At 40.5% G+C, this 72,089-nt stretch overlaps 1 protein-coding gene across 3 annotated transcripts; it reads left to right on the top strand.

Annotated features, from left to right (window-relative positions):
* The first annotated feature begins 44,275 nt into the window (after positions 1 to 44,275).
* kbtbd8.L (kelch repeat and BTB (POZ) domain containing 8 L homeolog) lies at positions 44,276 to 62,406 on the top strand. 3 transcript variants are annotated; one of them, XM_041590901.1, is made up of 5 exons: positions 44,297 to 44,428; positions 47,271 to 47,372; positions 48,287 to 48,497; positions 49,886 to 51,000; positions 61,414 to 62,406. In XM_041590901.1, exons 1-5 carry the CDS (start codon positions 44,413 to 44,415, stop codon positions 61,500 to 61,502), a joined length of 1,533 nt encoding a protein of 510 aa, XP_041446835.1. In that variant the 5' UTR covers positions 44,297 to 44,412; the 3' UTR covers positions 61,503 to 62,406. The 3 variants fall into 3 exon arrangements, with proteins under 3 accessions (XP_018114696.1, XP_041446835.1, XP_018114695.1); XM_018259206.2 differs by lacking the exon at positions 61,414 to 62,406 and adding an exon at positions 57,996 to 59,686 and having other exon boundaries at positions 44,301 to 44,428; XM_018259207.2 differs by lacking the exons at positions 47,271 to 47,372; positions 61,414 to 62,406 and adding an exon at positions 57,996 to 59,686 and having other exon boundaries at positions 44,276 to 44,428.
* Positions 62,407 to 72,089: the final 9,683 nt, after the last annotated feature.

Genomic DNA, 72,089 nt, shown 5'->3' with positions numbered 1-72,089 from the left:
TGTTATCTACTATGTATCCTGTGCGTGCAACCACTGATTTTGGATGGCAACACCCAGCCCCGTCTCACCTTAGAATTCTATAATTCCCTCCAGTCTATACTTTCCTCATTCAGTTTGCTATTTAATATCCTACAACATGGCTCAGGTATAGGGAACAACCTGCATTTATCCAATATGGAAACACTGCCCTCTAGTGTCCACTTTGCTAACATAAAGTGTTTTGGCCATGACATATATATTTGATCAGAGCTACATTCATTTCTATACAGTACATATCATGTAAAGACTGAGACTAAGCAGCTGCCAACTAATAACAGGGATAAGCTCCCTCGTTATCCAAAAACTTACTTCCCAGAGAGGTGAAGGTGTAAATTACTTTTTTGAGATTATTAGAAAATTAGAGAAAAGATAGTAACCCCTCACTCTCCAACACCATCCAATGCTTATTTGCTTGTCACTGACAAAGTGCTACGTGCCATAAATATCAAGATAAATAAATAAATTGATTGGGTGTCCTTATTTATATAATTAATTGTTTGGGATTTAGGGTAGAACTTGACGATGCGATTTGGAGCCAACACGTCGCTCCAATCGCGTCGTCAAGTCCTACCCTAAAGTAGTCCCACAATGAAAAATCAGCTAATTAAAGTGCCAGTGCTCATTTAATTTACGTTGCGTTACTACTGCGGATATCACCTGCTCAGTTAATTACATGCTATTTATATATAAATTCATTAATTAAAAGGTTATTAAAGGGCATATAAAGGCAAAAAATAATGAAATGAAAAAGAAACCTATCTCCAATATACTTTAATTAAAAAATGTGTACTGTTTTTATAAGAAACCTGACTGTATGCAGTGAAATTCTCCCTTGATTTACTGCTGTGGATAGGAATTGTCAGACAGTCCCTAACTGCTGAGCAGGGAAACAATCATACTTATGAACAGCAGGGGGAGCCCCCGTCTTACTTCCCACTACTCAGGCAGCTTTGTTTATGATGATCCCTAAGCAGCCCAGACCACACTGAGCATGTGCACAGTCTTGGTCTTGCAAAGATGTATAACAAAGTAACAAGATGGTGACCCCCTGTGGCCAACTTTGAAAGCATAAATCATTTGTTTGATTAGGCTTGTGGTGCAGTAAGTTCATGTTTATATTTAGTATACAAAATACAACATTTCTAGCCTTATTCTATTTTACACTTTACATACCCTATAATAGGAAAACATATCACATCTCTAAAAATTGATAATAAATTGAAAGTGCTAGTGCTATATAATATGCAACCTCAGGCTGCCAGCGATTCAATAAATTGATTGCAATTGGTTTAAAAGTGCTAGTGTTAGAAGGTGTTATAAAAAAATTAGTTCAAGGATCAAAACTCCCAAACCGTCATTTAAGAAATGTAAGGAGGAAAAGGAAAACAATAAGAGGTGGAGAGGTCCCTATAAACTTTAATAAATAATTCTAGGCCCTGGGACTCCACACGGGGATAAAGTAGGGGATAAAGTAGTACATTGGAAACTGGAATATTAATAGGAGAGGCCTGGATAGAAAGGTGAGTAATTAAAAAGATCAATAACAATAATGGGCAGATTTATCAAAGGTCGAATTTCGAAATTGATGTGAAATTCTTTTTTTACTCTAATAAATTCGAATGTACTCACATCTCAAATGGGAAGTTATTTTTAAAAAAAATTGAACGTCTAAAATGCGATCGAATGGGAAGATCCAAAAATGTGTTTTGTATTCGAATACAAACAAAACTGTAATAGAATTTTCCTCCGAAAAAAAAAACCTCAAATGTCAGGATGGCGATTTACATCTTCAAATGGGTCAACTGACCTCTGCCGTTGACTTGTAAATTAATTCTGCAGGTTTTAGGTGGCGAATATTCAAATTAGAACTGTTTCCATGGTCGAGGTGTGATAAATCTCACATTCAAATTTGCATCGAATTGGGGGATTAAAGTTCGAATGTGTGAATTTTGACACCAAAATAAATTTGAATTTACTATTCAACCCTTAATAAATCCGCCTTATTTAATGTGTAGCCTTACAGGGCATTTTTTTGATGGGGTCAGTGACCCCATTTGAAAGCTGGAAAGAGTCAGAAGAAGAAGAAGGCAAATAATTCAAAAACTATAAAAAAAAAATTGAAGGCCAATTGGAAAGCTGTTTAGAATTGGCCATTCTATAACATACTAAATGTTAACATAAAGTCGAACCACCCCTTTAATACATGTGCCGTTGGTTATGGAGAAACTTACAGGCTTGGGCTTGACTCATTTCGTTTTGCCAAAAATTAGACGCCAGCTAAATATCACTGACACCCACTATGGGTGTTAAATTTTTTTGACGTGCGGCAAAAAAATTTTGATGGCCGTCATTTCCGCGGTGAAAAAATTCGCCCATACCTACTGACTGAGGCTGCAGGGAGTTATCAATCATCCCAGCTGTACATATAATAACCCTTACCATATCTTTCTGCCGCAACCAAGGTCAGGTGGGATAGAGTAATGGGCTTCTGCACAGAGATGATTTATGGCAGCTCGGAGAGAGGGTGCCTGACATTTAGAGAATGTAATGTAGAGCTACAGTAATTAAGGGAAAAAAGGAGGCTGAACAATTGATTGCCGCTGTCACAGAAGTCTGATTAACTCTGATGCCTCACACAGACACCTAGGAACTGAAAGTTCTGTAATTAAAGGGAAGGTTCCTCTTATTTCCCTCAACTTCTATCTCTTTTATTTTATAAAACGATGCTCAGCCTTTGCGGCTGTATCTAATATTCTATGAAACATGCTGTACTGGCCAGTGCAAAAGAAACACTATCCTTTTTACTTTACTGGGAATCTAAACCCCAAAAAATAATTAATATAAAATTACCCAAGGTAAGATTTACATTCATTTGACATTTTTAGTGGTTTCTGAGATATTAGCAGTCTTAGACAGCTAATGCCAGGCTTTTGGCAGAACTGAAATGGAAATTTAATACGGGAAGTGCATGGAAAGCACATAGACAGTTGGGGTCGCTGAGACTCTGACCTTCAAATAGGGCTTTTTAGTCGAAAGCCTGGTATTAGCAGTCTAAAACTGCTACAATATTCTGCTATATTTTGTTTTATATTTTATACACACAGTGCCTCGCAGAAGCACTGAGGTCGGAGATGTGCAGATAGGCCTGCAAGCCAAGAGTGAGATGGTTTTTGGGCACTCCATGTATAGGTGGCAGGGGGATGCCATCAGGGGGTACAGGGGATACTGCAGTCAGGGATCAGAGGGGGACCCATGACATGTAAAATGGACAGGGCTATTGGGGATGAACATAGTTTAGATAGATTTGGATTTCACCACAATGGGGCATGTGCAGCCTATTGTTTTTTCATTGGTTGATTTGTTGGCAGGTCTTTCCACCCAGGGGCCCAAGTGACCAATGGGTTAATAATTGGAGCCCCAAGGGGAGGGCCCTACTAATGCAACAGTATGGGGCCCTGTATATCCTTTTGCCAAGCCTTGGCATTAAATATAATGTTCCTTGCACTGCCCATATTCCACCCCCAGATGACATCATTGTCCACATTCTGTCCCTTCCTGTGATGTCACCACCCATATTTGGCATAATTGGAGGTGGCAGGTTGGGTGCTCTTTAAGCTCAGGAGCTCTGTCATTTAGCCTTTGACCAGTGATTAATCAAAATAACTGCCATGTTTTCTGGACAGTTGTCCCACAGTTGTGTATTTGAAGGACATCACTAAAAAACAAAGGTGATCCAAATAAAGTGGAGAAAAAGTAATTCTCATGCATACATACAAAATAAATGCAAGCGTTTGGATGACCCTCTGGGCACTCTTGGTCCAAACCAAGAAGAAGAAACTACATCAGAGCAACCAGATGCTGCCAAAACAAGGCCATCCCTGAGGGTCAGGGCAAACAGGCAGATTCAGGGAGATTAGTCGCCCGGCGACAAAACTCCTCTTCTTCGGGGGCGACTAATCTCCCAAAACTGCCTTCCCGTCGGCTAAAGAGAAAATTGCCGGCGGGATGGCACTCAGAGCAATTCGTTTTCCGAAGTTGCCCGAAATTGCCTCACTTTGGGCGACTTACGAAAACAAATCGCTCCAAGTGCCATCCCGTTGGCGGGAAGGCAGGGGAGGAAGTTTGAGGAGGTTAATCGCCCCGAAGAAGAGGAGATTTGTCACCGCGCGACTAATCTCCCCGAATCTGTCCCTGACCCTTACAAGCCAGTAGGAGATTTGTAGAAGAAGCCACAGAGAAGCCAACAACCATACCTCCCAATTGTCCTATTTTTCGCGGGACAGTCCTGATTTGGACAGCTTAGCCCACGGTCCCGGGTTTCTTACTGAAATGTCCTGAGTTTCTGTTTGATCTCCATGAAAAAAGATACAAGGTTTCTGTAACTTAATTAAACAAAAGGCTTTTGGCAGAGAGAATATAATACTCAGCACCTGCACTTAGATACATTTAGTAATAATTTAAGATAAGCAAAAATACAATTGTAACTATTTAAAATAAGCGGGTCTCTTGGGAGAACTTAGGGCAATTCACTTTTATTAGGGAAACTTTAATAGCACATAAAACCTGATCCTAAAACCCCCAGAAATATGTTCAAGCTTTCCATAACCTGTTGTTTGATGATTGAGGTGCACAGGCATCTTCTGGCCAACCTGAGCCACCTAGAGAAAATCCTTCTGGAAAAAATGGCCAAGAATTTCCGCAAAGAGTGATAAGAAGGGTTCATGGTCTCAGAATTACTTATGACTTTATTATGTACTGCTTATAAGAAAAGCCAAAGAGGGAATATGGTAAAAGTTGAAATATCAATGGAATTAATGTATTTAGTTCAGGAAGGAGGTAGAGGAGCATGAGTAGAACTAGGAGGCACAACAAACAGTTGGAGGAGGAACAGAGAAGGAAACATAAAGAGACATTTCTTCATGACTTTGAGCAGATTATCACTGGGCTGTTAAATATCAAAATAAGGACCTTTGCCAGGTCTGAGTTGGTGGCATCTTTTGTTGATATTTCGGGTTGAAGAGGACGTCACAGTCTTTATATAAATAGGGGAAAGTGGGAGAAAACAGAGGTCTACGCTGTGTTGAAGTTGTACCTGAATGATGATAAAAGTTGAAATATCAATGGAATTAATGTATTTAGTTCAGGAAGGAGGCAGAGGAGCATGAGTAGAACTAGGAGGCACAACAAGCAGTTGGAGGAGGAACAGAGAAGGAAACATAAAGAGACATTTCTTCATGACTTTGAGCAGATTATCACTGGGCTGTTAAATATCAAAATAAGGACCTTTGCCAGGTCTGAGTTGGTGGCATCATTTTGTTGATATTTCGGGTTGAAGAGGACGTCACGGTCTTTATATAAATAGGGGAAAGTAGGAGAAAACAGAGGTCTACGCTGTGTTGAAGTTGTACCTGAATGAAACATTTCTATTAAAGTCACAGTTCAATAAGCAGGTGAAGCTGGAAACATTGGCAGGACTTTCAAGCTCCAACCATTCAACCCCAACGTTGGCACTTCATGAATAGCCGCTTTGTTGCACAGAGAGAGAGGAGGGCTTCACGCGTATATTTTCTTGACGTTTATTTTGGATTTAGTAGGTGGGGCTGCTAATATTTGAGAACTAAATGTCTATAGGGTGCTCTAGTCTGATCAGCATTCTACTTATTGGCTGAGACTGATCTAGTCCTATGAACATTCTAATGGTCTAATTGGGCACAGGCTGAACTTGTCCTTAACACGTTGTAATGCCCTGAATGGCTACAGGTTGATCTAGCTTTCAGAACATTCAGGATGATCTAGATTCTAGACCAGTAAAAATACTAATGCTCTGCCTGCGTATAGGGTTAGCTGGGCTGGTGATCATTCTAATGAGTTACAAGCTGTTGTAGCCCTATGAGCATTCTAATACTCTGACTGGTTACAGGATTAACTAGGTCTTTCAATGTTCTATTGATCTGATTTTCTACTGACTGATCTAAACCTATGAGCATTCTAATAATCTGATTGGTTAGAGGGCAAGTAAGCTATGGTAGTCCTAATGCCTTATTGGCTATGGGCTGATCATACTCTCTGAACAGTTTATTGCTCTGGCTGGAAACAGGCTGATCTAGGTTTATGAAGATTCTGGTGCTTTGATTGGCTGGCTGACATAGTTCTTTAAATATTTATTTTATGCTGTGGTTGGCAAGAGGCTGATCTATCCGTATGGACATTCTAATGCTCTGATTGGCTATGGTTTGGCCTAGCTCTCTCGATTATAGAACTATTGCTCTGGTTGGCTACAGACTGGTCTAGCCCTATGGACATTCTAATGTTCTGATTGGATATGTTTTGGTCTAGCTCTCTCAATTATAGAACTATTGCTCTGGTTTGCTACAGAAAGGTCTAACCCTATGATCATTCTAATGTTCTGATTGGCTATGGTTTGGTCTAGCTCTTTCGATTATAGAACTATTGCTCTGGTTGGCTACAGACTTGTCTAGCCATATGGATATTCTAATGCTCTGATTGGCTATGGTTTGGTCTAGCTCTCTCAATTATAGAGCTATTGCTCTGGTTGGCTACAGACCGGTCTAGCCCTATGGACATTCTAATGCTCTGATTGGCTATGGTTTGGTCTAGCTCTCTCAATTATAGAACTATTGCTCTGGTTGGCTACAGACTGGTCTAGCCCTATGGACATTCTAATGCTCTGATTGGCTATGGTTTAGTCTAGCTCTTTCAATTATAGAAATATTGGTTGGCTACAGACTGGTCTAGCCCTATGGACATTCTAATGTTCTGATTGGATATGTTTTGGTCTAGTTCTCTCAATTATAGAACTATTGCTCTGGTTTGCTACAGACTGGTCTAGCCCTATGGACATTCTAATGCTCTGATTGGCTATGGTTTGGTCTAGCTCTCTCGATTATAGAACTATTGCTCTGGTTGGCTACAGACTGGTCTAGCCCTATGGACATTCTAATGCTCTGATTGGCTATGGTTTAGTCTAGCTCTTTCAATTATAGAAATATTGGTTGGCTACAGACTGGTCTAGCCCTATGGACATTCTAATGTTCTGATTGGATATGTTTTGGTCTAGCTCTCTCAATTATAGAACTATTGCTCTGGTTTGCTACAGACTATGGACATTCTAATGCTCTGATTGGCTATGGTTTGGTCTAGCTCTCTCGATTATAGAACTATTGCTCTGGTTGGCTGCAGACAGGTCTAGCCCTATGGACATTCTAATGTTATAATTGGCTATGGTTTGGTCTAGCTCTCTCAATTATAGAGCTATTGCTCTGGTTCGCTACAGAATGGTCTAGCCCTTTGCACAGTCTAATGTTCTGACTGGCTATGGTTTGGTCTAGCTCTCTCAATTACAGAACTATTGCTCTGTTTGGCTACAGACTGGTCTAGCCCTATGGACATTCTAATACTCTGATTGGCTATGGTTTCATCTAGCTCTCTCAATTATAGAACTATTGCTCTGGTCGGCTACAGGATGGTCTAGCTCTATGGACATTCTAATACTCTAAACAGTGGAGTAACTAAAGAGGAATCAGACCCTGTGGCCACAGGGAAAACAAGGAACAGAGGGGCCCAGACTGTGGGGTCTTCTTCCTTTAAATAAATCCACCCTACCAGGCTGAATTCCCCCTTTATTGGCCCCATTGCTAGCAGCAGGGGGCATTTGAAAAAAAACAAATGCTCTGTAAGGCTACACATTTATTGTTATTACTAAGTTTTATTACTCATCTTTCTATTCATACTCCAGTCTCCAGTTCCAGAGTGATATTCTGAGACACTTTGCAATTAGGTTTTCTTTTTTTATTATTTATGGTTTTTTTGAGTTATTTAGCTTTTTATTTGGCAGCTCTCCAGTTTTCAATTTCAGCCATCTGGTTGCTAGGGTCCAAATTACCAACCATGATTGATTTGAATAAGAGACTGGAATATGAATAGGAGAGGGTCTGAATAGAAAAACGAGTATTAAAAAGTAGCAATAATAATACATTTGTAGCCTTACAGAGCATTTATTTAGATGGGGTCAGTGACCCCCATTTTAATGCTGGAAAGAATCAGAAGAAGGCAAAAAATTATACTATAAAAAAAAATAATAAAGACCAATTGAAAAGTTGCTTAAAATTAGCCACTCTATAACATACGAAAAGTTATATTAAAGGTGAACCACCCTTTAGAGATCTATATTACCAATGAGAGAGCTACACAACACACGAGTACAGACGTGACAGAGCTACAACCCCCTGGAACGAGGAAGAGACAGGTATGGGATCCATTATCCAGAAACCCGTTATCCAGAAAACTCAGAAAGACCGTCTCCCACAGACTCCATTATAATCAAATAATCCAAATTTTTAAAATGTAGTTCCTTTATCTATGTAATAATAAAACAGTAACTTGTACCTGATCTCAACTAAGATATAATTAATCCTTATTGGAAGTAAAACCAGCCTATTGGGTTTATTTAATGTTTATATGATTTTCTAGTAGACTTAAAATATGAAGATCCAAATTACAGAGAGATCTGTTACCGACAAAACACCAGGTCCCCAGCATTCTGGATAACAGGTCCCATACCTGTATCTGTAAAATGACCAGAATCAAGTGAAAAATCCAGAGGTGTTGGATATCTCTTGTCAATATACTAAGGTGCCGGTACATCCATAATAATTTTTGCCATTGGCAGACACTTATTATTATTGTGCCTCTTCAGTTCCTGTTAGATTCCCTAATTGGAATTAAAGGAATGGCTGAGCATTTTTTTTCCTTGTCTTGAAAATTAAACTATTAGCATAGAAAATGTATCATTATTATTTTAGAAAACAATTATTTTATGCAAGCGAAAAGTCAGCATTAAAGGGGAAATGTCCACTCATATAACAGGTTATATGTTATCCGTATTTACAATGCTAATATAATGAATTTGAAACAACAGCGCCACCTGCTGTTTATTTTGAAAGCGAACTATAGGTTTTCCCCTGTACTAAGCACAATTCAGCAGGAACAGTCCCCTAAGTTTTCTCATAGTTTGTACAGAGAGATCCCATAAAACTATGGCAGCATAGGTATTCCCCTGTACTAAGCACAATTCAGCAGGAACAGTCCCCTAAATTTGCTCATAGTCTGTACAGAGAGATCTCATAAAACTATGGCAGCATAGGTATTCCCCTGTACTAAGCACAATTCAGCAGGAACAGTCCCCTAAATTTGCTCATAGTCTGTACAGAGAGATCTCATAAAACTATGGCAGCATAGGTATTCCCTGTACTAAGCACAATTCAGCAGGAACAGTCCCCTAACTTTGCTCATAGTCTGTACAGAGAGATCCCATAAAACTATGGCAGCATAGGTATTCCCCTGTACTAAGCACAATTCAGCAGGAACAGTCCCCTAAATTTTCTCATAGTCTGTACAGAGAGATCTCATAAAACTATGGCAGCATAGGTATTCCCTGTACTAAGCACAATTCAGCAGGAACAGTCCCCTAAATTTGCTCATAGTCTGTACAGAGAGATCTCATAAAACTATGGCAGCATAGGTATTCCCCTGTACTAAGCACAATTCAGCATGAACAGTCCCCTAAATTTGCTCATAGTCTGTACAGAGAGATCTCATAAAACTATGGCAGCATAGCAGAGACGTAACTAGAGGGGGACTTGCCCTGGCGTGGGACGTGCAGCCGGGCCCCGCCCCCCTCCGTACGGCCGGAAACGGACACATTTCCTATTTACGAGTTGAATGCGAGCTGCCAGGGGGAGGGCCCCGAGGGGGTGCGGACCCTGGCCCAATCGCACCCCCTGCTCCCCCGGTAGTTACGCCACTGCAGCATAGGTATTCCCTGTACTAAGCACAATTCAGCAGGAACAGTCCCCTAAGTTTGCTCATAGTCTGTACAGAGAGATCCCATAAAACTATGGCAGCATAGGTATTCCCCTGTACTAAGCACAATTCAGCAGGAACAGCCCCTAAGTTTGCTCATAGTCTGTACAGAGAGATCCCATAAAACTATGGCAGCATTGGTATTCCCTTGTACTAAGCACAATTCAGCAGGAACAGCCCCCTAAGTTTGCTCATAGCCTGTACGGAGAGAGAGGTGGTATTTGTGCCCACACTCAATAAATATCCCTCGGACTTGGCAGGATCTGGTATCAGCTTTCTGTCAATGTGACAAGTCCTCATTTTGAGATCACATGTGAGGGGTGCCAGGTGTTGATATTTCGGGAACAAACAGTGACAGTGGCAGCTGCTGGAGCAGGTTCTGATTTGTGGGCCAAGCTGGCTCTGAGAGTGAGAGATAAAATGCCAGAGCAAATTACGGGAATGTAGATAATCAGTGTTTGTGAATAATAAAGTTCTGTATTATTGGCAGAGATAATACACCTTTTGCCGTGGAGTAATTACTTTAGAATGACCCTGAAGCAGCTGAGTGTGGGTAATTATTGGCTGGGGTCATTTAATCTGGCAGGTGCCAACCTCTGTTCCTCTTTATACTGTCATTCCTGGGAGCGAGCCCCTCATTCTGTGTATCTGGGATGCACTGATCTTTCCCTGCTGTTTCATACACATCATATATATATATATATATATTATTCATGTATTTATATATACAACAGCAGCACCAGGGGCACCATCAGTAATCAATGGACCCCATACTACTAAGTTAGCAGGACCCCAAATATTAGCCCACAGATCACCTGACCCCCTGAGTCCTGACTCAACCTAACCAAACCCCATTATACCCAAACTCTGTCCAAAAAAGTCCCCTGCAAGCCCAACCCCTTTGTGACAAGCAAATCACCCCTTCTCATGCTATGGCGCCCCTACTCCTCTGTCTGGAGTACCCCGTCCCCCCTGATAATGGCACATACTCTTGTACCATGAACACAACTCAGTGGGAGGTGAATGAGGATTGAAAGTACAATGCTGACTGCTGTAGAAGCTGCATGCATTAGTGTAACCCAATGAGAAGATTAATTGGCTGTTAAAAACTATAGAACTTATATTTTCCATGCCTTATATATATATATATATATATATATATATATATATATATATATATATATATATATATATATATATATATATATATATATATATATATATTTATCCTCCTATGTTCTGCACCCTAATGCATACGTTTATGGAATGTATAAATATATTATTTACATGGTGTAATTGTATAGGAAGCTGCAGGAATGGGACCTGTTATTCAGAATGCTCAGGACCTGAGGTTTTCCGGATAACGGATCTTTAACTAAATTGGATCTTCATACCTTGTCAACTAGAAAATCATATTAACATTAAATAAAGCCAATAGGCTGGTTTTGCTTCCAATAAGGATTAATTATATCTTAGTTGGGATCAAGTACAAGCGACTGTTTTATTATTACAGAGAAAAAGGAAATCAGTTTTAAAAATGCAAGTCACCACATTGCAGAATTTAAGCCAGAATTTCACTGTAATTGTTGTAGAGGAGGAGTATTGTTTGAAACACTTTCACTTGTATTTTAACTTGAATCAGCCCCAATTCCATTAAAGGAAAACTATACCCCCAAATACAATACTTAAGCAACAGATTGTTTATATCAAATTAAGGAGCATATTGAAGAATCTTACCATACTGTTATTTATATTTAAGTTAATATTGCTCTTTTACATCTCTTGCCTTGAACCGCCTTTTTGTGATGGTCTGTGTGCTGTCTCCGAGATCAGCTGACCAGAAATACTTCAACTCTAACTGTAACAGGAAGAAGTGTGGAAGCAAAAAACACAACTCTGTCTGTTAATTGGCTCATGTGAACTAACATGTATGGTTTGTTGGTTTGTTTGTGTGCACAGTGAATCATACGATCCCAGGGGGCGGCCCTTATTTTTTAAAATGGCAGTTTCCTATTTATGATTACCCAATGGCACATACTACTAAAAAAGTATATTATTATGAAAATAGTTTTACATATGAGCAGTTTTATGCAATATCTTTTATAGAGAACTACATTGTTCAGGGGGTATAGTTTTCCTTTAACATTTTCTAAATTGGGATTGTGTCAGTTCCAGCATTTGGCATCAAAATCATGTCTACACCCAATTCTTTAGGCTCAAGTCCACTGTTACTATTGATGAAGGCTGATCAGGGTTCCTTGCATGTAAAACTTAGTCCCTTTGTAAAATGTATAATGAAGCAATAGAATTCTTAATGAATGAAGTTTGACATCTGTGGTGGGCAAATTATTTGAAGGCTTGTTAAGGGATCACATTCAAAATGTTGTCCTAGTGAATGGCATTATGAGCAACAATCAGCATGGCTTTATGAAGGATAGGTCATGTCAGACTAATTTGATTGCATTTTATGACGAGGTAAGTAAGATTCTGGACATTGGGGGGGCAGTAGATGTGATATATTTGGATTTTTGCCAAAGCGTTTGATACTGTGCCCCACAAACGACTGCTTTCTAAACTAAGGTCTGTTGGGCTTAATGAAGTCGTTTGCACATGGATAGGAAACTGGCTACAGGATCGGGTACAGAGGGTGGTTGTTAATGGGACATTCTCTACTTGGAGTAAGGTTCTTAGTGGGGTCCCTCAGGGCTCGGTATTGGGTCCACTTTTGTTTAACTTGTTTATTAATGATTAAGGGGAGGGTATTGTAAGTAATGTATCAGTGTTTGCAGATGACACAAAATTATCAGCCCAATTAATTCCATCCAGGATGTGGCACTTGCAACAGGATCTTGGCTGTAGCAAGCAATGCCAGTCAGCAGCATCAAGGGAAAATAAGGTCCTGAGCTGTATTAAAAGGGGCAGAGATTCATGGGAGGAGGGGGTCATTCTTCCACTGTATAGAGCACTTGTAAGGCCCCATCTAGAATATGCCGTACAGTTTTGGTCTCCATCACTCAAACAGGATATTATTGTATTAGAGAGGGTACAGAGAAGGGCAACTAAGCTGGTAAAGGGAAAATCTTAGCTATGAGGAAAGACTGGCCAAGTTGGGGATGTTCACTCTGGAGAAGAGGCGCTTAAGGGGTGATATGATAACTATGTATATATATATAAGGGGATCATATAATAATCTCTCTAATGATTTATTTACCAGTAGGTCTTTCCAGCTGACACAAGGTCACCCATTCCGATTAGAAGAAAAGAGGTTCCGCCTAAATATTGGGAAGGGGTTTGTTACAGTGAGAGCTGTGAAGATGTGGAATTGTCTCCCTGAATCAGTGGTACAGGCTGATACATTAGATAGGTATAAGAAGGGGTTGGATGGTGTTTAGCAAGTGAGGGAATACAGGGATATGGGAGATAGCTCATAGTACAAGTTGATCCAGGGACTAGTCCGATTGCCATTTTAGAGTCAGGAAGGAATTTTTCCCCTCTGAGGCAAATTGGAGAGGCTTCAAATGGGGTTGTTTTTTTGCCTTCCTCTGGATCAACTGGCAGATAGGTAGTTAATAAAAAAAAAAAAAAAGGTTGAACTCGATGGACATGTGTATTTTTTCAACCTTACTTACAAAAATTGAGCGTAGGACTGGCCAGATATGGGATGACTGTATTGCTAATTTTTGCAAAACGCCCCAAATTTGCCCATCACTAGTGGTGAGCACAGATTTCCCTTGTTTGTTACAGGGGTTCCCTGCGTCCATACGGGTCACCCGGGTGCAAGATTCGGAACAAGGGATGGGACACATCCGAGTGCAACTAAACAGGAGTGCAAGGAGTCGTTTTGGATACAAGTACATATCATTAATTCATGCAATGACCAAGTCCGAATTGTTGGTGCAGTTCTAAATGACCCCTATTTGCAGCTGCGTTCCTAAATACGTTGTTTTTTAATGTAAGAAGACCCAAAGTTTGTGCTCGTGTGTATCATGCGGTGTAGCCTGTATGTAGTATAGACTGTGTCGATTCTAACCCTTAAAACAATATAGCAGAAGCCAGATGATTAGCAAATCCATATAAAAAACACATGCAAGGCACTGTGGGACTTTATATCTTTGTTTTCAAAAGTCAGAACCAGTAGTGACTACAGAGAATATCAAGGGACAGACACTGTCTTCAATTGGAAGAACATTTTCAAAGAATTTAACATCCAGCACAAATGTGGAATGAATATAAATTGGGTATTAGCTTAGAGTTACTTTTTTTTTTTCATTAGCCGAGTTTTTATTTTTTGGGTTTATATCCCCTTTAATTGCAGAACCTGGATATATCAGCTTTTTTTAAGCTGCCATGGCTGGTTATTTGTTATTAGTTAATGGGGAAGTAAATGAGCTCAGGAGCGAGAGAGAAAGGCAGAGATTTGCCTCCCTATTAACTGACGCTTCAACCTGCCGAAATAATGATTCTTATTTTCCTTGCAAGTAATTATCCTGTTTTCACTGGCAGCTCTCCGGCATAAACAGCCCAATGAGATCTCTTACATATGACTTTGCTGCGGGTGAGAATCGGAATTGAAGGCAACTCTGAAATTACTTTCTGAAAATTTCTCATAGACCAGTAATTGTTAATGAAACCCTTTTGTTTAAGAACCATAACCTTTAACTGTGTCTCTAATACCTGCACTCTCATTGCACCCGTGTCTGCTTCATGCACAGTCAATAGAATTGAGCACTGGTTGTTTCTGGTTTTCCATACCTCCCAACTGTCCCGTTTTTAGAGGGACAGTCCCTCTTTTGACAGCTCAATCCGCAGTCCCTCGTTTGTACTGGAAGTCCAGTTCTCTGCATTGAACAGCCAGGAAAAGAAACAAAGTTTATTAGCTTTTGGCAGAGAGCCCAGAACAGCCACAGCAGCAGATAAGATACTTTTGTAACAATTTCGAGATAAGCAAATAACAATATAAGATAACAGGTCTCTTGGGAGAAGTTAGACTCACAGCTTAAAGGGCAATTTACCGTCATTAGCAAAAATGTAATAACTGACAGCAGAAATATGTTCAGACTTTCATAACCTGCCAAATTTTGTAAAATTAACATGTTAATTAGGGGGTGTGGTCACACAAATGGGCATGGTCAAAACATTTTCGACACGCTACGCACTGCAACTTTTTTGTCCCTCTTTTTATTTCCAAAATGTTGGGAGGTATGGGTTTTCTTATCATAAACTACTGGATTAAAGTCTGTGACAGAATGATCTGTTATACAGATAGGTAGAATCTCAGCTGCCATAAAGCAGGACAGGACTGCTGCTTACAGTGGGGATCAGATAGGATCTGTGCAGCCACTGGGACAGAATGATCTGTTATACAGATAGCTAGAATCTCAGCTGCCATAAAGCAGGACAGGACTGCTGCTTACAATGGGGATCAGATAGGATCTGTGCAGCCACTGGGACAGAATGCTCTGTTATACAGATAGCTAGAATCTCAGCTGCCATAAAGCAGGACAGGACTGCTGCTTACAATGGGGATCAGATAGGATCTGTGCAGCCACTGGGACAGAATGCTCTGTTATACAGATAGCTAGAATCTCAGCTGCCATAAAGCAGGACAGGACTGCTGCTTACAATGGGGATCAGATAAGATCTGTGCAGCCACTGGGACAGAATGTTCTGTTATACAGATAGCTAGAATCTCAGCTGCCATAAAGCAGGACAGGACTGCTGCTTACAATGGGGATCAGATAGGATCTGTGCAGCCACTGGGACAGAATGTTCTGTTATACAGATAGGATCTGAGCCATAAAGCAGATTTAGTCTGCACCTTTAGGTAGTATGTTGGTACATTAGCTTTGCACCAGCTACAATGTCATGAAAGCAGAAATTCCCAGTGTAGCGTCGCACCAACATATTTGAGTCTTTGCTGTTCACTCGGTGTAAATGAGATTTCATGCTTCAGTGACTGCTGTTAAGTGAAACAGCACCTGAGGCCTGACTAATTACATGTATATATATATATTTATATATCTATGGCTTAGTAACATATTTGGTTTCTTACCCAAAGCTCCATTCTTCCCCTGTGTCTGGCTGCCCCAGGCTAGGCACATATTCCAGTGCAAGGCACTAATAGGATCAGGTAAGGAAGAATTATTGCCCTGGGTTCACCTATGTGTTACTCACCAGCACGGCAGGAGTTTAATATAAATCACAGTCCCTTTCCCAGCAGCCTGTCTAATTGCCGGAGAGTTGAGAAATGAATGGTATTCAGTGTAATGTATTAGAGACAGCAGATACTCTGGGAGACATCAGGCCCGGTCCCTTAATGAATGTCACTGACTTTCCCTTGCCAGTCTCCAAACTCATGATCTAGTGACAAACTCCCTGCAGCAATTAGAAGAATGGCACTGGCACTGGCTGAAGGTACCTGGTGCCAAATACTCTTCCCATCCCAGGTTGTTAGACCGAAGAGCAACCTAAAGTGGCCCACATCAAATGCAACTGAGAGGCTGCACCCAAGTTAGCCTGGTAAAGGGAAGGGTGGGCTCTCATTTTTGCACCCATAAAATCACGTACCACTGAGGGCAGTTCACATATACAGGTATAGGACCCGTAATCCGGAAAGGCTGTCTCCCATAGACTCCATTTTATGCAAATAATCAAATTTTTTAAAAATGATTTCCCTTTTCTCTGTATTAATAACAGTAGCTTGTACTTGATCCCAACTAAGATATAATTAATCCTTATTGGAAGCAAAACCAGCCTAATGGATTTATTTAATGTTTACATGATTTTCTAGTAGACTCAAGGTATGAAAATCCAAATTACGGAAAGATCCATTATCCAGAAAGCCCAGGTCCCAAGCATTCTGGATTACAGGTCCCATACTTGTACAACCAAAGGCATGCCAATGCTGACATGGACACAACTATCTCAATTTACCAAACTAAATTTAATACCTAGTGCTGAGAGCAAAGTTTGGCATCTGTTTTCAGGGTGCATACTAATTCTGAATTATTGGGGAGGCATGGCAAATTGCCTTATTAAATGCAGCACTACAGTGGAAGGAACAGAAAAAAGGGTATTTACTTACCTGGTGCAATTTGGCATGCAAAACCACAATTCAGCCCAGAATTTCATTGGCAGTTGCAACTGATGCATTATATAAAACACATGCAATTGTGTGTGTTTTCGCGATGTAATTGGAAACTGTGGCTAATCTTTTAAAGTGCGGGTCATGGAACTTCTGGTGATTGGTGTTAAAACAGCATTGTTGTGATTCTTTAGGCAAAAGTCTAATTTGCCTATTGATGCATCCAGCTGTTGGAACCCTAGAACCCTAGAACCCTAGCAGTAGCTCCAGGTTACTGTGATGAACACAATGGCAAAATACATACAAGAGAATAACTAGATGTTTGTACCTTTAATGAATGAAATCACTATGGACAACATCTGTTGAATCCATTTTGACCACACTTGTACTTGTAGTGGTGGAGAAGGTGGAACAGCATATTCTCCAGCTTGGAGAGACACCTCTGTTGCAGGCTTGATTTCTGCTTTTGGATTGGACACACCTAGACTAGACTGAACTGCCAGTCACTGAAACCTTTGGGCAGAACCGGCCTAAGTAGGTGGAAAATAGGGGCTGCTCCCACTTGAAAAGGATAGGATTCACTTGTTCTAGGCTCCTCAACCACTAAGGACAGGGGTCCTCAAACTTTTATACCCGTGAGCCACATTCAAACTATGAGTTGAGGAGCAACACAAGCATGAAAATGATTACTGGGGTACCAAATAAGGGCTGTGATTGGTCCCCTCTATGGACTGGCAACCTACAAGAGGCTCTGTTTGATAGTAAACCTGGTTTTTATGCCACCAAAACTTGCCTCCAAACCAAAAATTCAAAAATAGAAATCCACTGTTGTGGAGAGTTTAGAACCTCCAAAAAAACACCTTAATTGTGGTGCCAGGTGCTGTACTGGAGGACCCAAAGAATTACCAGAAGCACTCTGTGAATTGTAGTTGTGAAAAAGAATTTATTCAGCCCAAAAACATACAAAGCAAGGCAACATTTTGGGCCTACAAGACTCTTTATCAAGCCTCAAAAATAAGCTCCTGCTTTGAGGCCACTGGGAGCAACATCCAAGGGGTCGAAGAGCAACATGTTGCTTACGAGATACTGATTGGGGATCACTGGCTGAGGACTACCTGGCTATATGTTCCCATACTAGTCAGCTAGAGGCATATTTTTAACTGGTGACATTTTTGAAAACCTTGATTTTGTTGCGAGAGGAAAAAGAAGTGAAAAAGCCTTGGCACATTACGTGTTTAGTTATGAGAAGAAGCAGGTATTTAAAGAAAGCTCTCAGTCTTTGCAGATGGTACAGAACTATATAGACAGCGTCAGACTGGGGGGTCCCACCAGGCCTGCAGCCTCAGGGCCTCCGCAGCCGAGAAGTCTTCTCTAAACCTAGCCCCTCCCTTCCCCCTCCTGCTTTTGAATCTGAACTGAATGCTGAGGATCAATTGCAAACTCACTGAACAGTTATGTCCCATGTGGCTCCCCTTATAGTCACTGACTAACTCAGAGTTACAAAGCTGAAAAGCAGGAAGTAGTGTTCTGGCTATTATGTGAGACATCCAGTCACTCCAGCCTTTATACATTACATTTTTGGCTAACTAACTATATTAGAAACATTTTTTATTTTGCACAGTTTTTCTATTTATGCAGTTTTTATTTTTACACTGAACTGTTCCTTTAAGAGCCACTAACTTTTCACATCAACGTCTAGCTTCTTTTATTTGTTTTGCATTACACTGAACCATGGGATAGACTAGTCACAGCTAACCCCATGTACCCATTGTAAAATGTCATATTTGATAGAAATCTTTCATTTGGATATGACTTGACCTTCTTTGTTTTTTTTTTATTAAAAATATGACATTTGTTCACCAGCTTCAGGTTTAATTTAACAATTTCTAAATTTATTTGGTAGTTTGGTTCGCTACCATTGTCTGCACGTATTACGAATGCTCTATCGTTCTTTCCTATTCCCTTTTAAAATTACCAGTAGATGGCAGTGTTGCTCTTTAAACCCAATAATCGTCCCACCAAGGCACACGTTTATATGGTTAAAAAAAGACATTTATTGTGAGGATAATGCTTTAACTGGCATCTGAAAACCTGCTCATCATTGCACTTCTTTGAAACAGACGTTAAGGTGTTATGCATATTTGTGCATTGTACAGGTATGGGATCCATTTTCCAGAAACCCATTATCCAGAAAGCTCCAAATTACGGAAAAAGGCCAACAATAATAGACTCCATTATAATCAAATAATCCAATTTTTTAATAATGATTTCCTTTTTCTCTGTAAAAATAAAACAGTAGCTTGTACCTGATCCCAACTAAGATATAATTAATCCTTATTGGAAGCAAAACCAGCCTATTGGGTTTATTTAATGTTTACATGATTTTCTAGAAGACTTAAGGTATGAAGATCCAAATTACAGAAAGATCTGTTATCCGGAAAACCCCAGGTCCTGAGCATTCTGGATAACGGGTCCCATACCTGTAATAAAAATACATACATACATACATTGTTCTTCTAATTGATATCCAGGTGGAAAAGATTTTCAACACTATATATGCAACATACTCAGTACCAATGTTCAATGTAGCTAGAAGGTCCCACTCAATTTATTCTATCCTACCTGGTCCAAGCCCATAGGCCAGTGTGAGTCAACAGATACATATTTGTGTTCTTGGGGACCCTGTGGACCACAACAAGGTACAATTCTGTCCGAGATTAGAAATAAGTTTATCAAAAAATATATCAAACCCCATATACATTTGTTTATATATTGTTTATGTTGTTTCCCTGTAGCTTCCATATCTGACAAGGAATTGGAGCAGACGTGTCGGAAAGTGAGATTGTATCTCCCACAAACTGGTTCATTCCAAACCTTTATTGCTCACTCACTCAGACAGACAGATTTTTAAGTCGGACGTGCTGAACTGAGAGTGGAAAATGGCGAATTAAATGTGAAATGTAAATGAATCAATGAGGCTTCTGTACCATTAACCCATGAGAGAACCTACAGGCTCTCCATTAAAGGGGTTGTTCACCTTTAAATTAACTGATAGTATGATGTAGAGAGTGATATTCTGAGACAATTTGTAATTGGTTTTCATTTGCTATTATTTGTGGTTTTTGAGTTATTTAGCTTTTTATTCAGCAGCTCTCCAGTTTGCAATTTCAGCCATCTGGTAGTTAGGGTCCAAATTCCCCAAGCAACCATGTACTGATTTGAAAAAGAGACTGGAATATGAATAGGAGAGGCCTGAATAGAACAATTAGTAATAAAAAGTAGCAATAACAATACACGTGTAGCCTTACAGAGCATTTGTTATTTTAGATGGGGTCAGTGATCCCCATTTGAAAGCTGGAAAGAGTCACAAGAAGAAAGCAAATAATTATAAAAAAATGATGAAAAATCAACAATGAAGACCATTTGAAAAGTTGCTGAAAATTGGCCATTCTAGAATATACTTAAATGTGAACCTCCGACTTAAATTTTCAGAAAAACAGTAGAAAAATGAAAAGCAATTGAAATCAGAAAACAACTGAACTGATAAAAAGTGTTTGGAAAGTGAGCAATCTCTTTATGTTGTATTACTGGGTCACATGAAATTCAAGGGAGTTATGGAAATATACAAATTACAGTGGAGGTGTCATAACTCAGTTTCAAAAACACATTTCTTGACTTTTAATTAAATGGTTCATTTGTTGGCTCGGCCAAGCTCACATTCCTTCTTCTTGAAAAAAAACGGTGGCTGTATGATCTAGGGCTCATTTACTCGCCACACCGCAGTGCACAAAGTGCAGTTTAATACCTCCCAACTGTCCTGTTTTTTGCTGGACAGTCCTGATTTTGACAGATCAACCCGCAGTCCCGGATTGTTACTAAAATGTCCCAACTTTCTCTTTGAACAGCCAGAAAAAGATACGTTTCTAAAGCTTAATTAAATAAGAGGCTTTTCGACCGAGAGCCCAGACTACTCCGCATCCCCACTTTTGTTACATCTGTTATAATTTAAGATGAGTGAAGATACATTTGTAACAATGTAAGGTGAGCAAATAAACAATTGTAACTATTTAAAGTGATACTGACACTAAAGCATTTATTTTATAAAAGTTACCTATAGTTCATACTGATCATTTTTCGCTGATAGTTCTGCTTTTGTAAGTAATTGTTACTTGAAGTTCCTAAACCTGACTGTTTTGCCAACCTGACTGTCCCATCTCAACCTGTCAGTTAGAGTTTCTAATGCTAACGGACTCCTGCTGCACAAATATGGCAGCCCCCTCATACAGGAACATGGGGGTAAGAAAGCATGTAAAAGCATCAGGCAAATACTTTTATGGCAAAATTATATATTTATCTATATAAATAAAATAAAAAACGATTATTTTCTGGTGTCAGTATCCCTTTAAGACAAGCAGGTCTCTTGGTGGAACCTGGATTTGTGGCAAGGCCACAAAGGCCCGGGCCTAGGGCGGCAAACTTTCAGGGGCAGCATGCCGCCCAGCTGCACCATAATGAGCACCAGGAGCCCCAGCAATCTAGCACATGCGTGACTGCGCGAACGCACGCTCGCGCGGGGGTGGTGTTTGCCAAAGGCGGCCGGCTCTAGGACCTGGCGGCCTAGGGGACCGAAACAAGGAAATCCGGCCCTGGGTGGAACAGAGAGTTGCAGCTTAAAGGGCAATTCACCTTTATTGGCGGAACTGTAATAACACACAACACATGACCCTAAAACCCCTAGAAATGGGCTCAAACTTCCCATAACCTGCCAAATTTTGTAAAATGGACAAGGTAATAACGGACATGGTCAAAATAAATTTAGAGTGCAATGGGCTGCAGAACTTTCTGTCCCTCTTTCTGATTTTCAAATGTTGAGAGGAATGCAGTTTTGGATGAAATTGCTTTTTACACCATAATGCACTAATTCTTCTTATTTGAAGCAGTTTCACCTGTTGATACAGGGGAACCCAGGGGTGCTTCGCCAATGAGGCTAGTTTAGGCTGTCGCCTCAGGCAGCAACGCCCCACTAGGTACCAGGGGCAGCAAAAATGCTGCTCCTGGTACTTTAAAGGAGAAGGAAACCCCCAGGGCGCTAAACCCCTCCCCCCTCCCCTGTGCTGCCCCCCTCCCTCCTCCCCCCTGGCCTACCTGTCCCCCTGGGCAAATGCCCCTAACTTTTTACTCACCCCTCTGCGCAGGTCCTGTCCACGGAGTTCGCAGTCGCCATCTTCTCCCACGCGCGTCTTCTTCCTGCTCTGATCGGCGTTTTCTGGCGCATGCGCAGTAGGAACAGGTACCGGTACGGCTCTACTGCGCATGCGCCGAATGTCACGAAGTGAAATCGGAAAACTTCGTGACATTCGGCGCATGCGCAGTAGAGCCGTACCGGTACCCGTTCCTACTGCGCATGCGCCAGAAAACGCCGATCAGAGCAGGAAGAAGACGCGCGTGGGAGAAGATGGCGACTGCAAACTCCGTGGACAGGACCTGCGCAGAGGGGTGAGTAAAAAGTTAGGGGCATTTGCCCAGGGGGACAGGTAGGCCAGGGGGGAGGAGGGAGGGGGGGCAGCACAGGGGAGGGGGGAGGGGTTTAGCGCCCTGGGGGTTTCCTTCTCCTTTAAGAGTGATTTTCCGGGGGAGGGGGGGCAGCAGCAACTGCTGTTGCCTCAGGCAGCAGAGGGGCCAGGATCGCCCCTGGGGGAACCCAGGAGCCAACTCAAAACCAGGCAGTAGTTCCAGGCTTCCCACAGAGGACTACATCAATTGGCACCTTGCAGTACAAAATATAAGGCACACTCATCATTCTCACACACTAAATGCTAAACATTTTCAGTGCACAAACATCAGATTCCCGGCATCACCCACAACTGCATCAGACACAATTCATCCTAGTGACTGCAGTATAGGAGAATGCAAACATTTCAATTTTACTCTACTGCACATGGGCACAGCCCCAAGGGACCAAAGATAAAAGCTTCACCCTTTCTTAGATCAGAGGGAAGAGTCCTTCATCCCGACTAAAATCTAAAACTAAAATCTGGCCATGGAGTTTCTCCGGGCACAAGAAGACCTGCAGTTCTGAGCAACAGATGAGATTGATTAGACAGCGTCTTTTATTCAATCCTCCACAGTAAAATGTATTCCCTTCATTTGTTGTTTGTTTTGTATTTCATTCACTTGTGATTATTAATAAATTAGGGGTTAAATGAGGCTCATTCTGTAGCACCCGCAGACCCCCCTGGGGGAGAGATGTGAAAGCAAATGTGCCCTTGTGTCTTATCATTGTCACCTGTAATTTCATTATCACAAGTAAATGCTGCACCTGCAGTTCCGACTTACGTTCCCTCTGCTTCTCACACAAGGGTTACGTGCACTTACAGGTTCACTATAAATTGGAAATACTAAAGGGGTGGTTAATGTTAATGTTTAGTATGTTATAGAATGGCTAATTTTAAGCAACTTTTTAATTGGCCTTCATTTATTCTTTATTTATAGTTTATTTTTGTTTATTTGCCTTCTTCTTCTGACTCTTTCCAGCTTTCAAATGGGGATCACTGACCCCATCTAAGAAACAAATGCTCTGTAAGGCTACAATTGTTATTGCTACTTATTTCTAATAAGTTCCACTCCAATTCATATTCCAGCCTCTCATTCAAATCAATGGTTGCTATGGTAATGGTGTCAATAGGTGCGATTCTAAACCACCACTCAACATGGAGCAATGCTGCAATTACACTGGAATGACAGGGGAAACACTGCATTATGGTTAAAGAATATGCTGATTTGCATACAAAATTGCAGTGTACACAACTTTATTCTCAAGCTGTCCAGACCATGGGTCCTCAACTTTTTTTTTTACCTGTGAGCCACATTCAAATGTAAAAAAAGTTGGAAAGCAACATAATCCTGCACAAAGTTCCTGGGGGTGACAAATAAGGGCTGTGATTGGCTTATTGGTAGCCCCATATGTGGACTGACAGCCTACAGGAGACTCTGTTTTGCAGGACACCTGGTTTTTATACAACCAAAACTTGCCTCCACACTAGGAATTCAAAAACAAGCACCTGCTTTGAGGCCACTGAGAGCAACATCCAAGGGGTTGGAGAGAAACATGTTGTTCACGAGCCACTGGTTGGGGATCACTGCTCTAGACAAAACCTTCCTTATCATCTCTTAGAATCCTCCTGTAGTGTGAGTCCCCTAACAAGAATCCATGGTGCAGGGACATAGTTAGCATAAGCTGATTTCACTGGCCACACCAACCTGTGACCAATTCGGGCAAAAACAGTCATTGTGTCTCTTTGGGTAATTGAGTTGAAGGTTCAAGATTATTCACATCCCGAATTCGGAGAATGACTGTTTTGTACAAGGATATCCGGAAATCTATGAGAATATCAATAGGCAACAATTGTATCTGAATTTCTACTGCTGGATGTGTGTAATGTTATTAACTGTTGGATACAATTGACGGGACTAATTCTCATGGCGCTTAGAGTACACAGTCACACGACGCTTCTTTTAAATACCACATCATTTCCGGCTCTCCGGCCTCTTGACAAAGCCACGCTTGTGGTGATACGGCTGTCGAGGTGCAGCACATGCGGTGAATGTGGGGATCCCCTCCTGCAGGTCTGAAGTGCAAGGACTGTCGTGTGCAACCTATACGGAGCCGCAGTGGAGACGCCACCACACACCACTAAACGGAGTCGCAGTGGGGCCGTTTATGGACGTTCGCTTGGTCGGTAATATTTTTACATTTGGATTGAGCGGGCTACGTTGGGAGATGCTAATACCCCATTGATACATTACACAGTGCGATGGCCTGCCCGCCTCTTCGGCAAATCCAGATGACCGCGTCCACCCACATACTATTGGGCTTTCCGTGAAGGTTTTGGTTCACACTGAAGGTGTATCCCCCTTAACACTCAATAGTGTAGTACACCTACATCTCGAGGATACTTGCTCTATAGGGGGTGCCTCATACAATTGGCGAACTTGATATGCCACAGACCTGGGGATGTATTAACATTACACTCTGCTACAATTAGATTGGACATCAGCATTGGATATTCTGAGACCACTCACCTACCTAAATTGAGACTATTGTCTATTATTAGAGCGTTCTGGTCTAATCTTAAAGACACTATTTCATACTACAGCATATAATTGCCATCCATAATTGTATGCATATAGATTATAGCAAGGGATCCCTAGGCTTTTGCCCATGCAGTGCTGCTTAGTTTTATTTTAATTGGTTTTAATTCTGACATTGGCATAGTGTTGAATAAATATTGCCTTTTATTTCACATCTAGGTGCATTTATTTATAATTGAGCAATTTGGGGTCACATGGGCAGGGGGAGAAGTCCCATTCTTGTTGTGTATATATATTACGAATTTGTTGGTGGACACCCCAGCCCATTTTCCCCCATATACATTAGCAATACTGTACATTGGTGCCCATACTGCACTTAAGTTTGTGTATTATTCATATGAGTTGAAGGTTGGTAACAGCTAGAAGAACCAAAGGTTAGACGTCCCTGACTTACATACTTGGATGTTGGACAATTTTGACCAATGTAGTCATATGGCATTTGGTCTTTTATTGATAAGATTTTAATGGAACACCTCTCAACTCAGGGCCCCAGCCTACAGGGCTAATTTCTTCTCTACTCAACCCTAAGCCAACTCTGATAACCCAGTTACAAACAACAGCATGGCGGATGCTCAAGAGGATTTTTTGGAAGAGAGTAGGTACAACAGATTAAAGGTGGCAGCTATGAAATAATGATGTGAAAGTTATGTTAGTGCACAATTCTCCCAGCTGAGGGAACCCTGTAATTACCAACACATTCATGGTAGTGGCAGCTCCAGTGTTCCACAGCTCCAATTGGCACATTTATGTGCAATGCAGCAGAAGATGCAGGACAGGTGCAATGGCACTTAGCACAAGTATACTACAGAGGCAGCGGAGTAACAACCAGGGCTGCCATTAGAAATTATGGGGCCCTTACAACAAAATTTTTGGGGACCCCACCGGCCCCAGACCCCAAGCCCCACCCAGACCCCACCCACACTACAGTTAAAAGACCAAACAGACATCAGTGCTAAAAAAGGTAACCCACACACAAGTTATAAAAAGCTATTGATGGTCAGGGCCCCTGTATAAGTTTAAAAAAAACTGTGGCACCAGGGCCCCCCCTAAAAGTATTTTTTTTAAAAAAATTGGTGGTCTGGGTCACCTATAAGTTTACAAAAAAAAAAACATTGGTGCCAGGGCCCCCCATAAAAGTTTTTTTTTAAAAACATTGGTGCCAGGGCCCCCCTTGCAAGTTAAAAAAAATTGGGGCCCCAGAGTATATTTTTTTTTAAAAAAAACATTGGTGGCAGGGGCCTATAGATTATTAAAATAATACATTGGTGGCCAGGGGATTACAAAAAAAACCACACATTGGTTTCACAATTTCGGCTGTTTGGCACTTCCGCATTTCGGCTGTTCGGGACTTCAGGAGAGGCGGCGCGGCTTTGGCTCTGTCAAGGGGGACCCGGCTATTTAGAATAGTACAGCAAAGCCGGACCCCCCTTTAGGCCTGGGTTCGGTACAACACTGGGTCAGACCCCTCCCCTGCGACAAATCCTTGAAGGGGCCCATTGCGGACTGTAACTTCCTATGCTCTTCCCTCACTACTCACAGTGGGTACGCACATTTTAAGCCAACAACTATAGAGAAAGCAGACCCCATGGTCCAGGTCCCCCATTTCCCAGGAGCCCTCTGAAACCGTGGGATCTGCTTCCTCTATAGTTACACCACTGTACAGAGGACAGAGCTACAAGGAGAGTCTTTCAATAAAAAGGATCAATAAGCATCTCCTCCCATTTCTGCACTTCATCAATGACCCCAATGAACTTTATATTCCATTCCTTTATGCTAGCAGAACATGACTGTGTTTATCTGACATCTACATAATGACTGTAACCCAATTAATAATTTAATCCTTGGTGTACATAAGTGCATAATGCAGCACCCAGCCTTGCAAACTCTTGTATCAAACTCTGGCAGTAAACATGGCTCATTGTGGCACCATCATAGAGCACCACTTTCCCAACAAGTCGGTTTTTGTCAAATTTTTGGCCTTCTAGATAGTCCTGGTCAACTGTAAGTGAAATGATTGTAAAGTGGCAAGTCTATGAGCAACAACAGCACTGACGTGGCATCAATGCCCAATCTCACTAATGCACTTGTGGCTGAATGGAAGCAAATCCCACCAACAATGTTCCAAATGTCTAGTGGGAACCTTCCCAGAAGAGGAGGAGCTGTTATAGCAGCAAAGATAGGGGCAACTAAATACTAAAGGATAAGTAAACCTTAAAAATAAGTGAAAGTAAAATTGATGAGAGTGCTGTTCTAAGTACTTTTGCAATGTACATTTAATTCCAAGATATTAAAGGATACATGTACTGTTAATATGAATAATTTTTGTCACAACAGCACCACCTGCTGGTCAGTTTCCCACCAGTCTGACCACCAAGTAGTCAAGGAAGTTGTCAGGAGAAAGAAAGAAGCTGCTCTGATGTTCTTCTGCTTAGGAACGATTTGAGAAAGGTTTCTATTTTTTTCCTAAGCAGAAGAACATCAGAGCAGCCTCTTTCTTTCTCCTGACAACTTCCTTGACCACTTGGTGGTCAGACTGGTCAGAAAATGACCAGCGGGTGGCGCTGTTGTAACAAAATTAATTTATGTTAACAGTAAATGTATCCGTTAAAATCTTGGAATTAAAAAATAAATAAATAATGAAATACATTGCAAAAGTGCTTAGAATAGCCCCCTCGTCAATTTTATACTCACTTATTTTTAAGGTTTACTTATCCTTTAATCCCCTTATTTGAATTGGATAGCTAGGTGATACCTTTGGTCCTAATGTACATATTTAATTTGTCTCTCATTGGACACAGACTCCTGGCTCCCATACACTTCAATCTCATGCACTGTAACGCTCATATAGGTGGGAGTTCACCCAACTAAGAACATTAACTAGTAGAATGTGAATCTGACGTACAAAAAGCTGACTTTCCTGCATGTTATTTGCTTTTTTTTCAGCAAGAGATTAAAAGAAAACCAGCTGCCCCCTTTAATTTGCATGCTGTCCCCTGCCCTGTCTATTTCATTTCCACTCTGTAATTATAGGTTGATCTATAAGGTAAATGAAGAGAATTGACATCTCTGCTTCCTTATAATTTGCCTACACATTTAGAGATTTTCTCATCTTCTCCATTGATTATTGATATGAGACGCAACGTTCATTTGATTTCATTAAAGGAGTCGGACGTACAGTGAAACAGAATGACCATTAAACCAGTGGCAGTAAACTCTGAAACGGCCCTATACTAATCCCAGGTATGAGATTAAATGTATCAGGGGAAGATACAGGTATCAGGGGAATGTTTATGTATTAAAGGCAAACGCTGCCAATAAATTCTGCTGTGCACTTAAATGGGTGGTTCACTGTAAATGTAACTTTTAGTATAGAATGGTTAATTCGTATAATTGTTATAGTTTGTGAATTATTTCCCTTCTTCTTCTGACTCTTTCCAGCTTTCAAATGGGGGTCACTGACCCCATCTAAACAAACAAATGCTCTGTAAGGCTACAAGTGTATTGTTATTGCTACTTGTTATTACTCATCTTTCTATTCAGGCCTCTCCTATTCATTTTCAGTCTCTTATTCAAATCAATGCATGGTTGCTAGGGGAATTTGGAGGCTAGCAACCTGATTGCTGAAACTGCAAACTGGAGAGCCGCTGAATAAAAAGCTAAATAACTCAAAAAAACACAAATAATAAAAAATGAAAACCAATTGCAAATTGTTTCAGAATATCACTCTCTACATCATACTAAAAGTTAATTTAAAGGTGAACAACCCTTTTAAGAACAGGGTACACTTTCCCTTCAATGTCCCATGTTTCAGATATCCTCCTTATGAACCCAAATTGTACAGCCCAGGCCCAGACTGGCAATCTGTGGGCTATTTGGGCTGATAGGGGGCTGTTTGGGCCTCTGTGTACTTGGATTGGCAGGGCCTATTTTGACTCCAGGCCTGGTACAGCTCATCCACGTTCATTATCCTCCATTAGACAGGATACAATGGAGGGATCACAGGTGTCACTTACAGTTTTCCCTTTTATCTGAGATTCTTTGTGTGGAAGTACACGCTACCCACCCGGCTTCCCAAGGCCAATACTGAATAGACATATTGACTTGCAAAAGAAATGACAGGCAAGGCATTCACACGCTGGTGATCTTTGGGCACTGGAGAAATTCTCAATTCCTGTTCTGCCGTTAGATTTCAAGCCCCCCGTTGTGCCTTGCGCCTCCAGTCCCATCAGGTAAGCTTTGTTATGCATTGGTTTGGTCGGGCGGAACAAATCTCGCTTATATTCCATTCCTAACAGCGAGCATTCAGCTGGGGTAATAATCCTGTCATTCAACTCGAGGAAGAGAGAGAATCGCTTCTCATTTATATGTTACATTTGCCATTTATATGTAAAATAAACTAAGGGGATTGTTTTTTTCCCCCCCCCCATCTGTATTTATATAAATACTATATCCATTCATAAACTCAACCCTGAATCTTCAGCCTGGAGAATATATTCCCACACTAACAGATTCATTCAAGGACAAGGCAGCAATATTTTGGGTCTGCGGGCAGTATTATAAGGGAAAATGTACCCCCTACTGTAAATGATAAGGATATTAGAAGTCACTGAGGGGTTGTTCTGTGACCATATAAAGGCACAAGGCTGCAGGCTGAGTTATACAGGGAACTCTGAGTATCACTCATGTATTATAAGGGAAAATGTACCCCCTACTGTAAATGATAAGGATATTAGAAGTCACTGAGGGGTTCTGTGAACATATAAAGGCACAAGGCTGCAGGCTGAGTTATACAGAGAACTCTGAATATCACTTGTGTATTATAAGGGATAATGTACCCCCTACTGTAAATGATAAGGATATTAGAAGTCACTGAGGGGTTGTTTTGTGACCATATAAAGACACAAGGCTGCAGGCTGAGTTATACAGGGAACTCTGAGTATCACTCATGTATTATAAGGGATAATGTACCCCCTACTGTAAATGATAAGGATATTAGAAGTCACTGAGGGGTTCTGTGACCATATAAAGGCACAAGGCTGCAGGCTGAGTTATACAGGGAACTCTGAGTATCACTCATGTATTATAAGGGATAATGTTCCCCCTACTGTAAATGATAAGGATATTAGAAGTCACTGAGGGGTTGTTCTGTGACCATATAAAGACACAAGGCTGCAGGCTGAGTTATACAGAGAAATCTGAGTATCACTCATGTATTATAAGGGATAATGTACCCCATACTGTAAATGATAAGGATATTAGAAGTCACAGAGGGGTTCAGTGACTATATAAAGGCACAAGGCTGCAGGAGATACAATTAAACTCTGAGTATCACTCGTGTATTATATCCATGTATATTTTTATATATATATATAGAGAGAAAGAGAGAGAGAGAGAGAGAGAGAGTCTGAAGGACAGCACACTCACCCCAAAAAAAGGCAAAAAAGCCCAGGTGCTGCTGCAAAAAGTAATATCAGCATGAAGAATATGGGGCATTCGTGGGACTTACTTTATAAGTCGACAGTTCGATCCTACACAGAGCACCTTTGTCTTGATATCTTCATAAAGATCCTCTGTGTAGGACCGAAAGTAGACTTACACCATTACATTTTTGACCATAAATGAAGTCCCATTAGTGCACCATGTCCCTCATGCTTATATAGAGATATAAGTTGTACTTTATTATAGGGATATTATATAGTGAATAAAGTACCCCCTCTTGTAAAATATAAGGATATTATAAGTTACCGAGGAGTTTCATGACCATATAAAAACACGAGGCCGAAGGCCGAGTGTTTTTATACAGGTCATGGAACTCCGAGGTAGCTTCTAATATCCTCATATTTTACAACTGGGGATACTTTATTTATTATAATACACAAGTTTCAGTGAGTCATGTGACAGAAATGACATCAGAACTCACCATTTATAACTGATGACATCAGAACTCACCGTTTATAAGGATATAATTTACAAGATATTCATGGCTTTTGTGTATTATATATATATACATCTACTGCAAGTTTTTGGATCCCAAGTTTTCTTCATTTCTTAGCTGTGTTCATCATTTTACACGGTTGGATAATGAACTCCTCCCTGTTCTTGATAATGGGGGTGCCGTGGGTATCTGTGCAAATTAGCTGTCTTGCGTTGAGCTGAAGATTCATTAATCAGCTTCTAATGACTTTATTCCCTGAACAAGTTCCATTAATTAATTCATGTAAATTAAAGGTTTTTTTTTTCCTATTAAGTAATAATAATTTAAAGGCAGACGCTCCTGGTCCCAAATGCTCCTGGTCCCAGACGGTCTCGCTGGAAGCATGCTACAGTGCAGTGTATCATTAACATGTATACAAATTCTAACATTGTCCACTTAATAAGGAATCGTAGAGGTTTAACAGAATAAATACGAATAACAATAAATAAAGCAAAAAAATAGATTTGGATGAGACTGTCCAGCTTGGTGTTAGCTGCAGCAATATCTCATATAAATATCATCCCACAACAACATGGGGGTAATTTACTAAATGCAGAGTAAATTGTAATGTGTAAAGAATGGACGCAATCCACCATATTTTATTGCCCTTTGTGTCTTGTCCTGCACTTCTGCTGATAATAGATATAGAGTGCATAGGCCCCTCAATGAATACAATGTTGCCTGCGTTCAGAAGCAATGTATTCATATGGTGAGCACAGGGCCGCCCTCAGGGGGTTACAGGGGGTACTGCAGTCAGTGGTCCAGTAGCAGAGGGAACCCAAGAGGATTAAAATGTGTTTTTGAGGTCACGAAGGGGGCAGGGAATATGGTAAAGTGGGTGGGGTTTTGGTATAGCGTCTGACCTTGTAGGAGTGGGTAGTGTGTGAGCTCCTTTTTTTGTTGGCAGGGCCCTTTTGCACCCGTTGGTGCTTTAGCTTCAAGAATACTGTGTCTTCCTTCTCTTCCTATCCTTCCTTCCTTCCTTTCTTTTCCTTTGCTTCCTTCTTTCCTTTTTCTTTTCATTGCTTTCTTTCCATCTTCCTTTTCTTTCTTCCTTTCCTTTCTTCCTTTTCTTTCTTCCTTTTCTTTCTTTCTTTCTTTCTCTTTCTTTTTTCTTTCTTTCTTTCTTTCTTTCTTTCTTTCTTTCTTTCTTTCTTTCTTTCTTTCTTTCTTTCTTTCTTTTCCATCCTTCCCCCTTTGTATCACCCTCTCTCTCTCTCTCTAGCTCTCCTATCTTTTTTTTATTCTTTATCACATTTTAACATAAAAGCTCTAATTCCTTCTTTAATAGAAGCAAATTTCCAAAAAAAAAATTATTCTTTCTTTCTTTTTCTTTTCCTTCCTTCCTTTTTTCCTTTTCTCTGTCTTATATTTTAACACAAATTACTTCTTTAAAAGAAGCAAATTTCCTCGGTTTCTATTTTTAAAAAGACAGTGTTCTCTTTCCTATTAGACATTTCCTTGGATAATAGGATTCTCCCGCCAAAGAGTCTTTTCTAGGAACAGAAGGTCACTCTTTAAAGCCTGCCTTTTATGTATTCCTTTTACAAAACACATTTGAGAAAGAATAGGATTCCTGATCATCGGCGCATAATGTCAGTGTTCCGTGTCACTTTTGCTATGATAATCCTACAAATAAAATGACACATTCTGGATATAAAGCCGCTGTCTGGCTGGACAAATGCATGGGGTTATTATTAGCTGAGAGGTGGGAGTCATTTCAGATATTCTCTTGTAGCTTTCATCTGGAACATCGTTGGTCAATTTCACAGCCAACACCAAGGCTGAGTGGGGAAATTGGAATATGGAACTATCGATTGGCAGGAGCCAGATTCTATTTTCTTTTACACCTCACCCATCAGAGCTCTTATCCGTCTTGTGTTGTTCAGTATTATTATCGACAAAGAGCCGAGGCTCTCGCAATAATTGGAAGAAGAGTCTGAAGGTTTTAGCTCAGCCTGGGAGCGAAGGCATGTGGCCCACCGCACGCAATACACTGGCATTATTTCAGAAATTCAATTACAACCCCATTATGGTTTCATTACAACCCAGGCATTTGAGGGCGACTGATAATAGCTAAAAATGTAAATAAGGCCTTTCATTCCTCGCTGTGTCCACAATTGAATTTGTTATCGTATGTTGCTTCATTAGAGATCATTCAAGGAGCCTGAATGATATATTTTCGAGTTTCATGGTCTTATGAAATGAAGCTGGAGCTACTGTAAAAGCTGAGAATGGCTTCTTGTGTATGAGCTTTGTATTTAAGGTCAAGGACACACAGGGAATTAATGTGTGTGCATTCAACGACCATACCCAAAAATCTTGAATTGGGTGCAACACAGTCAACAAAAACATACAAGACACAATACTGCAAAGGTTAAAAAGTGATTTATTTAGGTCACATATGCAGGCACTGACATCATAGATAGGGATGTCGCGGACTGTTCGCCCGCGAACTAATTCGCGCGAACATCGACTATTCGCGTTCGGCGAATGTTCGCGAACGTCGCGCGACGTTCGCCAATTTGGGTTCGCCTTAGCTGGCGCTTATTTTTGCCCTCTCACCCCAGACCAGCAGATACATGGCAGCCAATCAGGAAGCTCTCCCTCCTGGACCACCCCCACACCCCCTGGACCACTCCCCTTCCATATATAAACTGAAGCCCTGCAGCGTTTTTTCATTCTGCCTGTGTGTGCTTGGAAGAGCTAGTGTAGGGAGAGAGCTGTTAGTGATTTGAGGGACAGTTGATAGTAACTTTGCTGGCTAGTAATCTACTTGATACTGCTCTGTATTGTAGGGACAGAACTCTGCAGGGATTTGAGGGACATTTTAGGTTAGGTAGCTTTGCTGGCTAGTAATCTACCTTCTACTGCAGTGCTCTGTATGTAGCTGCTGTGGGCAGCTGTCTGTCCTGCTGCTGATCTCTCATCTGCATCTGTTCTTCAAACAACTGCCACCTAGCTGTCTAAATATCAATAATAATACCGTCTCCAGAAACACCACCCGAGTGACGTTTTTCAAGCAGCAATAATATATTCCGTATCCAACGGCTGTAGTGTATACGTTGCCCTTGCAGGCATTATTTGCCCAGTCTTTAACCAAGTGCCACCTAGCTGTGTGAGCTTTTTCACATTCCGTGTCCAGAAACATCACCTGAGTGACGTAGTGTGATTTCTGCCCTTTACAGCACAAAACGCAGCGCTGTGTCAACAATGGATTTTTCAGATACATTTTTGCCCTTGATCCCCCTCTGGCATGCCACTGTCCAGGTCGTTGCACCCTTTAAACAACTTTAAAATCATTTTTCTGGCCAGAAATGTCTTTTCTAGCTTTTAAAATTCGCCTTCCCATTGAAGTCTATGGGGTTCGCGACGTTCGCGAACTATTCGCATGTTTTGTCGCAAGTTCGCGAATATGTTCGCGAACATTTTTTCCGCCGTTCGCTACATCCCTAATCATAGAACACGGCTCCATGACATCAGCATTGACACATAGAGGACATTGCATCTGTTTAACGTAAAACGTAAAATGTTCAATGTTCGTTGCCTATTTGTTAGTTTTACTGCGGGTCACTCGTCTTTGTAGGTGTAGGACTATAGCTTGGACATTGGACTTTGTGTTACTTTATCTTCTGATTTGCCAGTTGTCTAAATAAAGCCCCACCCAGTCTACTGATATATTTAAAGGGGTGGTTCACCTTTAAGTTAACTGTTAGTATATTATAGAATGGCTAACAACTTTTCAAATGGTCTTTATTTTTAAAAAATGTTGACCCCATGTAAAAAAAAACAAATACTCTGTAAGGCTACACGTTGATTGTCATTGCTCCTTTTTATTACTCATCTTTCTATTCAGGCCCTGTCCTATTCATATTTCAACCCTTTCTTGAAAACATTGCATAGTTGCTAGGATAATTTGGACCCTAGCAACCAAATTGCTGAAATTACAAACTGGAGAGCTGCTGAATAAAAAGCTAAATAACTAGAAAACAATGAGTAATAAAAAATTGCAAATTGTCTCAGAATATCACTGGTTTCATCATACTAAAAGTTAAGTAGTTTAACTAGTTTAATAAAAATGGTGCCAATGTTTCAAAAGTATTTGGAAATGTTTTCAGGGACTTTTTACTTCCAGGCATCAATAAACCCTTAACGGAGAACTAAATCCTATCCAATATTCAGAGCAGTTCTTGTCTCCATATAGTATATAGTGTTGGTGTGGGATAAGACGTAGTCCCTCTTCTTAGAGATCCATACTAATGAAGATACTTTATAGGGGTAACAGGAATGATTTGAAGGGTAATTAGTGTGCCCAGGGCATCAATTTAAATGACCAATATAATAGATTGGGGTAGTAATTTGGGGAATCTAAAGTTATTACCAACCCTAAATCCATCGAAACCCAATTCAGCCTGGCCCACTATGCTAATTCATTTATCTACTCCTGACCTGCCCACCTCTGATGTCACTGTAGGAGGTGAGGCAAAGTGGGCGCAAGTATATAAAAAGCAACGGCAACTCGTGGGCTGTTGGTAGGGTTGCCACCTATCCAGTTTTGCTCTGGATAGACCACCCATTTTTCCAAATTAGGAGATCTAGACAGTACTCCCGCCTCCTGATGTCATGGTCCCCCCTCTGACATCACTCATGCTGCCCCAGTGACATCATCAAATAGAAAGGTGGCAAAGTTAGCTGTTGGGTAGAGTTGCTGCATTTTGGGGTCATGCGGTCCAGGCAGGGGAGTGTGCCAGTGACACAACGGGGCCGACTGATGATGTTGTGGGGGCAGACTGATGATGCAATGGGGTGTCCCAATGACATCATGGGGCAGGTCTATGATGTGAAGTTTGGCTTATCACTATATCTAGGAGAATCCTGCCCAGTTTTCCTAATTTGGAAAACAGGGCAAGCATTTTTGACTCAAGAAGCCCTTCCAAAAAAACTGGGCTGTCCTGGTCAACCCAACTGCTGGATTTGGACATGCAAAGAGGCTCGAGGGAAGGGGTTTACGCCTGGATCGGGGGACCTACACATCACTAATAAGGGGGGTAATTGATGGGATTTAGTTCCTCAGGCTACACCCAACAGTGAGTATTTGTAACCTTAAGTCATTCTTTCACTCATCAATTTTTAGTTATAATCTGGTATTCAAGGATTGTCATGTAAGGCTCATAACCCCCGACTGTCTTCAGAGAGATCAATAGATAAAGAAGCAATTTTGTGCCTAGTAACTCTCTTCTCATGCCCGTAATGAATTCACAAAGACTTTAATTGCTTTTTAAAGGCACATGATACACTGTGATCTCCTTGGAACACATTTGTGCATGAACAGCATTCCCAAAACATCAAACATCATTATTTGCCCTCTACAACCGAGAACACAAGCCCAACACTTTGAATTGGCATTCAGCATTAAGCAGCACAACAATGTCACTCCGACAGGGAATTCTCCACTTCCTGATGTCAGTAGGTTCAATCCTTTCTTCGCTCATTCCAACGGGATCCTCGTTAGAATACTTAATCCGCAAATATGATGCTGATTTGCATAATTAATTTGATTTTAACTGACATATGAAACGTCTCTATATTTCACTTGGAAGTGCAACATTTAGGAACTCGTTATGTCGGCAGAGAGCGAGGGAATAAATTACGCATTTTATTTGCAACAAGGGAAATTTTATAGAAAGCGATTTTCAAAAGTATTGTTAATTATAACATTTTGCGAAGCTTTGGTGGATGGTACTGGAATTTACATTCTGCTGAGCACCAGTTAATGAACTGACTTAAAGAAGAACCAAGCACTAACTTTCCTTTTCTTTATCCGTGAATGACGCTGTGATACTCATATTTTTCTAAATAAAAAACAATCTTTGCCCCTCTCCGATATAAGCTGCCATTAAAGTATTCCAGTCGAGCTTATTGCTTTATGTAATTACCGTATTCTCCAGTAGTAAATTCACGGATCCGCACACACACTATTATCTGCAGTCGGGGACGTGGCCCCTCTTTTTATTATACCACCAGAAAGATCAACGTTTCGGAGGGGTTCAACCGCCCTTAATAAGGAGGTTGAACCCTCCGAAACATTGATGTTTCTGGTGGTATAATAAAAAGAGGGGCCGTGTCCCGACTGCAGATAATAGTGTGTGTGCAGATCCGTGAATTTACTACTGTTGCTATGGGACCCTGCCAGGTTGACAGAGTACCAGCACCACCATTGCAGTGAAAGAGGAGTTGCGGGAGAGCGGTAGATATGGGATAAATTGAGGGCAGCTAAAGTACACCATATAAAGGTAAATTATGAAATCTGGGCTGCCATCAGGAATCATTGGATACAATACTACTAAGTTAGCAAGGCCTTCACCTCCCAAGGGGCCCCAATTATTAGACCATTGGTCACCTGGCAAAAAACCCTGACCAGTAGAATGAGGCCCCAATAAAAAAACAAAAAAAAAAGACCTGCAGATGTATAACCACACCCCTGATCCACCCAACCATGCCTCATAATGCCGAAACCCTACCCACAATTCGTCCAAACATCCAATGCATTTGTTCCACTCTCTTTTTGGTTTTTGTCTCCTCTACATTGTAAGCTTTAAAGGGAAGGAACATCATTCCTACTGGTGTCGAGGCACTTATGTATTCTTTACTGATCTATCATAACCCGTTTGTATATAGACTTTGTAAAGCACTGCATACAATTTTGGATCTATATAAATAGATACAAATATAGCAATATGTGATACAGGTATGGGATTCCTTATCCAGAAACCCATTATCCAGAAAATTCCAAATTACAAAATGGCTGCCTTCCTTAGAATCCATTTTATCCAAATAATCCAAATTTTAAATGTTTTCTTTTTTCCATTTTCTCTATAATATAAAAACATTAGCTTGTACTTGATCCCAACTAAGATATAATTAATCCTCATTGGAAGCAAAACCAGGATATTGGGTTTATTTAACGTTTAAATTATTTTCTAGTAGATTTAAGATATGAAGATCCAAATTATGGAAAGATCTGTTATCCGGATAACAAATCCTATACCTGTATCTCTTAAAGGATAAGTAAACCTTAAAAATATGTGAATGTAAAATTGATGAGGGGGCTATTCTAAGCACTTTTGAAATGTACATTTATTTTTTATTTTTTTTCAATTCCAAGATATTAAGGGATACATCTACTGTTAACAGGAATTTTGTTACAACAGCGCCACCTGCTGGTCATTTTCCAACCCATCTGACCACCAGGAAGTTGTCAGGAGAAAGACAGAGGCTGCTCTGATGTTATTCTGCTTAGGAAAGATTTCTAATTCTTGTCCTTATCAGAAGAACATTAAAGCAGCTTTCTTTTTCCTGACACTTCCTTGACTACTTGGTGGTCAGAAAATGACCAGCAGCTGGTGCTGTTGTAACAAAATTCATTGATGTTGACAGTACATTTAACCTTTAATACTGTATCTTGGAATTAAAAAAAAATAAATAATGAATATACATTGCAAAAGTTTATACAATAGCACCCTCATCAATTTTATATTCACTAATATTGAATAAACAAACTACACCATCTGACTTTATCTGATTTACATTCTAGCTATAGGGTAATCAGATTTTGTAGGACCCTAATCATCTTGTGCTGTTCAGTGCTGTTGCATGGCAAGATCAGATAGACTCTCTACCTTAACGGTGGTAGAACATAATGGGCTAGCATAATTAAAAAGTAAAAACACTGCAATAGTTGTAGTCTGGGGATGCATGTTTTAGAGAAATTACCACAAAAGAACAACATTGAAGAATATAGCAACATTTTAACTGAAATTTCTAAGAACACAAACAAAGAACTGGAAAGTTTTCTTGCGGATTCTGAAAAAACCAAATCCTTTAAGAATTACTGCCACTGGGTGAAGAGTTTGTTGAAGTGGAAGGATATTTCGTTCCTCATCTGATGTATTTCAGCATGTATGGCATCTAGTTGTTTCTGGATGCTTAGCAGGATTGAGACTTCCGTCAGTGAAATTGCTGGTGCTTCAGTAAGTGAGGCTGCAGGTGGTACAGCTTGTGAGGCTGCAGGAGAATCAGGGTGCTTGGCTGCAGATAAGCCAACCAGTGATCCCTTGTCGGAAACTGTAGGTGAGCCAGCATTAGGAGCTATAAATCTGCTCGAAGAAACTTTGGCTGATACAGCTGCTGGTGCTCTAGATTGTGAAGCTAATGGAAACTTTCCATGTGTTCTTGTGTCCGAGGCTGAAATGTAGGAGGCGACTGGTGCTCTAGATTGTGAGGCTAGTGGCAACTTAGCATGTGATCTTGTGTCGGAGGCTGAAACAAAGCTGGATACTGGTGCTTTAGATTGTGAGGCTAATGGCAACTTAGCATGTGATCTTGTGTTCGAGGCTGCAACGTAGGAGGCTACTGATGCTCTAGATTGTGAGGCTAATAGAAACTTGCCATGTGATCTTGTGTCCAAGGCTGCAATGTAAGAGGTTACTGATGCTCTAGATTGTGAGGCTAATAGAAACTTGCCATGTGATCTTGTGTCCGAGGCTGCAACGTAAGAGGTTACTAGTGCTCTAGATTGTGAGGCTAATGGCAATTTGGCATGTGATCTTGTGTCTGAGGCTGCAATGGAGGAGGCTACTGGTGTTCTAGATTGTGAGGCTAATGGAAACTTGCCATGTGTTATTCTGTCCGAGGCTGAAATGTAGGAGGCTACTGATGCTCTAGATTGTGAGGCTAATGGCACCTTAGCATGTGATCTTATGTCCGAGCCTGAAAGGTAGGAGGCTACTGGTGTTCTAGATTGTGAGGCTAATGGCAACTTAGTAAGTGATCTTGTGTCCGAGGCTGAAACATAGGAGGCTAGTGGTGCTCTAGATTGTGAGACTAATGGAAATTTGCCGTGTGTTCTTCTGTCCGAGGCTGAAATGTAGGAGGCTACTGATGCTCTAGATTGTGAGGCTAATGGCAACTGAGCATGTGATCTTGTGTCTGAGACTGCAACGTAGAAGACTACTGGTGCTCTACATTGTGAGGCTATTGGCAACTTAGCAAGTGATCTTGTGTCAGAGACTGCAGGTAAGCTTGCATTGAAGGTTGCAGGTTTGTCAGGATCTGTGATTGCATATGAGCCAATGTTGTAGGCTGAGTTAGAAGCAATAGGAAAGTCAGAGATAGCAGATATGCCAGTCTCACAGTATGCAGACCCACCATCAATGGAATATACATAAGTGCTGGCATCAGAGTTGCCATAGGAGCGAGTGTCACAGTATGCATTGTAGTTGTCATCATCAGAAAAGTCATAGGAGTTATTTGTCAGCGTATACTTATGAGTCAGAATCAGAGCATGTATCAGAAACAATTCCAGAGTAGCCATTGGAACCAGTGTCTGAGTAAGCATAAGGGTCATTATCAAAATCTGCAACACAATAGTTGTTGTACAAGTCTGTGGCAGTGGCAGAGTCTGCATAGTAAAATGCTACACGTTCCTCATCAGATGTTGCGGACGTACCAATGTCAGTCTCTGCAACTGAACCAGGGTCAGATTCCGCAGGTATGCCTGCGTCAGAGACTGTAGGAGAGTAAGCATCAGAGTGTGCAGCTGTGCCAGCATTAAATGCAACAGGTGAGTAAGGTTCAGGGTCTGTAGGTGTTTCAGCATCAGAAATGGCAGGTGCGCTGATATCAATTGAAGATGGAGTACCAGAATGCTGCTGTGAATATTGACGTAGACCCCTGGATTGCATCATGTGTCTGATATGATCTACGGGAAAAAGTTTCAAAAATAAAATGGCTCCTGTATCAATCCCAAGTAGTGACAACTGAAACATCAAACAAGTGTCTACTTCCAGCTAGACCCCAACAGTTGTCTTAGTATTTATGTCAAGCAATTTTATTTTAAAGGAGAAATACACAACCCTCATTACGCTTAAAAAAAATACCTCCCTCCTCACCAGCCGCACTATACTTGCAGAGTTGAGGGGGCCAACATCTTTGGCTTAAAGGAGAAGGAAGGCTACCGAAGCAATAAACAGCTCTAGAAGCTATTTGTTTAAGATATTAGCTGCCATATTAGCTTGGTGTGACATCACTTCCTGCCTGAGTCTCTCCCTGCTCACTCATAGCTCTGGGCTCAGATTACAGCAGGCAGGGGAAAAGGGAGGGGTGAGAGAGGAGCAAACTGAGCATGCTCAAGCCCTAGCCCTGGAGGTTGAAGCTGAAAACAGGAAGTCTGATACAGAAGCCCATGAGTACACAATAGAAGGAAAGAAATGCTGTTTTTCTTTTAACAGAGGACTCAGAGCAGCATTACTTTGAGGATTTACTGGTGTATTTATATAGACCTTTCTGATAAAACTTACTTAATTTTAGCCTTTCTTTTTCCTTTAATCACATTTGGTGCCTGTCTGCCTGGCAACAATCTCCATTCACGAGCATGTACAGATAAGCAAACAATTGTGCTCCTGCTCAGCAATGACTGACAGGCAGCTAGAAACTAGATGTCATGCAACCAAAGATGGACGGCTCCAACCCTGCTACGTATCTCTGCGATTAGAAGAGTAGATATTGGGAGCCTAGGACTTTATATGATGGCACTAATGTGGTTGAGAAGGGCTGGGGGGGTCTTTGTGGGGTGTGTCTATCAATTAAAAATTAGGGGGTAAGTTTGGTTCTCCTTGAAGTCTGCTAATATTTTTCATTAAATAAACCCAAAAGAATTGTTTTGTCAACAACATGGATCCAGGTGGCTAAGTTACCCTCAAGTACAAGATACTGTTTTATTATTACAAAGAAAGTAAATCACTTTAAAAATTAGACTTATTTGCTTTCACCGAACTCTATAGGAAATGGCTTTCTCATCATCTGGAGCTTTCTGGATAACAGGTATCTGAATATTTTTGTTCCTTTTTTTTGTATTGACCACTAACCAGTTAAGTGAATTATTCTGCTACCCATAAAGACAGTTTTGTGCATAAAACAATTTCCAAAATTACTTCGTCGATTGAGAGCCTGCAACAGAGCAAGGTGCTTAGACTGGCGTCTCGTTGAGTCGGCGTGAGGCTGGTTTTGTCTCATGGTTCTTTATCAGTCTCCGCCGCAATCCACTTGTGAGGGAACTGTCAGTATTTAGATCTGGTCGATGAGATCTGAAACAGAGAAACAAACATAAACAGTCATGTAGTTATATTAATAGAAACCTTTAGCCTGTTTTACACACATCTTGCTCTGCTGCAATGTATCCCCAGTCAGTAATGTGCAGTGGAAAGAACTTTAGGGTGGCAACTTATTTGGGGGGGCTCTAGTGAGCAGCACAATTCCTGGAGCACCTTCTGCAGATTTTTAACTGTGAAATCTAAACAGAAACAGTGTTGTTTTAAAGGAATTCTGTCATTATTTTTAAGCTGTTTACACTGCAAATAATTCACTCTACAATATAAAATGTCATTCCTGAACCAACAAGTATATTTTTTTAGTTGTAATATTGGTGTGTAGGTGCATCTCAGCTCATTTTGCCTGGTCATGTGCTTTCAGAAAGAGACAGTACTTTAGGATGGAACTGCTTTCTGGCAGGCTGTTGTTTCTCCTACTCAATGTAACTGAAGGTTTCTCAGTGGGACCTGGATTTTACTATTGAGTGCTGTTCTTAGATCTACCAGGCAGCTGTTATCTTGTGTTAGGGAGCTGCTATCTGGTTACCTTCCCATTGTTCTTTTGTTTGGCTGCTGGGGAGGAAAGGGAGGGGTGATATCACTCCAACTTGCATTACAACAGTAAAGAGTGACTGAAGTTAATCAGAGCACAAGTCACGTGACTGGGGCAGCTGGGAAACTGACAAAATGTCTAGCCCCATGTCAGATTTCAAAATTAAATATAAAAAAATCTGTTTGCTCTTTTAAGAAATGGATTTCAGCGCAGAATTTTGCTTGAGTAGCACTATTAACTGATGTGTTTTTTTAAAAAAAATTTCGCATGACAGTATCCCCTTAAGGGCAAATTCATCCATCTTTCCGAAATGTAAATGAGATCATCTTGGTGCTGGATCTTTTTTACTGGGCCCCTTATACTCCTGTTAGAGCTGCTGGTTCTTCCATGCCTGCTTTTGTTTCTACTATATATCTGCCTATTCAAAGCGGTGGAAAAGGGGTTCTTATCAAATCTGCCCATTAAAGGAGACATATAAGATAAATATCTAATACAAGTAATTCTAAAACAACTGGACTTGCTGAGTAATCATTGAAGACGTTTCACTACTCATCCGAGCAGCTTCTTCAGTTCAACTGACTGGTGTGGGAATTCCTCGGCATATAAACTCTTCCACTAATCCAATCAAAATAAATAAAAAAAACCTAATATTGTAGGCCATAATGTATATTATTATATGGTGCTGGTTTTACTTTTGGCTGTATTGTCTTCAAAATTAGCCCCTTTATTTGAGATTCCCATAGATGTTCTCTAGTTCCTGTTTCACAAGAAGAGTGGGCGTGTCCTAACGGTTCCTGCCAGAAGCACAGTAGGAGGGGGACAGCCAATCACAGCCCTGCGGCCACAGAAGCATGCTTCAGTTCCCTATCAGGTCAGCCTAGCTGCTGATTGGTTCCTGTCCTACAGTGCCCCCAGCTCCCCTGCACAGCCAGACAATTCAGCTGGCAGAAAGTGGAAAAGATGAGCGGGACTAGTAGGTTTTTTGCAGAAATTTAAGTAACCAGAAACACAACTATTTAAAGCACATTCCTTCTATATTTAAAACAGTTTAATGCGCTGGCGCATTCTTGTTTTTTTACATAATATGTCTCCTTTAAAGGGGTTGTTCACTTTGAAATTAACTCTTTACTATAATGTAGGGAGTGATATTCTGAGCATATGTGCTGTTGTTTTAAATTTTTTACTATGTGTGATTTTCAGGGGCTGAGCAAAGGAGAAAAACTAGAGACAGTTGACTTCTATGTATCAACTACACCAGGCCCCTCCCCAATGAATTCTAACTCCTCCCCACAGGCGCCACTACTAACAACAAACTTGCTCAGCAGCTGTAGCTTAGTTGTGCTCTCTCCCAGCATACCCCGCGCGTGACACGTCACGCAGAGTAACGCCCCGCCTCCGCTTCTCCCGGCTTGCCCCAGACAACAACAACAACTACCGGCATGCTTCGCGGTGGCTCCTCCAATAGTAGCGCAGCAGGAACCGACTTCTGCCGCTGTGATTGGTCGAAGTGGAACATCCGGGTTCCCCAAAGGAAGTAAGTGACGTTTCCTGCCCAGGCTGGAGCCGGAGGAGGAGGAGGAGAATGGCTGCACAGGGAGGTGGGTTGTTTGAGGCTGGGAGAGGCCGGCTGTTTGCGGTTGGTTCTAACGGGAAACCTTAGCTTCTGTTATGGGAGTTGCCGCCTATTAAGTGGAGAGGGGCACAGACTATTTCAAGAGATGAGTGATAGGTATTTACACTCAAGGGCTTTGCAACCTGTGGCTTTTGCTGAACTGTAACTCTCAGTAGTTTCAGTCAGTGAGGATTTTATACCAGGAATCTACACTGAGCCTTTGGACAAGCCTGGCTTCTTATAACTTGGGGGCTTGTGGTTTTACTGCATTGAGTGTAACTGATATTGTCCTCCTGTGCATTGCTAAGTGTCAGGAACACATCTTTGTGATTGTGTATATCTATCTATCTATCTATATCTTCCTTGTTATTTAATCATATACCTAATAATTGCTTGTCCCCCCTCATTATATACCTCATTAAAGGAGTTGTTCACCTTTGAGTTAACTGTTAGTATAATGTAGAGAGGGATATTCTGAGACCATTTGCAATTGGTTTTCATTTTTTATTATTTGTGGTTTTTAAGTTATTTGGCTTTTTATTTAGCAGCTCTGCAGTTTGCAATTTCAGCAATCTGGTTGCTAGAGTCCGAATGACCCTAGCAACCATGCACTGATTTGAATAAGAGACTGGAATATGAATAGGAGAGAGGGCTTGAATAGAAAGATGAGTAATAAAATGTAGCAATAACAGTCCTTTTGCAGAACGTTTTTTAGATGGTGGTCAGTGAAAAGAGTCAGAAGAAGAAGGCAACTAAACTATTGAAAAAAATAAAGACCAATTGAAGAGTTGCTTAGCAACTGCCATTCTATAACATACAAAAAGTTAACTTAAAGGACAAGGAAAGTTAAACTAAAGAAGTAGCTAGAAATGTTGTACATTATGTTTTAGGCTTGCCCAAGGCAACCGCAACCCTTTAGCAGTAAAGATTTGTGTCTCCAAAGATGCCCCAGTAGCTCCCCATCTTCTGCTGATTCACTGCACATGCTCTGTGCTGCTGTCACTTACTGAGCTTAGGGACCCACTCACAATATACAGTACACATAGAATAGAAATGTCACAATATAAGGCTGATTAGTAATTAATACACATAATTACTACATGGCAGCACAGAAACCAGTGCAATTAGCATCAGAATTGAATAATCAGCAAACCTGTAGCATCATCTTATATTACAGCCAGGGAAGCTCATTTTCTGCTGGATAATTAGTGACGAGCCCTAAGCTTAGCTTCTCAACAGCCAATCAGAGCCCACTGAGCATGTGAGTGTCACAGACACTTTCCAAGATGGCGACCCCCTGTGACAAGTTTGAAGTCCTGGATCATTGCTGCTATTCACAAGCTCAAACTTTAGGTGCAGTAAGTTCAGTATGTAAAACATTGCATTTTTAGCCATATTCATTTTTAGGGTTTAGTTCTCTTTTAAAGGTAAACAGACACTTTAACAAGGCATGGTTCTGCAACGTTCCAAAACTCCTGGGCATTACACACCATTGTCTCTGCACCCTCCTGGGCATCACATACATTAGTAACATTTAACACATGATTCCCAGGGCAGGATTCTGACACCCCTCTGGACATTACAAACCTCACCCACAATACATACAAGGTAACCCCTTCCAGGGCATTACACACTCCCTCCTAGCTCATGATTGGACGTTCACAGGGCATTATTATGCTACTCCCTTGGGCACCCCACTATGATTGATACCTTCCCTTCTCATCTCAGTTGCTATGGGCAACTGCAGTGGTGCAGATTAGTAAATCAGCCTCCATATGCCACCACACTGTTCTGCCTTCTGAATATAGCAAGTTTCATTCATAAGGTGAACTATATGCCCCATATAGGATTCCGTTTTCGCACATTTTTCACAGTCTGCTGGCATCAGGGGATCAGTTGTGCATGTATGGGTGTTCAGGGGGAATTTAAATTTATTTGTTGTAAGTGGTTTCTCATAAGAACTACAGATGCTCTGGGACAAAGGGTCAGAATAAATTTGGGGCTGTTTGCATGTTTAAAGAATGACCATGTGATAATATTCTGTTGATCTCTAAAATGTTTTCCAATTAGTATCAAAATAGGGATTTTCTACCAATGGAAACACTTGTTTCTTCTGATCTACAAGCTACAACTGGGCATACACTGCCTAATATAAGCTGCCGATTCTGCCCCTTCCAGGCATCAGTTTATTGGCAAATGTGTGGCCAACAGATATCTCGCCAAAAATTTGTCAGATCTCTATTGGGCAGGTTACAAAAATCCCTTTAGACAAGGAACTTAGCAGGTTGATGAGGCCTGATTCCACTGGGCATGTACTGCGCTCTGATTGTTGGCCCATCCACCAGATTTTGCCTTCACGTGGGTAGTCAGATTGTTCACTCATTTGGTGACATGGCCGGAGAAGCTCTCCTTAAAAGGGGACCTATCTTGAAAATGAAAATTTTACATAAGCTTCATCACACTCAAATAAGATACTTTCTAGATGCAATCAATTACATATTCTGTACCATTTCTGAAATAATCAAGTTCATGTTCACTATCTCTCTCAGCATCTGTTTCTCTTCATTCTATCTTCATGCAGCAGTTGGGTGTCAGAAATGGTACAGAATATTTAATTGATTGTATTTAGAAAGTTTCTTATGTTAGTATGATGAAGCTTATATTAAATGTTCACGATAGGTCCCCCTTTTACACGGATGACCAACTTAACACAGTGAAAATGATGTATGGCAAGACATCTGTTCTCTTATTCTCTCTCTTTGATCTCAAACTCTGCTCACCTTATTGTGTTCATCTTCCTCTGGCTTCTCTTTTTCTTTCTTCTGCAGTTTCCCTGGCTATGACTCTGAATCCTTTACTTCATTCACCACCCTTACCTACAGCTCCCATGAATATGGCACAGACTCCTTCCTCTATTACAGCTTCCACTGGTAATACCTCCTGTACTTTCCTCTTTTACTGCCCATGCTGTGGTACGAACTGTATCCCTGAACAGACTGTGGAATGATTTATATATGTGATGTGTGGAATGACTTGTGTTTGTGTCCTATGTAGTCTTTCACTACACTTAAGTGTTTATTTCTATTTCTCCAATGACTTTCTGAATACTGTATATTGCCAATCAGCCTGTGGGGCTTTCAGCTAGATCTTAGCTTGCCCATACTTGTGGGAAATCAAACTAATCTTATTGGCCTACCAGCAGGATTGCTACATTTTATATGGGACAATATGTGCTGCTACTCCTGACCAAATTGACAGGTTATTTAGCCACAGAGGGGTGCCAAAATAATAATAGTGATGCACTGAATCCAGGATTCTGTTCTGAATTCAGCCAAGATTTGACCTTTTTCAGCAGGATTCAGATTCGGCTGAATCCGAATCCAAAAAAATCATGTATATTTTCGTTACACAAACAAAGAAGTCAAAAATTGTTTAAACACATGCTGTGTTCTCTTTCCCCTAACTTCCCTAATTTAATATGCAAATTAGGGTTCGGGATTCAGCTGAATCTTTCACAAAGGACTTTAGGCCGAATCCTAAAATAGTGGGTTTGGTGCATCCCTACAAAATAATGGCCTTTCTGATATCTGATCAGGAAGGCTGGAAAATGACTTTGGGGAAGGATACCCACTGAGGAGTGATTAAAGTGTTCTCTTAATGAGGGTTCATGGGCTTCCAATGTAATCAGATAATTATGTGGCCCAGCGAATTTGTATGGACTTGTATGATCCAATCAGGCATCATACAGTTTGCTTGGAAACTAATTTGAACAATGATATATGGGTTTATCCATGCCGGTTATTTGTTCCTCCTCATCATAACTGACTTCTTTTTGCTATTTCAGAAGTAGCCAAGTATATACAGTCACAGAATGGAATCCCCCCGTCCAATCCTGTCATCAGTTCTATGGACCCCTATCATGCCTGCAGTATTCTCCAGCAACTTAAAGCAATGTACGACGAGGGCAAGCTGACAGATATCGTGGTGCAAGTGGATCACGGGAAACATTTTTCTTGCCACAGAAATGTTCTTGCAGCAATCAGTCCTTACTTCAGGTATGAGCAGCTCAAGCCTGCATCTTCTCTAATACTGGTGGCTTGCAGTGAGTAAAGGCAAGAGTTATTTTATAACAAAACATACATTCACATTCCTGGTTCAGAAGTAAGGGTACATACACAGGTTTGCATATTAAAGGGGTGGTTCACCTTTTAGGTAACTCTTAGTATGTTATAGAATAGCCAATTCTAAGCAACTTTTGTATTGGGTTTTCATTATTTTTTTTTTTTATAGTTTTTAAGTTATTTACCTTTTTCTTCTGATTCTTTGCAGCTTTGCCTCCTTGGCATAGCGGAGGGGCAGACCATATTTGATTGACAGCTGAGATTTTAAACTGAGCTTACAACAGCTATGAACGCTTTAATAAAAAATAGAAATTGAATTTCATGTTTAATTTGCAAAGGACTATTTTTGTGTCTGGGTGACAGGTTAATTTAATATTCAGAGAGAATTGGCAGTTGGTCTTTATTTCTTTTTTGTGGATTTGAAAGAATTAACTTTTGGTTCTGCAGCATTCCAGTTTGGAATTTTAGCAGTAGTTTGAATGAGACACTGGCAAATGACGATTGGTAAATAATAAAAAGTAACAGTAATTGTAGCCTCACGGAGCAAGTTTTTTTTGGCTGCTGGGCTTAAAGGAGAAGGAAAGGTTGAAATAAGTAAGCCTTATCAGAAAGGTCTATATAAATACACCAGTAAACCCTCAAAGTAATGTTGCTCTGAGTTCTCTGTCAAAAGAAACACCACATTTCTTTCCTTCTATTGTGTACTCATGGGCTTCTGTATCAGACTTCCTGTTTTCAGCTGAAACCTCCAGGGCTACGGCTTGAGCATGCTCAGTTTGCTCCTCTCTCCCCCTCCCTCCTCCCCTCCCTGCTGTAATCTGAGCCCAGAGCTATGAGTGAGCAGGGAGAGACACGGGCAGAAACTGATGTCACACCAAGCTAAAATGGCAGCTGCTATCCTAAACAAACAGAGTGAGCTTCTAGAGCTGTTTACTCAGGTATGATAAAGCATTCTGCAGAATAAATATAGTGTTATAGCTTGCACTATTGGGCTAATCTATTGGCAATAGACTGCCTTGGTAGATTTCCTTTAATGCCCCCCCCCTTGTGAAAAAATGGTAGTAAATGAAAACGTTTGCAAAACAGAGAATTGTCAAATATAACAAAACCAACAACAAAATGTACAAATTAAATACACTTTTATAGGAGGGAGAGATTTAGTATGATGGTCCACCGCAGTATCTGTGTTCCAACAATTCACCCTGTGGACTTTTCTTGTACAGATACTGATGCTGATCAATTGCTTTAATCTATCAATCTATCCCATGAACACTGATGCAGCAAAAGTTTTAAATTATAATATACGTTTTTTTTTTAATTAGATCTATGTTCACTAGCGGCCTTACAGAGAGCACCCAGAAAGAAGTGCGGTTAGTTGGAATTGAAGCCGAGTCCATGCAACTTGTATTGAACTATGCATATACATCCAGAGTTCAGCTAACTGAGGCTAACGTCCAAGCTTTATTCACTGCGGCTAGTATCTTCCAGATCCCCTCTCTCCAGGATCAGTGCGCCCAGTATATGGTCAGTCGCTTGGAACCACAAAACTCTATCGGAGTCTTTAGCTTTGCTGATCACTACGGCCATCAGGAACTGAAGGAGAAAGCCCAAGACTATATCCGCAAAAAGTTTCTTTACGTCACCAAAGAGCAAGAGTTTCTGCACCTGACGAAAGACCAACTCATAAGCATATTGAACAGCGACGACTTGGATGTTGATAAGGAAGAACACGTTTACGACAGCATCATCAGTTGGTATGAACACGAGCAGGAGACGAGAGAAGTGCATCTTCCGGAAATATTTGCCAAATGCATCCGCATGCCCCTCATGGAAGAGACATTTGTTGAACAGATCCCCCCCATATTTGCACAGGCTATGCCCATAAACAGGGTACCGAAGGGAAAGATTAGTGCCAATTGCTGTACTCGGAGGCTGGGCATGACCGCTTCTGAAATGATCATCTGCTTCGAGGCCGCAAACAAACACTCAGGAAAAAAGCAAACTGTGCCTTGTCTGGACACACTAACAGGAAAAGTCTATAAACTATGCAAACCGCCTGGTGACTTGAGAGAAGTTGGGATCCTTGTGACCCCCGATAATGAACTCTACATCGCTGGGGGGTACAGGCCGAGCAACAATGATGTCTGCATAGACCACAAGGCAGAAAGTGACTTCTGGTTGTACGACCATTCAAGCAATCGATGGCTCGCGAAGGCTCCCCTGCTCCGAGCGCGAATAGGCTGCAAACTGGTTCATTGTTGTGCTAAATTATACGCTATAGGGGGCCGTGTTTACGAAGGGGATGGACGCAATCCACTTAAATCTGTTGAGTGTTACGATACCAGAGACAACTGTTGGACAGCCGTGAGTTTAATGCCAGTAGCAATGGAGTTTCATAGCGCTGTGGAATACAAAGACAAGATCTATATTTTACAGGGTAAGCCATTTTTATTTATTTTTAAAGATTTTATTTTTTAAGGGGTGATTCGCCTTTCTATCAACTTTTAGTATGTTATAGAATGGCTATTTCTAAGCAACTTTTCAACTTCATAATTTATTTTTAATTGTTTTTTAATTATTTGGCTTTTTCTTTGAACTCTTTCCAGCTTTCATACTGGGGTCACTGACCCCGTCTAACAACAAATGCCCTGTAAAGCTACAAATGTATTGTTATTGCTACTTTTTATTACTCATCCTTTTATTCTGGTTCTCTCCCATTCATATTCTAGTACCTGGTTCAAATCAGGGCATGGTTGCTAGGTTAATTTGGATCCTAGCAACCAGATTGCTTGAATAGCAATTTGGAGAGCTGTTGAATAAAAATCGAAATAACGTGAAAACCACAAATAATTAAAAAATAAAAACCAATTGCAATTTGTCTCAGAATATCACTCTCTACACCATACTAAAAGTTAATCGAAAGGTGAACAACCCCTTTAACTTTTAAAGAAAAAAAATACATACATTTATAATAAAAGAAGGAAAGAGAAGAAAAAGACAAACAGTGAGGGAAGGAGATAGACCAGACCTTGAATATGTCTTAAATGCACTTAGCTATTCTGTAGGTCAAGCCATGTACCCCATATAGTGTTTAATCTCTCTGAGCAGCCTCTGGCTAGGTAGGTGAATTTCTTGCTCGGTAGGAAATCGTTCACTAGTTTTTGCCAGAATCGTATGGTAGGTGGGTCAAGAGATTTCCAGTGCATTAGGATGGCCTTTTTAGCATAGCATAGCTACTGCAAGTAGCACAACCTGAGTACGACTGAAGCCCCTGTGATTCCAAGCAAGCAGAGTTCTGGGGAGCGAATATACAAAAAGGTAAGCTTCTCGTTAATATACTGAAGAACCTTCCTCCAAAATCTTTGGATTGAATTGGACCAGAATACATGGAGCCTACAGCATCTCTGCATTGAGGACATTGATCAGACACATGATCATATATTTTTGCTACCTGATGGGAGATTAAATACACCCTGTTCAAAAATGTTATTTGTATATGTATCTATCCCTCAGAGATTCGGTAAGCCATTTTTATTCATGCTTTTAAATGGCAGTGTAAGTATCCTCTGCACACCTGCTGCTTTCCATTATTTTCCCAGGCACTGGACTGAGAGCCTCTCAGTAAAACCCTCAGTGCAGCTATGTATGAACAAGACTTGTAAACTCAACCGTCTTCAAATGGTTTCAGCCCATTTATTATCCAACAAAAAGCTATTTTTCAGACGTGAACCCATCTCATCTTCATCATGCCAATCCCTAAACATTGTATCTGTCTGTCCTGTAAATCTCTTCATATTAAATGAATAGACAGTCCGTTAAGAGAAACTCTGCGTTAAGTCCTGTTGGAAAAGTGAATTAGCACCGACGAAATAATAAAGAACCCACTGAAATATAGATAAGTTCAGGTTCAGTGCGCTAAAAATAAATTGCCTTTTTCACCAGTACCTAAGAAAGAAGAATATGCTGGATAGTGTGTTAACTTTTCAGATCACAGTTATGGACAGAATTAGAGCTACTCAATGAGAATACTTGATTAAGTGTGTATCGCAAATTACTGCCTCTATGATGACATATTGCCTGCAATTTAAAGCACATATAGGGGCAAATTCACTAAGCGCCGAACGCTAGCGTCAATTCGCTAGCGTTGGGCATTTTCGTTACTTCGCAAATTCACTAACGAACGCTGGCGTAGATTCGCTAGTGTTACTTCGCACCCTTACGCCTGGCGAATTTTCGCTACGGACATAACTACGCAAATTCACTAACGCGCGCAGTGTACTGAACGCTACCTTTTACGCTAGACTTCCTTCGCCACCTCAGACCAGGCGAAGCGCAATAGAGTGGATAGGGATTGCTTCAAAAAAAGTCAAAATTTTGAGTAGTTCTAATTCTGTCTGTAACTGTGATCTGAAAAGTTAACACACTATCCAGCATATTCTTCTTTCTTAGGTACTTGGTCGAATATGGCAATTTATTTTTAGCGCACTGAACCTGAACTTCTCTTCATAGTAAATTACCTGAATCCCCTTCGAAGTGCAGATTGCCGTTTTCTCCATGTTTTTGAAGGGCAACTTGTGTCCTAACATAAATGCCCCTCATTTTATTTACTATTGTGACCCCAAGTGAAAGCCGGGAAGGCAGACAAGAAGGCAGATCATTTAAAAACCCGGATCAAATTAAAAATGAAGACCAAAATCCAAACAATAATTCCGTCCCCTGGGGAATAATTTAAAACCTGCCTTAAAGAAGAAGGAATATCATTTTCTACTTGGAGGTGCGAAAAGTTAGGCACCCCCAAGTGACTACTTTTATTTTCCTGACACCCCAGGTCAGTGCTCCTATTAGCAGAAAACTGCACGGCCCGGGATTATTCCAGTGAGTACCACGGATCTATCGTCTTCCTGCTTCTTTAAGTCTTCTTGCAGCTGAGCATGCGCAGTAGAGCTAAAAGTCAAACTTCGACTGTTTCGCTCTACTACGTATCCATCTGCCCCGGGAAGTTTAAAAACCAAAGAAGCAGGAAGATGATCGCTCCATTGTGCCAGGCCAGTGCAGTTTTCTGCTGATAGGAGCACCTGCCTAGGGTGTCGGGTAAGTAAAAGTAGTCACTTGGGGGTGCTTAACTTTTGGCACCCCCAAGTAGAAAATGGTATTCCTTCTCCTTTAACAAAATTTACCTGCAGTAAATACCAGGTCAGCTGATGTGTGGGCTACCTTTTATTTATTTTTCCCATTATATATGCATAGGTCATTTGTTTTGAAGGAAACATGTTTTATATGCACATGTTTTTGATTAACTCTTGCTCTAATGTGCATATGTTATATCTTATCCGTGACCCCAATGTTATGAGAAATCAACTTTACTGAACAAAAAAAAATGTTAAGCTTTTCTAAATCTGTTTGGGGCATCTAAATAAATCGTTCAGTTATCAAGCAGGTTATAAATCCCATCGACGAGCAAATCAGCACGTTTATGTGGCCCTCATGCGATTGGTCTCCATACTCTCCTGATCTGAGTGTTGGCCAGCAATGGGATCAGCCTGATTTGGTCCACCATGTGGGTGGCCAAATTGGCCCAGTTCCACTCGATTGCCCACCTCTCATCAAGTAGATCTGCCTATGTAGGGCCTCCTTTGGGGATCTCCATGGCAATACTAGGTCGGTTTAATTTAAATCTGGAGGAGGATGAAAAATGCAATTGACCATAAAACTTTCTACTCCTTGGCCCAGCAACCTCTAGTCATTCCACCATATTTGATTTGTGTGGGTCAACCAGCAAGAGTTTGGGGCAAGCAGGCTGATAAACAGTATAAACGTCTCGTCTCTGCATAATTCTGTGCTGGAAAATGCTGGTGTGCTGCAACAAATCGCTCTCTTCAAGTCATGGAGTATTCTTTATCTTACAACTTGTATTTCCAGGTTGTGAGTCATACCAGGTAAGATTTGTTTAATAAACACCACTTTTCTTTCTTTTTATTTTCCTCTAACAGATATAAGGTTATAGCCTAATTATGCAAAGCATATTCTGCATGCATTTCATTTATACTTATCTGGGGGAGCTGCCATATTATTCCCTCACTGCTTTATGAAGGTCTAGCTTATTTTGTTGCAGAGATCGCACCCTTATATAGTTATATTTATGCATACGTGTGGGAGATACCATATATTCTACTTTAGACAATGTGAGGATCTAGCTAATTCATGTCCAGAACCTTCTTTCTCTGTATACCTGTGTTTGGGCACCTATGTATAGAATATCATTGAGCTGAAAAAAGTACAGAGGGCAACATAGTTAATGACAGAAGTGAAATGTTTAAGTTGTGAGAGAAGACAGTCGCCAGCCCCCCCCCCCCCGCCCCAAACCATAGATTGGTGCATGTAACTTTTTTCCATCGCTTGTATCATCACAAGGGCACAGGTATGGGATCCGTTATCCGGAAACCCATTATCTAGAAAGTTCTGAAAGGCTGTCTCCCATAGACTCCCATTTTATCCAAGTAATCCAAATTTCTTTGTAAAAAAATTCCTTTTTCTCTGTAATAATAATACAGTACAGGTATGGAACCTGTTATCCAGAATGCTTGGGACCTGGGGTTTTCTGGTTAACGGATCTTTCTGTAATTTCGATCTTCATACCTTAAAGGGGATGTAAAGGGAAAATCATAAAATCCCATTTTACTTTATTTAATGAAAAATAAATCTATCTCTAATATACGTTAATTAAAAAAATTAGTACTGTTTTTATTATAAACCTGACTGTATGCAGTGAAATTCCTCCTTCATGTTACTTGCTCTGACTGCTGTGGATAGGAATTGTCAGACGGTCCCTAACTGCTCTGCAGGGAAACCATCGTACTTTCAAACGGCAGGGGGAGCGACTCCCTAGAACAGGGATCCCCAACCTTTTGGACCCGTGAGCAACATTCAGAAGTAAAAGGAGTTGTGGAGCAACAGTAGCATGAAAAATGTTCTTGGGGTGCCAAATAAAGTGCTGTGATTGGCCATTTGGTAGCCCTATGGGGATTATCAACCTACATTGAGGCTCTGTTTGGCAGTACAGCTGGTTTTTATACAACCAAAACTTGCCTCCAAGCCTGGAATTCAACAATAAACACCTGCTTTGAGGCCACTGGGAGCAACATCCAAGGGGTTGGAGAGCAACATGTTGCTCACGAGCTACTGGTTGGGGACCACTGCCCTAGAACTTGAGCAGCTTTGTTTGTTCCTGTAGAGCAGTCAGCAATCTGTAGAGATGTGTATCCACAGACCCGGTTCAATCTGCATATTTTGATTATTAATCAGTCTTGCTGTATCGGCTTCTATGGCGGATATTATTTGACTTGTGCTGTTTTGATATTTTATGACGTTCCCTAAGCTTAACCTCCCAACTGAAGCCCAGACCACACTGAGCACGTGCACAGTCTTGGTGTATAACAAAGTTACAAGATGGTGACCCCCTGTGGCCAACTTTGAAAGCATAAATCATTTGTTTGATTAGGCTTGTGGTGCAGTAAGTTCATGTTTATATTTAGTATACAAAATACAGCATTTCTAGCCTTATTCTATTTTAGACTTTAGTTTCCCTTTGCCTACTAAAAAATCATGTAAAAATAAACCCAATAGGCTGGTTTTGCCTCCAATAAGGATTAATTATATCTTAGTATAAGATACTGGTTTATTATTACAGCGAAAAAGGAAATCATTTTTCAAAATATGGATAATTTGGATTATTTATAAAATGAAGTCTATCGGAGACAACCATTCCATAATTCAGAGCTTTCCAGATAATGGGTTTCCGAATAATGGACCATATAAAAACACGAGGCTGAAGGCCTTTTGCAACTGGGGGTACTTTATTTATTATAATACGTGAGTCGTGACAGAAATGACATCCCAACTCGCCGTTTATAAGGATATAATTTACAGGATATTTCAGTATTATACTGAAATACATTGACTATTTTTAAAGGGGTACTCGACGTAAAAATGATTACCGGTAAATATGCTTTGATGTTTTATAGCTAGGAGTAAATCTAGGGAATATTCTCTGTTCTTAGTTGAGTCTTTCCCATTTTTATGTGGCATGCTTAAAATGGTCTTCCACCCAAATTGCTGTTTTTGCATAGGAAAAAAAATGTGTTTTTCTAATCAACTTTTCCAGTTTACATTTTAATTGCAACTTTTCAATGATTGTAAAATTATTTATTAACTGTAACTAAAAGTACTCTCTCTTTTATTTTATCTTTTTGTTCTGACTCCTGAAACAGTTTTGCAAGCCAGATTGTTTAAAGGGACAACTGCCAAAATATGAATGTGTTTAAAAATACTGTTGTCTATGCTTTTTTTTTTTTTTTTTTTTTCAAAAGAGCAAACTGATTTAATTTTGAAATCTGACATGGGGCTTGACATATTGTCCGTTTCCCAGGAGCCCCCAGTCATGTGACTTGTGCTTTGATAAACTTCAGTCAGTCTTTACTGCTGTACTGCAAGTTGGAGTGATATCACCACCCTCCCGCCCCGAGCCCCCCCAGCAGCCAAACAGAACAATGGGAAGGTAACCAGATAACATCTCCCTAACACAAGATAACAGCTGCCTGGTAGATATAAGAAAAACACTCTATAGTAAAAATCCAGGTCCCACTGCGACTCATTCAGTTACATTGAGTAGGAGAAACAACAGCCTGCCAGAAAGCAGTTCCATCCTAAAGTGCTGGCTCTTTCTGAAAACACATGACCAGGCAAAATGACCTACACACCAATATTACAACATCAACAACAAAAAAATACGCTTATTGGTTACATTTTGCATATCAGAGTGAATTATTTGCAGTGTAAACTGTGTCATTTAGAAATATAAACGACACCATAAAAATAAGACTCCCAGACAGAATCCTGTTAAGTATTGAAAAAAATGTTTAGTGTTGCTGTTCCTTTAATACACTGAAGTTAATATATTAATGCCGGACAATTTGCCCCAGTGCAGGTGAAAATGCAAAACAGATCAAGGGCGCTCTCCCAAGCAGTGGAGGCTCCATCTATCATTTTTAAATACAGGTATGGGACCTGTTATCCAGAATGCTCGGGACCTGGGGCTTTCCGGATAACGGATATTTCCGTAATTTGGATCTTCATACCTAGTCTACTAGAAAATCATGTAAAAATTAAATAAATCCAATAGGTTGGTTTTGCTTCCAATAAGGATTAATTATATCTTAGTTGGGATCAAGTACAAGTTACTGTTTTATTATTGCACAGAAAAAGGAAATCCTTTAATTATTTGAATAAAATGGAGCCTATGGGACACTACCTATGCGTAATTCGGAGCTTTCTGGATCATGGGTTTCCGGATAATGGATTCCATACCTGTATGTGTTATTTGTATGTCTAAGTATCAGTACACTTGGATAGTAATCATGTACCTTTATGATTTAGGGGATGTGTTCCTTTGCTATGACCCACCAAGAGACTACTGGTGTTACCTTACCCCCATGACTGCGCCCCGAGTCCAAGGAATGGCAGCTGTATACAAGGATTCCATCTACTATGTCGGCGGAAGCCACGCAAACCACCGCGTTCTCACAGTGGAGGCCTACGACGTCGAACAAAACCGGTGGACTCGAAAGAAAGATCTTCCCTGCGAACAGTCTTCGAACCCGTACATCAAGCTGGTGGTCTTTAAAAGTAAGCTCCACCTCTTCGTCCGAGCGACCCAAGTCAGCGTGGAAGAGTTTGTGTTCCGGACGAGCAGGAAAAACTCCCTCTACCAATACGACGAGGTGGCGGACAGCTGGAAAAAAGTTTACGAATCTCCCGAGCGGCTGTGGGACCTCGGCCGCCACTTTGAATGCGCAGTCGCTAAACTCTATCCACAGTGTCTTCAGAAAGTTCTCTGATCTCCCGTCTTCTCCTTCCGTGTTAACGGGACTCCCGGAAACTTCACAACTGTCAGTATTTAATATTGGTTGGATGCGGACAAGTCTTGGACTTGGTACAGGTGCTTAGAAAAGTTGCAGTCGGAGTTTTGGTGAAGGGGGGCAGCTACGTTAGTTTATTTTATTGGTTTTTTTTTTTCACCATTTATTGTTGGTGAACTCTAAGTTTACAAAGTGCAATTATCGGCGTTTTTTTTTTTTTTTCCTCATGGTGTACATGGAATCATATCATAAATATATTCTGATGCGGCGGATGCTAACCTGCCTCCGTTGCCAAACTATAACTCTCAGTGTTGTCTGGCAGTCACCTGTTGGAGGATGCTGGGAATTGTAGTTGAGAGAGAAATGTTTTTGTGTGTGTGGTACAGGTTAGCCAATGCTGTTTTGTTGTCATGTAGAACCAGTTTTTGGTGCTAGAGTGGTTTTCATGATGGGTGGGGGAGGGGGGTGGGGCGGGAGGCTTTGGCATTCGAGGGACTATTTAAAGTTAATGATACATTTCTTTGGAGGATCCAGAATATCTATGCACTAGAGGGGAGCAGATCTAGCATTAACAGCTGCAGCTAGTTTTAAAGGAATTGTTCAGTATAAAAATAAAAACTGGGTAAATAGATAGGCTGTGCAAAATAAAAAATGTTTCTACTTCCTGCTTTTCAGCTCTCTTGCTTTACACTGATTGGTTACCAGGCAGTAACCAATCAGTGACTTAAAGGGGGCCACATGGGTCATAACTGTTGCTTTTGAATCTGAGCTGAATGCTGAGGATCAATTGCAAACTCACTGAACAATTATTTCCCATGTGGGCCTCCTTATTTGGACTAACTCAGAGTTAGAGAGCTGAAAAGCAGGAAGTAGTGTTCTAGCTATTATGTTACACATCCAGTCACTCCAGCCGTTATACATGACATTTTTGGCTAACTAATTATATCAGAAACATTTTTTTTTTGCACAGCCTATCTATTTACCCAGTTTTTATTTTTACAGTGCAGTTCCACCTATTTTTTTTTTTCTTCTCGTGTAATCGCGTGCATGCATTTGTACTAAAGCGAGATCGATCTGTAAAAACAGGACTGGGATCCTGCTTTAACCCGGCTCTGGCCGTCGCTCTTTCAGAGTTGGCCTTTAACCGGTAATATTTATTAAGAAGGCGATTCCCACCTGGTGATTTATATAGAAAACCTTTTACATGTCTGCGTGCCTTTCCGATCATGAGGCGGCACTCTAGTGGTACTGCGTCTTCAGAGTGTGAAGTTTTATTTATTACGGGTAATATCTAAGGCAATACCACTAGGGTTTGTGTCCTACCGCTTGAGAATTGGGTAGATGTACTGCTGCGGAACACTTGAATCTTATTGAGATTTACTGTATACCAGGTAAGCTAGGGAACCCAACATTGGCCAACTTCTCCTTCCCAAACTGGGGCAGCTACAGAGTCGCCTTGTTGGGTGTCAAATCCTCCTCCCAGTGCTTATTTTATGTACAGGTATGGGACCGGTTATCCAGAATGCTCGGGACCTGGGGTTTTCCGGATAATGGCACTTTACATAATTTGGATCTTCATACCTTAAGGCTACTAGAAAATCATTTAAACATTAATTAAATCCAATAGGCTGGTTTTGCCTCCAATAAGGATTAATTATATCTTAGTTGGGATCAAGTACAATCTACTGTTTTATTATTACAGAGAAAAAGAAAATAATTTTTAGAAATGTGGATTATTTGGATAAAATGGAGTCTATAGGAGGTGTCTTTTCCTTAATTTGGAGCTTTCTGGATAACAGATCCCATACCTGTACTAGTTCATCCCTTATACTGGGTTTCAGCTCCTCCCATACAGCCGATTCCTTCGAAGGGCAGACACGCACACATGGAGATTCGGGGAGATTAGCTTTGTGCGACTTTAGAAAACGAAGCGCTCAGAGTGCCATCTCACCGGCGATTTAGATTCTAGCCGGCGGGAAGGCAGTTCGGGGAGATTAGTTGCCCGAAGAAGAGGCGATTTGTCCACTTCACGTTCCCAAAATGTGGCAGCTACAGAGTCGCCCTGTTGGGTGTGAAATCCTCCTCCCAGTGCTTATTTTATGTACAGGTATGGGACCTGTTATCCAGAATGCTTGGGGCATGGGCTTTTCCAGATAATGCATCTTTCCATAATTTGGATCTTCATACCTTAAGTCTACTAGAAAATCATTTAAACATTAATTAAAGCCGAAAGGCTGGTTTTGCCTCCAATAAGGATTAATTATATATTGGTTTGGATCAAGAACAGGGTACAAACTAATTATTACAGAGATAAATTACTTGGAGTCTATGGGAGACGGCCTTTCCGTAATTTGGAACTTTCAGGATAACAGGTTTCCTGATAACAGATCCCATGTGTGTATATATGTATGTGTATGTGTATATATATATACACACACACAAAAGTAGAAAGTAGCGACACTCACAGGTTTTTTAAAGTTGCAAAAACAAAAAAAGATGTTTATTGTGGTTCAACGTTTCGATCCCCCACAGGGATCTTCGTCAGGAGTGTACAAACAAACATTCAATGTTTGTTTGTAAATGCAAAAGTATTCAATGTTTGTTTGTACACTCCTGACGAAGATCCCTGTGGGGGATCGAAACGTTGAGCCACAATAAACATCTTTTTTTGTTTTTGCAACTTTAAAAAACCTGTGTGTCGCTACTTTCTACTGACCAGCACTCCCTTTAAAAGCTTGATAATTTTATTGTCATTCTGTAATATCCATATATATATATATATATCATTATTTTTTTTTAATACAGGTATTGAGAGGTACACGATGCTAGAGCGGGTTTTTATTTGTTGCACATGCTTTAATTTTGAATTTTGATGGTGCTATCTTTTTAATACTAGAAGACCAACATTTTTTTTTTTTTTTAATTTTCTATTAAAGCAGTCGGAGGTGGAGCAGATTTAATAGGAAAAGAGAAGTATCGAATGTGCTGTTTTCATATTCCCCTCCAAAATACACAGCAGGTATAAGTTTATTGTCCGACTGCTGTGTCGTTGATGAGTGGGAGCCGTCCTATTGCTTGAGGCCTTGGATTAGATTTGGAGCAGATATTCTGGTAAGACTTGTTAGTTTTCAGAGCAATGGCAGCTCCCTCTTTAAATATGCAGAGTGGAAAGGTTCTGTGCTCACAATATGCTTAACCCACATCCATTGTTGCTTATTTAAAGAGGATATATACCTAAAACTAAAGGGGTGGCTCACCTTTATGTTAACTGTTAGTATGTTATAGAATGACTCATTCTAAGCATTATTCAATTGGTCTTTTTTTATTTCTGAATATTTATTGTTTTCTTCTTACTCTTTCCAGTTTTCAAATGGGCAGGGGCGGGGGGTCACTGATCCCATCTAAAAAAGAAAAACAACAATTCCTCTGTAAGGCTACTTATTATTACTTTATCACTCCTCTTTCTATTTGGACCCTCTGTTGTTGATATCTCCGTCTTTTATTCAAATCAGCGCAATAATTGGGTTGGGGCAACAGCATGGGCTTGTCCCACAGGAAAAACTGGATCCTGGTGTTGTGGATCATTGATAGAAAATGTATGTAATGATCATCTCTGAAAGCCTTTGTCCACGTTTTATCTATTTTAGGGAGAAGAGGCTGATCAATATGTAGGTTTGCATTGCTGGTAACCACTGCAGATCACATCTCCCTTATATCATTGCAATGAGATCCAGACCAGCAGTGCAGGGGATCCAGCAAAACGATACTGGTTCTCATTAGTTGTGGAATTCACTCATCCAGCTTTCCATATAGACTGGCACAGCTGGGGGGCTGCAGGCTTCCAATTCCTCGTACAAATAATAAATTAATTCCACCTTCCCATGTCTGCCAGTTCTAGTACAAGTATGGGATCCTTTATCTAGAAAGCTCAACCCAAGTCTACACATACAAATGTTTAGTGGCCATGCAAGCAGTGCACAGTAAAGCATCACACCTACACACACTATACAGAAAATGCAGGGTACCTAACATTCTGAATAATAGATCCTATATGTATACAAGGTTCTAAGCACACTATTTTCTTCTCTTATCTGACCCATCCGTTCCCCCTTATTTGTATAGTTACAACCGAACACTAAGATTCCCTTCAGTACATTGCGCAAAGATTAAATCCCATTACCGAGACTCTATAAAGGAGTGGGACCTGTTATCCAGAATGCTGGGGTTTTCCAGATAACGGATCTTTCCGTAAAGTCTACTAAAATATCATGTAAACATGAAATAAACCCAATAGGCTGGTTTTGCTTCCAATAAGGATTAATTATATCTTAGTTGGGATCAAGTACAAGCGACTGTTTTATTATTGCACAGAAAAAGGAAATCATTTTTAAAATTCTGGATTATTATGGAGTCTATGGGAGACGTCCTTTCTGTAACTCAGAGCATTCTGGATAATGGGTTGCTGGATAATGGATCCCATACCTGTGTGTGTGTGTATGTGTGTATATATATATATATATATATATATATATATATATATATATATATATATATATATCTCTCTCTCTATCTCTAATTTATTTTTTGGTGCCAGTATCCCTTTACCTGCATAGTGTACAGGCCAACCTAATAAAAATATGAGGCAATAACAAAACACAAGTATGGAATCTATTATCCGGAAACCCGATATCCAGAAATCTCTGAATTAAAGAAAGGCCTTCTCCCATTGACTCCATTTTACCCAAATAATTCAGACTTTTAAAAATGATTTCCTTTTTCTGTGTAATAATAAAACAGTAGCTTGTACTTGATCTATATATTTATGTTGAAATATATAGGGTGTCCGTCATAGTTTGGGATACACCAAATACACTATTTGGGATTCGGCCGAATCCCCGAATCCTTCATGAAAGATTTGGTTGAATACCGAATCTAAACCTAATTTGCATTTGCAAATTAGAGGTGGGAAAGGAAAAAGAATGTTTCACTTCCTGTTTTAAGACGAAAAGTCAAGAGATTTCCCTTCCCACACCTAATTTACATATGCACATTTGGATTTGGTTCGGCCACACACAAGTATTCGGCCGAATCCTGCTGAAAAAGGCCGAATCCTGGGTATAGGTATCCATTGAAGTTAGTGATTCTTTTCCTGTTGTATTTCTGTGACCCCCATCCACAGCCAGAAAACCACGGGTCGCAGACCCCCAGCTGTAGAACAAGTTGAATATAAGCCCAGAAAGGGAGACTGACTGTGAATGGAAATATAGAGATTTTCTTTCTTTTTGTTCTAAAGCTTGTGTTGCTACTATTGTAAAAGAAAAGAAAAAAGTGCTACGTATGATTTGTATTTATGCCCAGTTCTTGCACAAATATACTGTGAAAAAATGAGAGAAAAGCCTTGATACATCACATACCTCATCCAGTCGATATTGTATGTTAGTTAGCAAGAAACATAGATTATTTTCGTTTATAGCGTCGTAGGATCTGCTTCTATGCCAAACCTTCTCCCTTCGGAACGCACCCTTCCCTGACTCATTACCGAGTCGCATTTTAGTATACGAAATGTTTCTGTTTATTTTGTGTTTTAACATTTATCTACATATATATTTCTTGTTTTTTGACAATCTCTTTATTTATTTGTGAGCATTTCTCCATGGCAACCAACTACCACCAATATTACTTGAATATGTGATTGGACAATACTACTTGCTTACCAATGTGACGTCTTTATATTTGAGACTTTTTTTTTTTATTTTTTTATTTTTTTATTTTTTTAAATATCTTTCACCCTCCTTGAGAGTTCCATGGGTTCGACGAAACCCCAAAGTAAATCCCAGTAAGTAAAGCTGGACAGGGGTCGATAAAAGCTCAAGACCAAACATAGAGGTTTTATTGGCTGTTTTTTTTGGGTAGATGTGGGTTTTTTTTGTTTTTTTAGCTTTCCTGATGGGATTCATGAGCAATATCCAGCTGAAAAATATGCAGATATCTAATGATCAGGTTCAAAATAACGGGCAAGGATGTGCATCTTTCTTTAAAGGGGTGGTTGACCTTTAAGTTAATTTTTTTAGTATGTTATTGAATGGGCAATTCTAAGCAACTTTTCAATTGATCTTCGATATTCGTTTAATTATTTCTTCTTTTCACTCTCTCCTGCTTTCAAATAGGGGATCACTGACCCTATGTATAAAACAAATACTTCTGTAAGGCTACAAATGTATTATTTTTTATTACTCCTCTTTCTATTCAGGCCTCTCCAATTCATATTCCAGTCTCTTATTCAAATCAATGCATGGTTGCTAGGGGAATTTGAACCCTAGCAACAGAATGGTGAAATTGCAAACTGGAGAGCTGCTGAGTTTAAAGCTAAATAACTAAGAACCACAAAGAATAAAACAATTGCAATTTGTCTCAGAATATTCCTCTCTACATCATACTAAAAGTTAACTCAAAGGTGAACAACCCCTTTAACAAGCAACAGTTGGATAAATGGGGGGCGCTAACGTCATATACAGTTTGATATTGGCCGCAAAATTCATAATTCATTAATCTGCTTCTGTTCATTTATAAATATTGATTGGCTGTTCAAGAATTTTTGCTCTACAGTCTTCTTTATGGCCTTGTGGTGTAAGTACATTATACTCTTAAAGGAGCAGTTCAGTATAAAAATAAAAACTGGGTAAATAGATAGGCTGTGCAAAATAAAAAATAGTTAGTTAGGCAAAAATGTAATGTATAAAGGCTGGAGTGACTGGATGTGTAACATAATAGCCAGAACATTACTTCCTGCTTTTCAGCTCTCTAACTCTTGGAGTTAGTCAGTGACTTAAAGGGGACCACATGGGACATTACTGTTCAGTGAGTTTGCAATGGATCCTCAGCATTCAGCTCAGATTCAAAAGCAATAGTTATGTACCATGTGCTCCCCCCTCAAGTCACTGATTGGTTACTGCCTGGTAACCAATCAGTGGAAACCAAGAGAGCTGAAAAGCAGGAAGTAGTGTTCTGGCTATTATGTTACACATCCAGTCACTCCAGCCTTTATACATTACATTTTTGCCTAACTAGCATTTTTTATTTTGCACAGCTTATTTATGTACACAGTTTTAATTCTACACTGAACAATTCCTTTAAGGACCAAGGGAGACCCTTGTTGCTGCCACAAGTTACTATGATCAAAATGCCACTTGACTACAGCCGACAGTGGTCCACGACAACCGAGTTCCTAAGTTGGAATCCAGTACCTGATTGGCCAATGCACTCAACTCCATATTATTATAAGAAGTGGCACAAAGCTAATAATGTATACAGTATTTGGAACGTACACTGCCCTGCTCTCATCCTGCTACACAAGTGTGTGACCTCCTGTCATTAATATGATTGAAAAAGGAAAACCGCCTGTAGTGGAGGCCATTATCCTAAGAACCAAGAAGCCTATTATCACCTATTGCCTATTCCTGTTGACTTAAAGGGGTTGTTCACTTTAAAGGATCTTTTAGTATGATGTAGAGAGTTATATTCTGAGACAATTTGCAATTGTTTTTTATTTAGGTTTTTGCATACCTCCGAACATTTTGGAAATTAAAAGAGGGAGTAGCCACACCCCTAATTACCATGTTCACTTTACAAAATTTGGCAGGTTTTGAAAGTTTGAACATATTTCTGTTTTTTTAGTTTTAGTTTTGCTAATGAAGGATGAATTGCCCTTTAAGCTGTGGCTCTAACTTCTCCCAATGGACCTGTTATCTTATATTGTTACAATTACTTATTTGTTTATCTCAAAATTGTTACAAATGTACCTTATCTCCTGCTGTGGCTGTTCTGGGCTCTCTGCCAAAAACCAATTGAGTTAGAAATTTTGTTTCTTTTTCATGGCTGTTCAGTGCAGAGAAAAAAGGGACTTTCCAGTACAAACAAGGGACTGCGGTTTGAGCTGTCAAAATAGGGACTGGTTTTTGAGCTTTTTATTCAGCATCTCTACAATTTTCATTTTAAGCAATCTGGTTGCTAGGGTGCAAATTCCCCTAGCAACCATGCATTGATTTAAGTAAGAGACTGGAATATTAATAGGAGAGGGGCTGAATAGAAAGATGAGGAATACCAAGTAGCTATAACAATACATTTGTAGCCTTACAGAGCATTTGTTTTTTTTAGAAGGGGTCAGCGACGCCCATTTGAAAGCTGCAAAGAGTAGGAATAAAAAGACATAACTATAAAACAATAAAAAATATAATGAAAACCAATTTAAAAGTTGCTTAGAATTGGCCATTCTATAACATTCTAAACGTTACCTTAAAGATGAACCACCCCCTTTAATGGGGAAATCCGGCTTCCTAACCATAATTTGATAAAGAGACCCCATAACACAGAAACCCCTAATATATCCATCACAGTTACATGTTTCATCAAAAAGTATGAATAAATGCCATTTTCTATGCTGAAATTCTATGCTGAAATCCAGCTGTTTAACATTTCTCTTTCTGCATCATTTGAAATCCCGGCAGGGAAGGAGGGACTAAACACTGATGTTATGAATTGTAACAACCACTCCACAGCTTACAGACAGCATGCAGGAACTACATAACCCACAATGCATTGCACTGGTAAAGTAACAGTAGTCAGACAGCTCAGCAAAGTAGTCAGACAGATCAGCAGAAGTGCAGGGGGCTAGGCTTAGGGAACTGTCGGAAACCATTTAAAATCATGAAAAGTCTGCATATTTTTTAATTGATGTATGTTGCAAAGTTGCTTGAAATTGTGTTTACTTTTCAAAAAGCTTATGTTTTTGCAGAGTTCCCCTTTAAGAAACTGCAGGAAAATAACAAAGTATATTCTTAGCTTATAGCTCGGGAAACAAAAATGGGTTACCATGGTGACAAGGACCCCCAGAATACAGCAATATGCCTTTCTATAACGAAAAATCTGATTAAATGGAGGCGCGTTACGTTTATGGGATCACCAAGCTGATTTCTAAACCTGGTTATATTAATGTTTTGGGGCTGCCAGCCACTCGCCTTACAATATTAACCCCTGAAAAGTCAAAATTGCAAGGGATCCCTGCCAGATGATTGGCTCTGTTAGAGTAAACTCAGAGTAGCCAATCGGATGTTTGCTTTCATTATTCTATCTGCACTAGACCAGTATAAGTGTACAGAAACTGTATATTCATATATCTCTCCGATTCTTATACAAGTTGCTGTTTTTTTTTCTTCCCCCCCACTGCTGTGCCCGTCCCCTTTTAAAAACGATAAAGAAAAATAATGTGCAACTTTTTTATTGAAAGCAGTGTAACATGGTGTGTACTGTTTGGTGCTCAGGTATGCTAGCAAGTACTGTAGTGCAGTGAGGGCAAATTCGCATTTCTTTTCCACCCCCCTTTTATTTCCGTTTGCCATTATTGCACACATTTTGCATTTAACTTGATGTCATTACTTTTCATATAATAAAATAAAAAAAAATGTTTTGACATGGATTTTTCTGTTTGGTTTGTTCTTATTATCTTAGTAAGAGAACAGGTGTTTCCGTGGGATTTCAGGTGAAACAGGAATGATCCAGGCCTTCAAAGTTGCCCCAGCAGTTCCCCCATCTTGGATCGAGCCGTCTTTAGTGTCAGTGGCACTGCACATGCTCAGTGGGCTTTGAGCGGCTGCTAAGCTTAGGGGTCGTAAGAAATTATCCAGCAGAAAATGATGTTTGTCTGTCATAGAAGCTGATGCTACAGGCTGAGTATTCATTGTTTTGTGGAATACTGTGTCCCCAGGTAACGTCCATGTGAATTGAATTCTAATAATCTTTATATATGTTCAGGCCTGGGGTTTTCTGGATAAGGGGGATATTTCTGTAATTTGGATCTCCATACTTTTAAAGGGGTGGTTCACCTTAAAATTTAACTTTTAGTATATTATAGAATGGCCAATTCTTAGCAACTTTTCAATTGGCCTTTTTTTATAGTTTTTTTAATTGTTTTTAAGATAGTCTATGGGAAATGGCTTTTACATTTACAGTTCCCCTGGGCACTCCTTAGTGCTCATTTAGCAAGAACTTATCCCAGGGAAAGCAAACCGTCATAGTCTCTCTATCAAGACCTGGGTCTATGGCGGCAAAGTTTCAGGGGCAGCATGCCGCCCAGCCGCATTAGGAGCCCAGCATTCCTGCTTTGCACTAGCTGGGGAGGGGGTTTGCGTGCTGGCAGCAGCGATAGGACCGCAAGGCCTCGGACGGCGGGCGCTACGAAGGCGGAGCCTCGGACAGCAGTAAGGTTGCCACCTGTCTGGTTTTGACCAGGACAGCCCGGTATTTTGAGGGGCTGCCCGGGTCTATACTTCCTGCCCGGTTTTCTAAATAAGGAAAACCGGGCGGGATTCCCTTGATTGACTCGGCGATCGGCCAATCGCTGATCTCCGCCCCCTGACGTCACGGACCCCCCCCCCCCGGTCTCAGCCAGACATAAAGGTGGCAACCCTAGACAGCAGGCACTAGGACGTCGAGAGCAAGGCCAAAGGGCACTAGGACGGCAGGGCCCTGGACAGCGGGCGTTACAACGGCGGGTCCTCAGAAGACGGGAGCTAGGACGGTGGGGCCTCGGACGGCGGGCACTATGACCGCCCGTCCTTGGACTGCAGGCGCTAGAATGGCAAAGCCTCGGATGGCGGGCACTAAGACCACGGGAGTTGCGTGCTGGCAGCGGCTCTAGTACCACGAGGCCTCGGACCGTGCCACGGATGCAAATCCGGCCCTGCTCTCTATGCGCACTGGGGCCAGTTCCCCCACCCCTTTAAGGCTCAGTGTCGTATCCTCTCCCTCAACTTTTTCCATTGTGAAGTGATGGATTCTGGGACTTGTAGTTTTCCAGAGAGTCTGTACTGTCCACTATGGAAAACGGAAAAACTATAGGTCCCATAATCCTGTAGGGGCAAAAGTATTTGTGCTATACTATTTAAAAAGATATGTTTTGTGAACGTCGACTACCTCTTTAATAGGGTGCCCCAATACAGTATAATTGTATACGAAACGCGTTGGGTAGTATAATTGTATACGAAACGCGTTGGGAGTATAATTGTATACGAAACGCGTTGGGCATTGTACTGTTAAAAATACTTGACTATAATAAATTCTTTAAAGGCAAAAGATATTGCCGTAAATTTATTTCGAAACAAACCCCCTTGAGCTAAAATATCCAGTGGAGAAGTGGAAAGCAGCGCCGACAGTATCCCTAGGCGAGACTGAAGACCGCATGGAGGAGAACGCCGACTTGTGAAACTGCGGGAAACACCAGAGCAGCGTCTACTGGAGGAGAACATATCATTGCCAGAACTTAGACATCGGGCCGTGATCGGATAAAAAACCCCAGCAAGTGCCGCCCATCCAACCCTGCAGAGGTCGATCTGAATACGATCCAGATAGCGTTCTATAAGCCATTTGTACATACACTCGAGGTAAGCGCATTATCGGCTTAAAACGACCTCTCTGTTAGCTGTACTACACTATCCGGCACCCTTACTCAACAGGCGAAAAAACCGACCGGACACGCCAGCCGCAAACTAACTTCACACTGTAGACATATGCGATCAGATCTCTTTTGCGATATGATCATTCCACGAATGTGAGTAGATCTGATTATTTAATATCCGCTAAAGTGTACAAAGGATACTACACTAGATAGGCTGTGTCTCCCTCTCTCTACAGGTATCCCCAGCGCACCTTTCATTCCCTATTTTCTTTTGAATTTTATGTGGACAAATGGATCCATAGATTGAACTTTGGTGCAGCTTTCTTTCCCACCGTTTTGGACAGAGCGCAGTCTTCACCCCATTGCCCAATACAGGAGTGTTTTTACACACACTGTTGAGTAACAGAGAATCACTGACTAAAGGCTGAATCCCAGTAACCCCCCCCCCCGTTCCACCTATTGCAGGCAAGGGATCCATTATCCGGAAACCCATTATCCAGAAAGCTCTAAAATTAGGGCAAGGCCGTCTCCCATAAACTCCATTTTATCCAAATCCACATTTTTAAAAATGATTACCTTTTTCTGTGTAATAATAAAACAGTAGCTTGTACTTGATCCCAACTAAGATATAATTAATCCTTATTGGAAGCAAAACCAGCCTATTGGATTTATTTAATGTTTACATGATTTTCTAGTAAGTTTGGGATGTATTATCTAGAAACCAGTTATCCAGAAAGCTCCCAATTACAGAAAGGCTGTCTCCCATAGACTAAATTTTATCCAAAAAAAATCCAAATTTTTGAAAATGATTTCCTTTTTCTCTATAATAATAAAACAGTAGCTTGTGCTTGATCCCAGTAACCCCCCCCCGTTCCACCTATTGCAGGCAAGGGATCCATTATCCGAAAACCCATTATCCAGAAAGCTCTAAAATTAGGGAAAGGCCGTCTCCCATAAACTCCATTTTATCCAAATAATCCACATTTTTAAAAATGATTTCCTTTTTCTCTATAATAATTTTTCTCTATAATAATAAAACAGTAGCTTGAACTTCATCCCAACTAAGATATAATTAATCTTTATTGGAAGCAAAACCAGCCTATTGGGTTTATTTAATGTTTATATGATTTTCTAGTAGCCTTAAAGGGGTTGTTCACCTTTGAGTTAACTTTCAGTATGATGTAGAGAGTGATGTTTTGAGACAATTTGCAATTGCTTTTCATTATTTTTGATTTTTGCATTATTTATTTTTTTATTTAAAGGGGACCCGTCACCCAAAAAAAATATTCAAAATCCTATTTTATCAGATTAGTCAAGGAAAATGAACTTTAATTACACAATATAAATTATTTGAATCTTTTTTCCTTCAGTCTGGGAATTCATAATTATAACAAGCAGGCAGCAGCCATATTGTGGACACTGTTATTAAGACAAGTCTTGTCTCATCTTAAAATCTTGTTTGTGCACCAGAATGGGGGACCTGATGTCCATCCCCATGTCCTGGTTACACAATTAAATGGTAAAGAGAACGGGGGAATGAGGGGAGAGCAGTGACATGTAGGAAGTGCTGAATGGAAAGTGAAAGTAATTGTCTGCCTAAGGCATAGAGGAGGGGCAGACAATATTTGATTGACAGCTGAGATTTTTAAATGAGTTTACAACAGCTATGAATGCTTAAATAAAAAATAGAAATTGGATTTCATGTTTAATTTGAAAAGGACTTTTATTATACAGATTTATGTGTCTGGGTGACAGGTCCACTTTAACAGCTCTCCAATTTGCTCTTTAAGCAATCTGGTTGCTAGGATCCAAATTAACCCAGCAACCATGCCCTGATTTGAACAAGATCCCAGAATTTGAGCGAAGAGGACCAGAATAAAGGGGTGAGTAATTAAAAGTAGCAATAACAGTACAATTGTAGCTTTACAGAGCATTTGTTGTTAGATGGGGTCAGTGACCCCCTGTTTAAAAGCTGGAAAGAGTCAGAAGAAAACGGCAAATAATTAAAAAACTATTAAAAATAAATTATGAAGTCCAGTTGAAAAGTTGCTTAAAATTAGCCTTTCTATAACATACGAAAAGTTATTTGAAAGGTGAACCACCCCTTTAAGGTATGAAGACCCAAATTATGGAAAGATCCATTATCTGGAAACCCCAGGTTAT

This window comes from Xenopus laevis, chromosome 4L, assembly GCF_017654675.1.
Source record: "Xenopus laevis strain J_2021 chromosome 4L, Xenopus_laevis_v10.1, whole genome shotgun sequence".
NCBI classification, from domain to species: Eukaryota; Metazoa; Chordata; class Amphibia; order Anura; family Pipidae; genus Xenopus; species Xenopus laevis.
The sequence above is the reverse complement of the archived record's forward strand: the minus strand, read 5'-3'. Positions and strand labels throughout refer to the sequence as shown.

Bases quoted from the DNA above. Each gene is read 5' to 3' on its own strand.
- kbtbd8.L (XM_018259206.2), top strand. The intron at 47,373-48,286 runs GTAATACCTCCT...TTGCTATTTCAG, and splicing joins CTCTATTACAGCTTCCACTG to AAGTAGCCAAGTATATACAG. The intron at 51,001-57,995 runs GTAAGCCATTTT...TTTATGATTTAG, and splicing joins CAAGATCTATATTTTACAGG to GGGATGTGTTCCTTTGCTAT.